This window comes from Helianthus annuus, chromosome 4 (assembly GCF_002127325.2).
Source record: "Helianthus annuus cultivar XRQ/B chromosome 4, HanXRQr2.0-SUNRISE, whole genome shotgun sequence".
NCBI classification, from domain to species: Eukaryota; Viridiplantae; Streptophyta; class Magnoliopsida; order Asterales; family Asteraceae; genus Helianthus; species Helianthus annuus.
This window is the reverse complement of record NC_035436.2, coordinates 36154672-36226760: the sequence shown is the minus strand read 5'-3', so window position 1 is coordinate 36226760 and position 72089 is coordinate 36154672. Positions and strand designations below refer to the sequence as shown.

At 37.8% G+C, this 72089-nt stretch overlaps 1 protein-coding gene across 1 annotated transcript; it reads left to right on the top strand.

Moving 5' to 3' along the window:
- Window positions 1-29448: 29448 nt before the first annotated feature.
- LOC118491469 lies at window positions 29449-49433 on the top strand. The gene is made up of 4 exons (XM_035989279.1): window positions 29449-29643; window positions 30383-31111; window positions 42102-42224; window positions 49386-49433. Exons 1-4 carry the CDS (start codon window positions 29449-29451, stop codon window positions 49431-49433), a joined length of 1095 nt encoding a protein of 364 aa, XP_035845172.1.
- The last annotated feature ends 22656 nt before the right edge of the window (window positions 49434-72089 follow it).

Sequence of the window (72089 nt, the reverse complement as noted above, 5' to 3'; positions counted from 1 at the left end):
ACAATGCATTCGCAACACCGGTTACCCTGATCACTATTGCATAGAACACAATGCTAGAAAACGAAACGGGAACAATGCAAAAACCACCCAAGCTCATGAACATTGAAGAATATAAGGGTTGGGAAGGTCGTTTCGAAAATTGGGTACAAGCTAATTACCTAGACGCATGGGAGTGTGTTGAGACAAAGTATGTGAGACCGTTAAATGACGATGAAGAGGAAGTTGCGATCAAGGATATGAGTGCAGATGACAAAAAGAAGTACAAAAATGAGAAGATGATGTTAAGTCTGCTACAACAAGCTGTGAAAGAAGACATCATGGTATTATTGCAACACAACGGAAGCTCGTACTCAATTTGGAAAGCTCTAAGATCAAAGTTTGTAGGTAGTCAAGAGATGATCAAGAACAAGAAATCTCTGTTAAAGAAAGAATTTGACTTGTTTCGTGGATTGAAGAATGAAAGCACAAAGCAGATCATTGAAAGATACTGTAATTTGTTGGTGAATATGAAGAGGGTAAGCATCAACAAAGATAATGAAGAACTGATAGAGAAGCAAGCAGATGCATTACCACATGAAACATGGGGGACATATTTGATGATGCTCAGGAACAAGAAAGGATTTAGCAAGTTAACTTTGAGCAAATTCATTGAGAAGTTGGAAGCTCAAGAGATGGAGCAAAGAGAGATTGTTCGAATGAAAGATTTCGACGGTGAACAGGATATCGGGTTGTACTACAAAGCAGGGGTAAATGAGAAATCTACAAATTTATCTCCAAAAGTGGAAACTGCTTACAACGCCAAGAATTCAACTGGAAGTTCATCAAAAGGATCAAGCAGCAACACAAGTTTCTCATCATTTCCATCATTTGATGCGAACATTTCAGCAACAAAGAATGGAAGAAAACTTCAGTGCAATATTGTTTTAAATCTTGAGAATGATCAAGATTATTCAGATGAAGTTGCTAAAAATCAAATGTCTTTATTGGGAATGGTTTTAGAATCTTACAGCAGTTTTGTTGCAGGTCGTATCGGGAATCCAATGCTAACAAAGGAGGATTACGACCAGATAGATGCTGAAGAGATGGAGCTGATGATATAAAATGGTGTTTGGCCAGCGTGTTAAGGAGAGCTGAGAAATTCAAGCAGATCACGGGGAGAGATGATCTTCGTGAGGCTAATGTTTCTACTTTGGGTTTTGACAAATCTAAAGTCACTTGTTTTCGTTGCAGGGAGAAAGGTCACTTCAAGAGGGAGTGCACCAACCGTGAAGCAAGTGGAGCTCAGAATCCTTTCAACAACAACAATGATTACTACCGAAAAGCCATCTACCATCAAGTTGCTCAACAACCATCTCAACAACATCAACATCAAGCTCAAACTGCACATGGAAGAAATGTGATTGAAGATTCTGGAAAGAGAGCTTGTGTGGTTAATCAAGATGAAAAGAAGCCATTCAACTGGGATAAATATGTCTCAGCTGATGGAAAAGCTTGTGTGATTGATCAAGATGATGAAAAGCTACCCGAGGGATTTAGCTGGGAGAATTTTACTTGGGATGATTATATTCCTGATCAAGCCACAGCCCATACAGCTCACAAAGCTTTTGCTGCCAGAATAGAAGAAGAGAGTGATGATGATGGAACTGAGTACTATGCTAGACAAATGGCACAACATCTGAAGATGATGGCAGAAAGCGATAGTGAAGATGAGAAGGAAAAGAAGAAAAAGAAAAAGGTAAAGACACCGGTGAGTAGTGATGATGAGACAGTACCGGTGATTAGAAGGAAAGTGATAGAAGTTCCAAAATTCGAAATTGATGAGGAAGCCATTCCAAAGAAGAGTCCAGTGATTTGTGAAAATTGTGAAGCTGTAAAGAAACAAAACAGTTCGCTGATTCACAATATGAACAGATTGAAGGAGTCATATGATGTGCTCAACAAAGCGATGAACATGTACAATGACACAAGTGAAGAGCAAGCTACTGCAATGAAGACACTTCAGGGAGCGTTCATGATCAAGCAGAAAGTTGTGAACAACTATATCGAGAAGTGTGCTGCTCTTGAACAGAAACTGGAACTTCAGAGGATTGAAACTGAGAGAGTTAATCGTTTGTTGAAAAGTTACTCATGTTCGTCTTATGTCATTGACAGGATTTACCCGACAGCTGAAAGCTTAAAGGCATTTGAGGACAATGATGTAACCGAAGAAAAGAAAGTTTCAGAAGAAAAGATTGAAGAAAAGACTCTAGTGAAAAAGACTAAAAATAAGAAAGACACTGAAAAGACGACATCTGGTAAGAAACAAGGTGTCAGTTACAACAAGTGTCCACCCCCACTAGAAAATAGATATTTGACTAGAAATCCAAATGATGAAAGAGTCAAAAAGGCTATAAACTTACAGTGGGAGTCGGAGTCGTCAGTCAATCTACCAGAAAGTATTGATGTCACGTTTACATCATCTGACACTGATCAACAGTCTCAATTGATGAAGATAGTGGTGGATCATGTGTTAGATAATGATGAGACAGAGGAGTCAAATTCGGAGTCTAGTTCCGAGTCAAAGTCTAAGTCAAGCACTCCGGGTCAAACAGAAAAACAGGGCAAAATAGTTTATGACAAAGAATTCCTGTTATCAAATTCTAATTTGAGTGATGAAACATTTAAAGTGGCTTATACTTTGAATGATTCTGACAAATTATATTCTGATGAGGAATTTCCAATAAGGGGGTTCAAAACTGAAATGATTAAAAAGGTTTTCAAACTTACAGAAATTTATATTTCTGAAATAAAAGATTTACATCTTAATGAAAAATCTAAAAAATACACTTCAAGAGTTCAACAGAGATTAAACAAGAAAAAAGGTTACAGTTCTGGTTCTGGTTTCCAAAAGAAATCGAACCATAACGGTAATTTCAAAAAGAAAGGTCTTGGTTTTACTCCAACAGAAAAACAGGAAAATGAAAAATATATTCGTGATTTTAAATCCAAGATGACATTTGTTTCAGGAACATCATCTGAAGAAGAAGAAAAGAAAGCATTCTGGAGGCAGTCAAACAATGAGTTCCTTGCAAAGAAGCACGATGAAATGAAGAATGGCTGAACAAAAGAAAGATACGAGAACCTGTTTCCAATGCAACATAGTTGGACATATTGCCAGGGAGTGTACTAAGGCAATACAATCAAAACATGGAGTATCTCGTAAAATCAAAGAGAAAGTAGTTGAGTTTGAACCACCAATTGATAGAACCAAACTGTTCAAAAATTCAATTTTTGAAACTGGTGAATGTTCAAACAAATTTTACAAAAAGAGAGCTAAATCTGATAATAAAAAATGGGTTGTTAAGAAAGTTGTTGAAAGCTCTAGCAATGATTCTGATAGGTCAAAATTAGAGGAGCTATCTTCTGGCGATGAAACTGACTCCATAAAGTCAGTTGAGCCAAATGTTGTTTCAAAATGTGAAGCTATGTTGAAAGCTGAAAATTCAGTTCCGACTGTGAATGATGAGGATTTTCCATCACTTCGAGCTGAAAACTATAAGAAGAAAATTGGTAAAGTTGAAATTTCTAACTAATTTTATAATGATAAGCAGGTTTTTGATGCTGAGAAGGTCTTTAACCCCAAGGTAAAGCATATCTTTGGTAAGATGATTAACCGAAAAGTCAAAGGGGTTAAAGAGTTCTATGAGAAAAAGAGAGGAGGTAAGAAACCGAGTGTCGATGACTCGGTAACACCCAAGGCTGGTCAGGCTTGGGTGGATATTTTCTTTGAATGAAAAACCTGACTTGCCGGAACTCCCAAGTTGATAAGTGTGGAGTAGGAATCGGCACCTTGAGAATTCAACCGACAAGAGGGTAGTTGGTTGAAAAACAGGTTTGAAATGTTTGGTTTTTGATTCTACAAGTGGTTAATCAAGGTCATTAAGTTGAACTTGATTTAACTATCATTTAAAAGATTGGTAAACAATGTGATGAAATGACCCCAAACCTACAAGTCGTTGATAAACGAACTTATTTTCCGGAAAAACCATTCTGATTAAAACAAACTTAAGTATTTTGAAATCTTAATGGGAAAATAGTTTGTTGTGAGGGGGAGTTCTGATTGTTTATGGCAAGCAGATGGCAAAATGAGGCGATTTGATATCGGTTGTCATGTTCTGTACAGTTTGTTTTCAATTTTCTGTAATTGGGTCAAGAGCTTAGAGCATTCACATCCAATCCATCAAATTATACATACATTCCACTAAAAAACAACTCCTACATCAATATATTTCCACTAAAAACAAATAATTTTTCTCTCTCCTTTTCAATTAAATAATATTATCATTACATTTTTCTCTCTCCTTCACTCACAATCACTTTCAATATATATTAAAAAAATTATAGTGAGTGAACAGTGTCCCCTCAAATATACAGATGAACAGTAACATTTTCTCTCTCCTCCACTCACAACCACTTTTTATACCCTTTATAATATAAAAACTCCCCCTCACATATTTTGATGGATAGAATGTGAATGCTCTTAGATAGTTTTCAAATTTCATTTTAAATGTGTTTGCATTTTATGGGGAGTAGAAAATTTCAGAAAATCCAAAAACATTAGAAAATTTGAAAAAGCCAAAAACATGATAAAATGCAAAATGAGTTTTTGTTGCATGGAAGAGGAAATGATAGTACATCAGTGGACTATCACAACACGCTAAAGAAATGTAAAGTCATAATGTGATAAACAATTTCACTGCGGATGTGTCGGTAGATTTTTACACATTTAGTAGATTGTGATGAGATATAAATCTAAAAATTCAAACTTGCTTATTCTGTGGATAACAACTTCTTGGATATATAGGTAACCCCTGAAATCTTGTTTGAAAGGTCCCTTATTCTGAGATACTAGGTCTTTATGCTCAGTGATATCTGGGGTATTATCCCGAGACTTCTGCTGTATGGAAATACTGACCTAGTCCCCGGATAATACTTTCTGCAAATGCTTGAAACATAGCACTGCCCTCAGCAAGTTGATGAAACAATAAAAAATTGATAGTCACTGCTGTTGTAACAAAAGATCCTCTAAAGGGGACACACCAAAAGTCGAAGCCGTCATATCTTTGCGTATACGGAAGTATCGACCTGAGCTCTCACGGCCCTCGCAATTTAACCCCTTTACATATATCATCTGTGGTATACTCACCTGTAAGACTGAATATTGGGATCTGAATACGGGAGTATATTCAAGTGGTGGGACACGCGAATAAGTTTAAGTGATTAAGACACTAATAGCATATCTCGAAACAGTTGAAGTTTGTGTGAAAATTTAAGAGGACAAACATATTGACAATCTAGGTAAATTGTTCAGAGCTTAAAATGAAATCAAGCTTAACGGTGTTGGTGATGTGTCTCAAAAACTGATATGATCCTCTTGCACAAACTCACAAAAATATTGTCTATAAATATTTCATTTCTGCATTTATTTTTTTAGAAAATCCAAAAAGATTTTTAGTATGTTTTAGCATAAATTTTGTAAAATCCAAAAAGATTTTCGATAACTGGTGTTGAAGAGCTGATTTTCAAAATCCCAAGTGCTAAACATGATGACATTTGGTTTGGGAAAGTGTGTTTTAAGAGTTTATATCATACAAGTGGTCATCAAAATTTGTTGGAAACGATATATTTCTCCTGCAAGTGGTTAATCAGAATCTAATTGATAGATCAGGTTGTGATAGGATCTACAAGTGGTGTCTGAATGCTTAAATGCTTATCATAAAACTTATGTGTTGGGTAGAGTTTTGTAGGATAAGAGCTAGGAAAAAATTCTGAATTTGTGATTTCCAGACCACGATCCCAGCTGATTGAGAGGGGGAGTCTGAGTTGCAAAGAGTCAGGATCTGATCTTGAGATTGATTCTACTGATAAAGATTGAAGAGATCAACATCTGAGGGAAAGAGTTTGTTGAAGATGAAAGTGAAAGAGAAGATAGAGATTGAGGATGCTTACAGTATCAGATATTTCAAAGGGAAGCCCAGAAGACCGATAAAGACTGAAGATGCGAAGACTCGACACTGAAGACTCCGTCAACTTCCGAGGGGGAGTTTGTTGGTGCATCCGTCTGTCGTCTACGTCTTGTATCGAGTCTAGAACAGAATAGGCTAGATCAGGGAACGGAATTCAAGAAAATGGATTTGAAGCTGATTACGCTCCAAATGGCATCTTGTCATTTGGAGCGAAACCCCCTGATAACCTGATTCCGCTCGTAATGGTTAGAGGCTGATTCCGCCCGAAGGTGTAACTTTTGATTTCGCTCGATATGTGATTTCGCTCATATATGTTGGAGCGAAATCAGCTCACCTATATAAAGGGTGTCATTTGGAGCGAAATCTAAGAATAGTTTTAGGGTGATTGTCTTCCGGTGAGCCACGAAGTGCTGCCGAAGTGTTGACTCGATTGTAAACGTCGTTCAATCAATAGAATCAATAGTTTAAAGTGAATACTCGGTGAATTGAACTTGATTTGTCTGTTTCCGCCGTTCAAATCAGGAATAGTTCTTCTGATAGACACAATTGGGTCCGAAACTGATCCTACATAGAATGACATCGACATACAATACTAAGAAAGTGATGATGCTCCCACTAGCCTTTTTATACACAAAAGCTTCATCGCCGTTCTTGATGAATCCATATTCCCTAATCTCTTCATCAAAACGGTGATTCCAACTCTTAGATGCTTGTTTCAATCCATAGATTGATTTCTCTAACTTGCATACTTTGTCAGGATGTTTTGGATCGACAAAATCTTCAGGCTGAACCATATAGACATCTTCCTCAAGATATCCATTAAGGAAAGCCGTTTTGACATCCATTTGCCAAATCTCATAAGCATATTATGCAGGTATGGCAAATAATATCCTAATTGACTTTAGCATCACCACAGGCGAGAAGGTCTCATCATAATCATCCCCTTGAGTTTGATTTAAACCTTTTGCTACAAGTCTCGCTTTATAAGTATCCAATTTACCATGCATATTGGTTTTCTTCTTGACAACCCACTTACTTCCAACCACTTTGGAGTTAAGAGGTTGCACAACCAATTCTCACACTTGGTTGTCATACATGGATTGCATCTCTACGTTCATGGCTTCAAGCTATTTGTCACAATCGGATTGCTTCATGGTATGTGGTTGGTTCACCCGAATCTACCACGTAGCATCCATCCATGAAACATCCATATCTTTCAGGTGGAATACTAATTCTACCAGATCTGCAAACATTTTGTATTTACTGATCAACATCTTGATCGTTTTCAACAACCTCTTGTAGAGTGCTAGTATCAACCAAACATGTATTGGCTTGTGGTTCTTGATCCTCATCAAGTTCCACTGTTCAACTAGTTCTTCCATAAGGAACTTAGCTTCCAAGAACTCAACCTTTCGAGCAACATATACCTTTTGCTCTGTTGGATCGTAGAAATAATATCCTCTATCATCTTTAGGATATCCTACAAAAATACACTTAGTGGATCGGACTTCCAATTTATTTGGGGTGTATTGCTTCACATAAGCTTCACAACTCCATACCCTCAAATATGATAATGATGGAGTCCTTCCATGCCATATTTCAAAAGGTGTCTTATTCACTTTCTTGGTTGGGGCCATATTTAATATACGGGCCACGGAGAGCAAAGCGTAACCCCAAAATGATAGAGATAGTGTGCTCCTAGCCATCATAGATCGAACCATATCCAATAGAGTTCGATTCCTCCTCTATCGGAACAAAGAACTTTGATTGAGTTGATTTTCTACTTCACTTTTGAAGATTTTGAACGTTTCAAAAGCTTCATCTTTGTGTCTCAGCAAGTACACATAACCATAACTACTATAGTTGTCGGTAAAAGTAATGAAGTATCTCTCACCATTCCTAGAAAGGAGTTCGAGTTTCATTTCAAATCGTTCAATTCTTTTCTTTCTCTTGTTCTCTTGTTCTATCATTCTTCTAAATCCCGAAACTCTGCCCGTATTAGGGTAATAACTCTAATCACTGGTACGATACTTTATCCGATCGATTAAAACCGATCCAATGGATGTTTAAGTGCTGCCAATATCTGGCTATACTTTGTCATTCGTTGTGAGGGTTTTGATCTCGTGATTATCGATAAAGTTGAATTAAGTTAATACACTAATACGAGTTCCATTGTATCTAGAAATTAGAATTCGTAAAGGAAGCTGTTAGACTAGAATACTTAGCGATTAAGTAAACATAGTAGTTAAAATATATAACTTAACAGTTAAGTAAACTTAGTAGTTAAGAAACCTTAATAATTACGAAAACTTAATGGTTAAGTAAACTTAGTAATTAAGTAAACTTAATAGCTAAGGAAACTTAACAGGAAAGGAAACTTAGCAGTTAAGCAAGCTAAGTAAGTTAATTAATCAGCTAATTACGTTATTTAATTAATCGGCTAAGTAAATTACTTAATTAAACCGTTAAGGAAAATTAACCAGTTAAGTAAGATTAATTAATCCGTTAAGTAAGATTAGTTAATCCGTTAAGTAAGATTAATCAAGTTAAGTATGATTAATTAATCAGTTAAACAAGATTAATTAAGCTAAGCAAGATTAATTAAGTAAATTAAACACCTAAATAGATATACATGAAAATAAATATATATGAGATAGATATATATGAGGAAGGTGCAAGGAAGGTGTAAGAAGATATATATGTAGGTAGGAAGCTTCCTAGAAAATGTATAGGTAACTTCCTAGAAAAGCTATATGAAATTTCCTAGAAAATACAAAGGAAACTTCCTAGAAATTTCATATTTCCTACCTATAAATAGGAAGCTTAGGATTCATTTTTCTTTGCTTATTTCTTCTATTCTTCTCTCTATACGTTGGTGTTCTAACCAATAATCACCGATGCGATATTCTGTCCGATCGATTCGGGAACCAACTAACGAATGCCAAAGTGCTGTCTAAACAAGACTATACTTTGTGAATTTCGTTAAGGTTCTGAAACGAATGCCAAAGTGCTGTCTAAACAAGACTATACTTTGTGAATTTCGTTAAGGTTCTGATCTCGTGACCATTGTTAGGTTTGATTTGGTATAACACTAACACGTATTCCACTCTGATAAACTAAATGTTTAACTACCCGAAACTCTGCCCTGTACACTTACAATCAAAATAGATGCTCAATCATCAGAAGATTCAGAACTATAAAGTAGATGCTTGTTTAATCAAGACTATATGCTAACAAGGTGAGTCATTCTCTTTTATCAACAATGTTTTACAATACTCAAATTGTTTTCAAAATGTTATAATTACAGGGATTAAGTCTTGGTTATCTTGAATCACTGGCAAGTGGGGTATTGTGTACATTACTAAGTTCTCACGGTTAGGTTCACCAACCTAACAGTGACAATCATCACTACTTGGATCAAAGGACCCAATAGTGGTATGACCATCGTCACCAGGGTGTGACACGACGCCAAATAAAAATAAGATAATAGCCATTGTAATCGCTCTTATGCTGTATTTTATAACAATGTGTCGTTTTGTACAAAAATGAATGAACTCACCAGTATTTCCTGCTGACCAAACCCTTTTAAAACACGTTTCAAGTTATGACAGTAGATTGGAATAAGAGTGATGATACGGCACCGAAAGGCTTAAAGAAGTGGCTTATTTTATCAATTGAATTAAATTAAGAAAACATGGTTTTATATATTCAGGTTTATCCCTTGTTAAAGCTACCATTGTAAAACATGGGTTTTATCCCACCTATTTAATAAATAAAATCCGGTGTTTTCTAAAACTCTGATATTTTTCCTAACTCGCGGTCCTGATGAAATTTTCTGCTGCAATATTTTCAAAATAACCACCGGTACCACTTGACTGCTTCCGGCTTCCGTCCATGGTGTGGTCGGGGGTCGTGACAGAGGTAGTATCAGAGCTAAGCCACTGGTTTAAGCAATTAGGTGTTGTAATAATACCTAAGCTTAAACGAAAGAGTTAGGAAATTGTTATTAACTGGTAGCAACAAGGATAGTATTTAGACTTGAACTTAAGAAAGATGCCTTAGTATAAGCTTCGAGATAAGCTAATTACTAGCGTAGATAAAATGTGATGGGTGTTAGTATGCCGTGAGGATGATGACTAGAACGTTGCAAGTATGGTAAGTAAGCGATAAAACTTGGCCACTGTTATTTATTGTTTATTAGTACTACTGGGTTCTAGAATATGATCCATCATGTGAATACTAATTACCTTGTTCTTTGATAAAAGCTATAATAAAAGATTCATTTTTAATCATGAATTGAGAAGATTCTATTTATGGGAAATACAAATTACCTCTCCGGCGAGAACCGGGTAAGATGGGATTACCTCTCCGGCGAGAACTGGGTAAGATGGGGTATATAATATGTCAAACAAGTGACAGAATTCCCTAAATAGTATCATGACCTCATATCTGGCTTATTTTTCGAAATATGAATCTTTTAAATACATTAACCTTATGCAAGGTTTGTATATTATATATCTATAAGGAAATCCACCCTAAGGATTGATAATTTAAAATACATCACGAGCATGTGTGTCAATATTAATTCCAGAATTTTTATCAGGTATCTCTCGTATACGTCTATAATTCCGACATCGAAAACTATTCCATTTGATCACCCGTCTCGTAACTCGTGCGACAAGATGAACGATGTGAACCGTTAAAGTTGGGACACCATCGAAAGTATAAGAATTCCCTCTGCGTTACCTTAGATTATTAACGCATTAGGAAAAGTTGTGCAAGGTATAAAACATCTCAAAACCTACGCTAATGAGAGTAATTCTGCTTTCTTTAAGAACTCTTGCGAAGATAACAGTAACCACGACTAGATGCACTTACAAAGACTTTCTTCACCTATAATCCCACTAAGATTGTCAGTAACAAAGGAATTGCTGCAACAATACGTGAGCTTAAAGGACTAAAGTTGTCCTAACCATTAGTATATATGTTAAGAAAAATGAAGTAATGTATGCTTCAAAATTTAGACATTTAGATAGTGAAACCCATCTTCGAAACACAGGATTAAGACATATGCCATGAAATGGAAAGAATGAAAAGAACTGACAGAAAGGAAATCCTGTCTGCTTCATAAGGAATAACATGGAGACGATGATTCTAGAGGTGATCGCTGACTTAGGTTTAGATTTGCAAGCCAACCGGAGAAGTGACCACAAGGAGACAAGACAGACCAGCCGACAAAGTTCATCTCTGTGATGAAGCTGCGAGTTATGCATGAAAGTAAGACATAGCGTATATGGTCTCATAATTCATTAACACTAGAGGCATGGAACTGAAAGAAATTACGACCGACGTTTTCCTAGAGGATCTATTTGGGCTATCACCCGATCGTGAGGAAAAACTCAGAATTCGTCTGAGACTAGAAACAACACCGCTTGTTATATCACAAAGTTAAGACTAAGGGAGTAGTTGATGCTTTAAGTCATAAGTTTCATAAGAAGCCGAAACAAGTACGTGCTCTTAGATTAAAGTACGAATAGATTTAATGAAACAATTAAATAGTACCCAAGAACACAGCAACCAAAAATGATGCTGAAGGATTACAAAGGAATAATGAAGGAATCAGAAAAAGGAATTAATGGAATTTGAAGATTCCATAAGAAAAGAATTTGGGTACTAATCAAGGAAACCTATGAGAAGGAATTCTCGAAGGAGCTCATAAAACTAAGTATTTGTTGCATCGTGTAAGTGATATGAGGTATCAGGAGTTTTATAAGAATTACTGATATATAGCAAGTTATGCCTCTAAGTATTTAATCTGTTAGCAAGTTAAAGCTGAACGTTAGAAACCTTTAGGTTGACTTCAATGATTAGAAGTGTTAGTATGGAAAGGGGATTGATAACAAATGGATATTGTTACCAAATTACCCAACATAAGAAAATGTAACGACACAATCAGGGAGATTGTAGATCGATTAACCAAGTCTGATCAATCCCTACCAATAAAGGAAACCCTTTAGTATAAGACACTTAGTTAAGTTATATGAGGACGAAATAGTCTCATTACATAAAATCCCGTTATCCATTGCATCAAATCAAGATAGTCACATTACTTCTCTTTTCTGGGGAAATTTTAACCCGACTTATTTTGAGCAGGTATGAAGGAACACTGCAAACATAGAAAGACATGCCAAGTGCATGTGCGATAAATAGGACTATCATTTATCACTCATAAGGTTCTCCAATAATCGGTCTACAAGTACTAGTGTTAACCGTTTAAAACACTTTATGGATGATATTATCATCCAGTATGTTAAACATACATATGAGAAAAGCAACTATTAGACCATGAGATCGGCAAACCATTGAAATTTAAATCAGAGAAAGGATATCACTAAAAGTCTCTCTGTATTTGGTAAGGAAAGTTAAGTCCGAGGAATGTCAAACCATTAAAGTAACTAACAAAAGTGGACCAGTAGCTTATCAGCTAAAATGGCAAGTATACATGATACATTTCATGAAATGCTTAGAAATCATTAGTTATACCTCCTCAAAATATAGAAGTAAATGCAAGACCGTATCAGTCAATCATGAGAATTCCAAAAACATGCAAGATTAGTTCTGGTCAGGGTGAAGTAGGACTTAAAGCGTGGACAAGAATATACTTGGGTATCGAAAATAAGACGGAAGTATCCTTACTTGTTTAAGTAAATCTCGAGGACGAGATTTTAATTAAGGTGGGGAGGATGTAAGGACCTGCAAAAATGTCCCACAACACTCCGAAAGTGGAAACCCGAACCCCTAAAACCCTAATCCTTGTGAAAAATCAAGAAATTCAAGTTTATGGATCGCTCGCGGGCCGCGTAAGAGTTAACCGAAGCTTACGCGGGGCGCGACATCTCAAGGGTAACCGGATAAGGATGAGGGACACGCGTCGTTACACGTGTCAACCTAGACTCCCTAGCGGGCCGCGTAGAAGAAGCTTATGTGCTTCGCGGGCCGCGACGCGCCCCATTTCCAGCCCTATAAATAAGGAGTTCGAGTTTCATTTCAAATCGTTCAATTCTTTTCTTTCTCTTGTTCTCTTGTTCTGTCATTCTTCTAAATCCCAAAACTCTGCCCGTATTAGGGTAATAACTCTAATCACTGGTACGATACTTTATCTGATCGATTAAAACTGATCCAATGGATGTTTAAGTGCTGCCAATATCTGGCTATACTTTGTCATTCGTTGTGAGGGTTTCGATCTCGTGATTATCGTTAAAGTTGAATTAAGTTAATACACTAATATGGGTTCCATTGTATCTAGAAATTAGAATTCGTAACTAGGAAGCTGTTAGACTAGAATACTTAGTGATTAAGTAAACATAGTAGTTAAAATAACTTAACAGTTAAGTAAACTTAGTAGTTAAGAAACCTTAATAATTACGAAAACTTAATGGTTAAGTAAACTTAGTAATTAAGTAAACTTAATAGCTAAGGAAACTTAACAGGAAAGGAAACTTAGCAGTTAAGCAAGCTAAGTAAGTTAATTAATCAGTTAATTACGTTATTTAATTAATCGGCTAAGTAAATTACTTAATTAAACCGTTAAGGAAAATTAATCAGTTAAGTAAGATTAATTAATCAGTTAAGTAAGATTAGTTAATCCGTTAAGTAAGATTAATCAAGTTATGTATGATTAATTAATCAGTTAAGCAAGATTAATTAAGATAATCAAGATTAATTAAGCTAAGTAAGATTAATTAAGTAAATTAGACACCTAAATAGATATACATGAAAATAAATATATATGAGATAGATATATATGAGGAAGGTGCATGGAAGGTGTAAGAAGATATATATGTAGGTAGGAAGCTTCCTAGAAAATGTATAGGTAACTTTCTAGAAAAGCTATATGAAATTTCCTTGAAAATACAAAGGAAACTTCCAAGAAATTTCATATTTCCTACCTATAAATAGGAAGCTTAGGATTCATTTTTCTTTGCTCATTTCTTCTATTCTTCTCTCTATACGTTGGTGTTCTAACCAATAATCACCGATGCAATATTCTGTCCGATCGATTCGGGAACCAACTAACGAATGCCAAAGTGCTGTCTAAACAAGACTATACTTTGTGAATTTCGTTAAGGTTCTGAAACGAATGCCAAAGTGCTGTCTAAACAAGACTATACTTTGTGAATTTCGTTAAGGTTCTGATCTCATGACCATTGTTAGGTTTGATTTGGTATAACACTAACACGTATTCCACTCTGATAAACTAAATGTTTAACTACCCGAAACTCTGCACTGTATACTTACAATCAAAATAGATGCTCAATCATCAGAAGATTCAAAACTAAAAAGGAGATGCTTGTTTAATCAAGACTATATGCTAACAAGGTGAGTCATTCTCTTTTATCAACAATGTTTTACATTACTCAAACTTTTTTCAAAAAGTTATAATTACAGGGATTAAGTCTTGGTTATCTTGAATCACTGACAAGTGGGGTATTGTACACATTACTAATTTCTCACGGTTAGGTTCACCAACATAACAGTGACAATCATCACTACTTGGGTGAAAGGACCCAATAGTGGGATGACCATCGTCACCAGGGTGTGACACGACGCCAAATAAAAATAAGATAGTAGCCATTGTAATCGCTCTTATGCTGTAATTTATAACAATGTGTCGTTTTGTACAAAAATGAATGAACTCACCAGTATTTTCTGCTAACCAAACCTTTTTAAAACACGTTTCAGGTAATGACAGTAGATTGGAATAAGAGTGACGATACGGCACCAAAAGGCTTAAAGAAGTGGCTTATTTTATCAATTGAATTAAATTAAGAAAACATGGTTTTATATATTCGGGTTTATCCCTTGTTAAAGCTACCATTGTAAAACATGGGTTTTATCCCACCTATTTAATAAATAAAATCCGGTGTTTTCTAAAACTCTGTTATTTTTCCTAACTCGCGGTCCTGATTAAATTTTCCGCTGCAATATTTTCAAAATAACCACCGGTACCACTTGACTGCTCGCGGCTTCCGTCCAGGGTGTGGTCGGGGGGCGTGACAGTTTGCATGTGATTTCTGTTTATATGACCAAGTCGACAATGCCAAAGATAGGTCTTATTCAGATCCATTTTGAGTTTCTTGGTGATTGCTTAGTACATTGAACTATCAAATGATGTATTATCATGAACCAATTCATAAATACCATTTGAAAGCATAGCTTTAAAGTAAAACATGTCATTCCTTGAAATATAAATGCCATTGTTTACAAACCTTAAATCAAAACCATATTGTCTCATAAGGGAAACTGAAGTAATGTTCCTAGTCAAACTAGGAGCATACAAAACATTTTTCATAATGATTTCTAAACCACTTGGAAGTTTCAAAACATAGGCTCTTCGGGCTTCAACTTGAACTTTCGCTCCATTGCCCATGAAGAGACTAATGTCTTCCTTCTTGTAATGCTTATTTCATTTGAACCCTTGCAACAAATTGCAAATATGAGTTCCACATCTGGTATCTAATATCCATGTGTTTTAGGAAATAACATTAAGGTCAATATGTATCAAAAGGATTGTACCTGAGGTTTGCCCCTGCATTCCTCTTGTTTTTCAACTCCTTGAGATAGGTTGGACAATTCCTTTTCCAATGTCCTGTCTCACCACACTTAAACCAAGGATCGTTCGTGGCAACCTTTGCCTTCTTTTCTTTTGGTTTCGGTGGTTCCGCTTTAGTCTTTCTTTTCCTTTCCCTTATAAATGCCCCTTTCCTTTTTTGCAACATTTGCCTTGGAGTCGGGGTGATGCCCTTTCCTTTTACCACCCTCATTGATCGTTAGGATGGGTAAAGCCCTTTTACCCATATTGAGCCTTTCGAGGCGATCAATGTTGTTTTTCATCTTAAGGACATAAGATGAGACCGATTGGGTTTCCTCCATTCAACATGCATGAAGTGCCTGAACCGTTTCGAAGCGTTCTACCCTTGCTTGTTGTAGGAACATTTCCTTCAATTGGGTAATCATGTCGTATGCCCATGATGTTCAAAATCCTTTTGAATCTCGGGAATCTAATTCCCAACATGAGGCTAGAGGCTTACATAGAATCCTCGGTATACTTAATCCAATCGTTATAGGCATCCTCATCTTCCATAAGAGGTTAGGATCGTTCAACACATAGGATATCTTTTCTTACTTGAGAACGATTCTCAAGTTTCGATACCAATCGATGAAGTGTTATGGTTGAGACGATCCTTTTCAAGGATTGTTCTTAGTGATAGGTTACGGACGGTTTGGGTAATTGTGTTAGCGGCCATCTACAAATTTTTAACAAGGTTCAATTTTAGTATTTTCGATATTATTATATTTTAATAATTAATACCCTTTCATGTCTCATAGACAATTAATAATTAAAATCTAGAATCCAACGTTACATTTAAATATTGGTTAGGTGACCTTTATCCCATTATTTAAATTCACAAGGTAGTCAATGTTTGACGATTGCAACCCTTTGCACTTCTAGCCATATGGGATCAGTTAAAAATCTTTATGTTTAGTTGGCATGTTTAATCCCATCAACACCTTTGTATGCCATACTTCGGTGACCCTACGCACATGGTTTCCAAATCAAGTCGTCCAACTTACACACACATGTGAGTTTACACATATAAGTGGTTAGGTGACCTTTATCCCACAAACATGGTAACCCCACTTCGAACATACAAGTTCCCTCAAATGTGGTTAGGTGACCTTTATCCCACAAACAACTTCCCAAGTGATTCGAGTGTTGTATAAAAGGATGGTGTTTGACTTGTTTTTTTTTAAGGGTTTTTAATATTTCAAAATTCTAGTTTAGAAAATATTATGTACCATACATTTGCATGCATTCAAATCAATGGTACTTTAGTGAAAACAAATTTTCAAGGTTCTTTTTAATAAAACCCATTTTATTATAAAAAGAATTAACTTGTTGTTGATTATTAGTTTGTTAAGCATGCACATCGACATATCATCCAAACAACATAAATAAGCAACCACACAAGCATAACACACATATCAATAGGTGCATAACAATAGCCAACTATTTTTGACAACACTTGTTAGCCGAAACAAGTGTGCCAAAAGTTCCTTCCTAATGGATGAATATTGACACAAGTAATGTGTCGTTGAACTCCCACTTGATCCTGCATCCAAATGCTTTTAGTCTTCTTCTTGTGTTGTGATTTCTCCAATTTCTTTGGGCTTCCAAAATGTCTTTAAATTCACCTCCAAACTCCTTTGGACTTCAAAAATGTGTTTCGGTTATTGGGCTAAAATTTCGTTAAGAACTATGAAGTCCTTTAGGCTCGAAATTGGCCCATACCAAAAATGCACTTTATATGCATCTTCTTTTACATAAAATTATCCTAATACGTTTTTTCTAGTAAAATAAAATGCAACTAATCTATTTATTTTACATACCAAATGAAAATAAATAAATTACATATTTTTACAAATGGAAGAACAAAGACATTAATTATTACAACCCATTGAAATAATTAAATATCACAAACACAATCATTCAACATATTCATACACAAGGTCATGGCTAGGTTATGAACACCAAAATATACATCCACATATGCATATTATTCAAGAACAAAAATGGTTCCCTTTTTACAACCTACATTTTCGACCAAGAATGAAAAAACCGAAAAATGTGGGGTTTTGTCCAAACAAAACAATCATCCAAATGACATATTTTTTCAAGATACTTTTATGCATGTAAGAAAATAATCTTGAAAAACAAAAGGAGAACTATGTTCAAAGCTTTCGGCCATAGGGTTTCTCCAAACCCGAAACCCGAAAATTTCAAATCCTATGAAGCATGCACTCATATAAGCGGCTCTTGATGCCATTGTTGGGTTTTTCACATGTTTATCAAAGTGATTTTATCCATATAAAATAGAAACGCAGCGGAAATATTATTTAAAACATGTTACTTTCAAGATATAAAACTCATTTTATATGTAAAACCCAATAACCCGGATCCATATACGAACATGCATACTATCAAAAACACAACCATAGGGTGTTGTAAGAATACTACCTTCCATGATTAAAGATATGAAGAGGATGATATTCTTGAATGGAAATCTTCAAAGTAGAATACCTCAAGCTTGTATACCCCAAGCCTTCCAACAAACACCTTAATTTGGCTAGGATTTCTACACTTAAAATTAAACTTGAAACCCCTTTGGAAACCTTCTCTTGGCCGATTTTTAGAAGAGGTTATGGAGCTTTTTGCACTTGTAATTCTAGTAACTAAGTGTGTGTGAGATAAGGTTATTATAATAACCAAATCAAGTTATGATTTTGTAACGCCCCAAATGTCACACCCTGGCTTTGCGGAAGCGTGGGTTAATTTGGTGTGACTTCTTAATACCATAGCTTAATCACAACAAAGCTATATGAAAGTAAAACCATGCAGATCATCCATTGATTTAAGTTTTAAAATAAAAGTAACACAACATTGTCTTAAAGCATTGACACATGCAACGAAAATTACAACCTAATAACATAAAAACATTGTTAGAAAGACACAACCACAAACTTAAATTAAACACCGTTTAAGACTTGTGACTCGTCCAGGTAAAAGTTGCAATTCCCTAAACGAGGATGATCCCATAACTCTAACGCAGCGTGGAAACGTAGCATACCGTGCCAGATCCTTAGTTCCCTGAAATACATGTAAGTTGGAAAAAATCAACAAGAATTGTTGAGCGAGTTCATGTGTAGTGAGTATGAAAAACCTTTGTAAGTATAAAAATCCTGGTATGTAGCAAATAAGGAAAAAAAGAGATCACCAATGGTTTGCAAGGCCATTGATATGTGTGATGTGCAGTAGGAAGACTCAAACCTAGCAGATTTTTGCGTCGGGCACAAAGTCACCCCGAGGTCCGTACTGTTGGGCCTGGGGCTGGGCTCGCTACACCCAGATAGATCTACCACTACTGTCCCCCGGTCCTACACTGAGGATTAATGGCCTTCAGTTCCCGCCTATCCACTCACATGATCTAAGTAGTAACCTTCCTTACGCTAATCATACCATGCGTAATAGTACTCGTAATCATAGTAACATGTATTTCACCCCTGGAGTATAAAAACTGAAAACAGTTAAGAGAAAAGGGGGACATGAACTCACATAAGTGCGTCTCTAACAAGCAATCTCCCAGCCAACCTTCTGTGCGACGACCTACACGTACTAACTTCTATTAGACGAACGGCCGTGCCTTAGCTTAAGGTTTAATGTCTTTGGGAAATAGTTAGGCAAGTATTTCGTAATTACACTTCGTAATTATTTGGTAAATATATTCCTTCCCAAGGATGGGGGTTTTAATACATGTATGTTCGTGTATAACTTCGAAATATATTATTGAGTCACTTAATAAAATATATTTTACTTCATTTGTCTAAAATACTCTATTTCCAAAATATAAATATTTTCCCCAAAAATATTATATTTTATTTCATACCATTTTCCAAAATAATACTTTTATCTAAATACGCAAGTAAAAGTAATTTCTGAAAATACATAAGTTACGTTGTACAGTTCGTGTGGTGATAATAATACCGGTGTAACTTAATTATTATGAAGGCGTTCGTATTATTTTGGAGTCGTTACTTTTCAGTGTATGTGAGTTATATTATTTTTTACTCTAAAAATAATATTTGTGTAGTTCACAAAATAATCATAAAAATTCACACAAGTGCTATTATAAAAATATATATTTTAAATATATATTTTAGCAAGTTTTATTTGTGAAAATCCCACCCCCGGCACTTAGAAGTTTTGTAATAAACTCATGGCGAAATTTATTTGGGAAAACAAGTTAAAAATATAGTTATAGATACTTGTCACCAACAATATTTCCAAGTGTTTATATTTCTGTAAAAATTTCGCCAGAGTTTCCCCTGTAACTGGAGGTGGCCACGCTTTCAAGCGTATCATTTTCTTTTATAAATTCAATCAACAATGTTCCCAACATCAACAAACAATGTTTCAACATCAACTAGTTCAAAAATATACGTAAATCGCAGACACATGAACTTGTGGGTTATGTAAAAGTGTGTAGTAATCTTCCAATATTCTTAGTAGATCTTTCTATCTTTGTAAATAAAATTGGTTTCTTGAAAATCTTATTTTTAAAGAAAGTGTAAGTTTACAACTTCTCGGTCAAAAGTTACGAACATATTTCTTTGGTAAAACCTTTTGTTACATAAGTGTCTACGCACTAGTTTGCTCACAAAAACACCTTTGTTTCAAGAAAGATCTGGCTTCTAAACATGATTTCATTTGACACTTGGTTCTTCGAAAATACCACTTGTGGATCTTTAGATCTACTAGTTTTGGACTCTATTTTATGAGAAAAACTCTTTTTACACAAGTTCATGTTAATAAGTAGTAGTGTTCATCATCTAATCATTTTCACACTTAAACAGACACTAGTTCATGTTCCATGAACATGACTTAGCCGGGTTAGATGACGATCCGAACTACTGCTAGCATAAAACAACATAAAAGAACCATAACAAAACAAGATCCAAGAGTTTACACTAATATTCATTCTTTAACCAACATGTTCATCATTTTTAGTAGACTTTTAGTTTTGATCTCTAGTGTTCATGATTTTTATCTGACAAATTTCTTATTAACCACTTTAGACAAGATCAAGAAGGTGTTTAGAGTCACTTACTTCTAGCTCAAGGCTAGGGAAGAAACTAGACGAAAAATAGGTGGTTAATAGCGATGTAGAGAGGTCCTTGTGTTCCCGAGTGCACCGAGCTTCCTTATGTGATCCCTTGCTTCAATGTTTGTATGTAAAATGGCTAAGCAAGAACTTGATGTTGGATGGATGTTGGTGTGGGCTCTTGGCCGAGAGTAGCCAAGAGGGAAAGAGAGAGTGTGATTTTGTGTTAAGTGTTTTAGAAAATGATAATGTGATCCTTCATACATATTTATAGACCATCTCTTGCAATTATCCAAGGTATAATATGCTACCTAGATATAAAGCATCCACACATAAAATAATCAAACTTGGTGTGGTGTGTCCCCACATGGGACCGTTCGGTTGAAAAAGGGGGGTGGGGTAGTTTATTGGATTTCAACTAGTTAAGTGATCTAGTTAAGTTAGTTAGGAGAATAAATTAGAGTAATAGTGGGTAGTAATTTATAACGGGTGTTAGGGTACTCGGGGACCCTAACTGGCTCAGAAAAAGAAAGACAATGTTAGTGACAATATTTTTATGTCTCGGGTTAAGTCCGGTTGTTCGGTTGAATACTGATCTGTTAAAGTGCTTAACAAAGCTTTAAGGTGTCTTCATTATTATTTTTAGTGACACAAAGAATTTCCGACACTTTGGAAAGTGTCTAGTATTATTTTCCCATATTTTTGTACTTTACTAGTTAGCTAAAATGCTGAATTTTTGTTTTAAAGTGCAGGATTTTGTGTTTAAAACATGTTTTAGGCACATCCGGTCACTATAACTATCACCTAGTGACGCAGTTCTACAATCCTCACCTCCCTACACTTCCTACTAGTGTAGTAAACTATTCCCGGCTCATACAGGCCTTAGAGGCAGTGTCTGCCTGGTGCTGGCTATGTCAGCACGTTTACTGGGTTATCCGTTCATTGTGCTACTGTGCTTTTGTGCATCAAGTTTGTCACTAAAGTTCTGTATGTAAATAATGGAGTGACAGTTAATAAAGTATGATGCAAGTATGTGTGTGTATCAGTATTCAAGTAGCAGTTTATCCACAATTGTAAGCAAGCACAGTAATTAAGCAGTAATTAAATATTAATTAAGTCGTACGGATACCTGGTTTGGTGAGGGTTGTCACACCAAAAACCGAGATTGAATATAATGGAATATTTTTACTTTTAACACCCAAAAAATAAGCAATTTATTTATTTTATCTAAAAAGTTCTAAGTATGTAGTATGATAAACTTAGTTAAATAACTAAGTTAAAGAAATGTGATGATAACAAAGAAAAAATGAAAGTTGTGCATTAATAAATAAAAACTAGAACTAGAAGGACTAAAGTTGAACAAATGAATAAAACTTATTTTAATCAAAACAAAACATACAACACACATTCAGTGTGTGTGCTGGAGAACGACCAGGAGGAGCAAGAACAAGAAAACCCTTGTTTTCTGAAATCCACAAAAATTAGAAGGAAATTTGAAGCGAAATCAAATGCATGAACTCAAGTTCTAACCATCTAAGCTTGTTTATCAAAGTGGTAAGTCGAATTTCTTATATTGATGAATTGTAGAATGTGGGTTTCGACCCAATCATGAATCCATATGGATATTTGTGTAATTGTGAGTTAGGATTACACAATAGAATAAGAATTTTGTTTGAGTTTGGTTATTTGAACGATTTGAAGTATAAACCCACTTGATTTAGGAATATTGTGAAGAACATGGATAAATTATGTGCATATTAGTGTAATGGCTAAGTATGAGGATTGTTATTAGTGAATAATTGTTAGATGAAACTGATTTGGAATGAATGTTGTATGAAATTTTGATTGATTTTGATAATCTATGAAATTGGGAAGAACATGCTTAAATCACTTGTACATTATGCTTAAATAGTAGTATGCACACCAAGTGTTTTATGAAATGCATAAGTGAGATTGGATGTAAATAACGAATGAATATGCATAGAATGTAGACATGATGTGTTTAGTAATAAAATATCATGAGAAGTATGTTCTTGATGAAATTCCGTATTTGAAAGTAGTTCAATTGTAATTAAGTAGAAGTATGTTCTAGGAATGTGCTATATGCTTGATTGATGGTAACGCTTTAATCGTTTGTGGGATTCGGGTGATAAAACAAAATATGTCCAGAAAGTTACAGCTGAATTTAATCCGCTATAACCGGGTCAAATCTTATCAAAAACTGATGTTTGTCGAGTTTGTGATGAACTTCCAGGAAAAACCTTTCAAACCCAACTGGAATTGCATTTTTTCGTCGAAAATTGAACGTTTTATGAATTTTTTCGTATCGAAGGTTCAGGCTGCGTTTTTTGGCAGAGTTTACAGCCCATTACGAATGTCATAACTCAATTTAGGAAGGAAAATTGGTTTTCAATAAACCAATCTTTGTCCCGTTGGTAAATAATAATCTTACCTACGTAACTGGTATACAATATTCCTACCTATCAACATGTTGGTACTCAATGAACTTTCGTTAATTTTTTTAACTGAAGTTAGTTTTTAAGTTTTATTTATTACACAAACAGTCCCTGTAGTTGTTTTGCAGTACACATATGTATATATAAAATTTAATTACATGGCCCTTGACGTTTTTTTGTTTTCCAAAATAGTTAAAACTAGTAAATTACAACTACAGGGACTGTTTGTGTAATAAATAAAACTTAAAAACTAACTTCAGTTAAAAATAATTAACGGAAGTTCCTTAAGAACCAACATGTTGATAGGTAAGATTATTGTATACCAATTACGTAGGTAAGATTATTATTTACCAACGAGACAAAGGTTGGTTTATTAAAAACCAATTTTCCATTTAGGAATTGAGTTATGATCTCAAATTTTACTGTAGGTAGCTTCAGGAGGTCACGAAAATCTCCAACTGGAATTATGTCAATCGGATAATCGAGGATTTTTAAATGAATTTTTCCGTGGGCTACAGTCAGAAAGTGATGAATCTGATTGCTGTTTAGTAAATGATTTTTTATAAATTTTCGGTAGAGAGTTAGTCTCTAAAAATTTAATACAAGGATGATCCCTCCGAGTGGCACGTCACATAAAAAGATTGTAATTTTTGCAAGCTCATAAGTACAGTAAAAGGACGTCCCAAAACAGCCTATTTTCAGTGAATTAAGCTATGCATGTTAGTGAATAATTGACTATTGAAAGTAATGCAACTAAGAATTTGGAATGATGCATTGTTGAATTTATACCTTGTGCTTGTTACAAATGATAACTGAAAGTCAAATGTGAAATATGCAATCTATATGATCATTAACATGTACAATTATGTATGCTAATAAGAATGTGATTGCGATGACATGAAAGTACAGGGATCATGTCGAGATGGACTTAAGCGCAAAAGGCTAACGGGTCAAGAAGAGGCAAGGAAGCGGATACAAACACGGACGCATAAGGTAAGTGAATTTCCGAAATCTCACTTCTTAGTACATAAATGAAGTTTGTTGCATGAAAGTTAGGAGTTAGGTAGGAATGGTTATGAGATGTAAGTAAATGAGACAAGAAATGTTGTAGTAAGTTGTTATAGATCAAACATAATGAAAGATGCTTGGTAAAATCAAACGGGTCAAAACGTAGAAAGTAATACATCGAGATGTGGTAGTTGGTTTGATCTTGGGGTTAAGTATTAAAAGGATATGGGAGCTTGAACGTTGTTATTACACGTCTTGGAACTTCCGGGATATGCGACGAGTGGGCGAAACGAACAAAAAACGGAAATTTAGCATTTGTGCTGCAGAGGAGGCGTCGGTGACGCCAAGGGTGGCGTCAACGACACCCTGCTATGCTGCAGCCGACGCACTATGTTGCTGCCTACGCGGGTTCAATGCTGGAAACTCGTTTTTCACACCTTTCTCACTTTTTACTGTTTCCAACGCCCCGATAAGCTCCCCAAAGGTACCCTAAGCCTACTATAAGGTTTTTATGGGGTTTGGATAAGAACGGAAACCCATAGGAACATGTACAGAGACGTGGCCGGTACACTAACATAAATAATTGTGGTTTTGATATTATATGGCTAAGTCTTATAAGTAAGATCTTTATTGTATGAATATGATATAGGGTAAAGTGGAAACCATAGCTAAATATGTTTACATATGGATGTACGTGTGGACTAGTATGTATGAGAAATTATGCGTAGATGTAGTGTTTATGATTTGTTTAATGGTTATGTAAGCATGTATGACGTATGAAAGAGTTTGGGTAGGGTGGTATACATGTTTGTAGTAGGTTTTTCGTACACGAAATAGTTGATTCAGATGTTTTGTACATGTGTTATTACATCATAGGTTTCCAATGAATGAGACTCGTATGAAGATAAATATGGTGTTAATATATAAGGATTTACAGAGTTAACCGAATTGTTTTGAGAATTGAAATGAAGTGCACGTATAGTATTGTATGCTCATCAAAGGATAGACCCTGGAATGAAATGTTTGAATTCAGAAGGATAACTAGATGGAAACTTACATGAGGATGAAACCTGACGTGATCCTTTAATTATACACTTAGATCATATAATGCTTCAAGTACTAATAATGTGAATGTATGTGGTGAATGCAGGTTGTACAGACTTACGGATTATGGTCATCAAAAGACGTAAGCGGTTGAAGATCGAGTCATAACACGGACTGTACAGGAATGTGTGGTCTTGTGGATAGTAAATATATGATATCTGTTATGTATTAAATGAAACGAAAAATGTAATTATCGTTAAAGACTCACCATAGAAAGGAATTTCAATTATGTTGGAATGTTTTTAATTAAAGAAATTTATGGTACGTATTTCCGCTACGTCTTTTCAATTTAAGCGTGCTTAGGGTGTAACAGATTTGTACAAGATCTTGCATGCAATTTTATTGGTGGAGATCCCTTAGGGCAGAACAAAAGGGGGCGGCCCAATCATGGCTTCTCGACCTAAAATTTTCAAATTTCTTTTAAAATTAAGTCTTGTATATATATATTTTATAACTTTTATAAAATATAACATACCATGTTACAAGACTTTATGCAATATCTCACAACCTTTTTAAAATGTTATTTAACCCATTAAATAAAAAAATAAAATATTCTCTCAAAATAAATTATCCATATAATTTATTAATTTCTCAAGTGCAATTATTTAGAAAACCAATTTCTAAATATTCTAAGTGTTAATCTTTATTTATTTGATATATCATAAATAAATATTATAGGTGTTTATCTAGCTTGTTATTGGGTATGACCCGACTTGGATCATAAGGTACTAGCCACATCAATTTAATATATGTCTTGGGCATACAGAGTCCAACAAGTGTGACAGGCGACGATAGGCATTGTAGGTATTCTGGTCACTCATACTGTAAACTCAAAATCATCAAAATACATAAAATCATAATATACATATTTACACATAATAACACATAAGTGATGAATATTTCCAAACATAATTGTTTAAAATTTAGGTATTTAAAAGAACACCTAAATGGCTTAAATCAGTGGCTCTGATACCAACTTCTGTCGCAACCCCCGACCCCATCCTGGTAGCGGGAGACGCGAGCACGGGCCGGTGGTATCGGTGTTTATTAATTTGGCAGCGGAATTAAAACATCAGGATCGTAGTTCGGAAATAAATTCAGAGTTAGCAAAACACCAAACTTTTGTATTAAACAAATGGGATAAAAACCCATATTTCATTTATAATATCTGTGGCACCTGCAGAAAACCCACAGTCATCCAGATTTAACATCTTGCCGCTTTGGATTACTTGTCAAATTTCGGGACGAAATTTCTTTCAAGTTGTGGATGATGTGACAACCCGAGATTTTAAGGTATTTCCCCTGCGAATCATTGGTTTCGCAATCTTGCTTTGTTCTTATAAGTCTTTTACATTATATCTTGTACACGAGAGTTGGTTGATTAAAGTATTGTTTGCATACGAGTGTCACTATCACGTGAAAACTTAATATTGTGTAATGTTTAACCCTATTGAAAAGCACACTTGACGAATAACTAGGTCCTTCGTCACAACCACCTCTCGGAGAAGAACTGCTCTTCGTCACACTCTCACACGACGAAGAATGTTCTTCGCTAGGAGAGTTCGCCGACCCAAATCATTCGAAGCCCAGTAAGGGCCAAGCTCACCTATTTAAACGTATGCACGCACGTAATTCTCGAAATCAATCATATTGCAAACCCTAACTCTCCCCTCTCTCAAACGATTGACGGCAGACTTCATCCATCATTCCTAAGCTTTCTAATCATAAATTATCACTGGTTATTTTGTCTGAAGGTTAGTGCTCTGTTTTCATTCATTGGATCATTGTAGTAATCTTGTGTAGTGATGATTCTTGTGTGAGTGATTATGTTTAACCTAGAAGTATGCTTGATGATCATTGACTATCCAGAACTGTTGCACATTAAGTGTTGATGTTTAGAGAGTGTACACCTTGTTGTGGTTTTGAATGTAACGTGAAAACTAGGGTTTCGTGTAAAGGATCGTAAGACTAGAATATGCGTTTGATCATGATATGAAACTATGGTTGAATGGTTGATGTTCGTTCATGATTAGGGTTGTATGAACATGAATAACTGTTGTTTGATCCGCTGTTCATGTCGAAAATGTGTTAACTGTTATTATGTGTTTAATAAGTTGTAACTGTGTATGTTGGTCCGACGAATGATATGGTCCGAAGAAGGATATGGTTCGACGAAGGATGGATCCTTCATCGACTGGCTCATGACAAACCTTCTGGTTCTTCGCCGTGTCCATCCATAACGAATAATTGATTCTTCGTCGTCTGCTATTTGACGAACTATATGGGTCCTTCGTCGCATTTGACTCAAGCGAAGAATGAACCTTCGCCGTGAGATTCTTCACCGGGTACTTGAACAATAACAGTGAGTAACAAGTTGTGATGTATGTGATGATGGATAGTTATGTTCATGGGATACTGTTGTTACATGATAATCCTGCTGATTGAGAATGAGAACTCTGACTTGATTTGTATAAATAGAACACTCCTCTGTTAATAATTGTTAAGGGAAAAGGACATGCGATCCTTGTGTTAGATGCAAACTGTGTACAAATACGTGACTTGAATGATTGTGAAACTGATATCGATTGGTAACCATGGTAGGGTGTGGGTTGACCGACTTGGTTGGGTAAATTAACATACCGAGAAAATCAAAGGTGAGTTCATTCCGCTTGAGCATGCGTCCCGGTGGGTGGGACAATCATTGGGTATTCCTGAGAGGAATTAGTTATTTGGGTAAAACAGGGATGTTGGATAATATACTCAATTCCTATCACCATTAAGTCCCATCTTGTTTGTTACCTGAGAGGTAACGGGGTATTAGTTGATAGCTCTATTTAGGTTTGGCACCCTCACCCCATAACTGAGATGACGGGTGTGAACTAATGACCCAGTCATGACTGATGCTTGGATAGGGGCATTGGGGAAGGGCAAAAATATAATCTGGAGCTGTCTTGTGTTGTACTCGAGTTATTATCAACATGCAATGAACTGAACTAAACACTTGGTAACCAACATTTTCGTAAAACTATGAACTCACCAGCATTGTCTAATACACTTGTTGCATGCTCGCAGGACGTTAGGTACCATGGAGCAGGAACTTGCATATCTGGATGGCTGGAGTGATCATGGGTCATACTGCTTGGATATACAAGACTTGTTTACTGATTTTCACATACATTGGTTTTTGAAACATTGAACAGAGTTTTACTAATTGCTTCTGCTGAACATGTTACCTTGGATTATGTTTATGAATGTTTTATCATTATAAATGGAAACTTTATTTTATAACCTGATGTTAGTTCAATGTGATTGGTGGCTAGATCCTGGTACGTCACACGCCTAGCGGGGCCACCATAAGTGGTATTTTGGGGGGTGTGACAGTTTGGTATCAGAGCCACTTGTTATAGTGAACTAGGTTTTAAAACGTTTTTATAAAACCAGACTATAACCGAACAGTTCAGAAAGCAACCATGACACTCAGCTCTAGATTGCAAGGTTTGTCTCTCGTTTACTTATTGCACATCATATTTAGTGAACACTTGAATTTGACGTTGCATGTGAATACGCACCTAGCACGATAGCATGAGTTCTTGTGTTACTAGCTTATGTTACGTGATTGATAAACCTTCTCGATCTATGTTGTGATGTTTTTGTCTTGCTACTCGAACTTGAGGAATCCTTTAGCATAAGTTGGGAGGAGCTGAGATAAACATGCAAATTGCATAATTATTATGGGTGCACACATAATAATAATCTGGGGTGCATGTGAGTCCCAGTGAGGCCTAATGAGTGTGAAAGGGGGTACCGCTCTGTTGTTTGGTGTAAACTAGTAGTCTGTAGAAGTCATCGTGATGTTTGACTCCTACTTTATCTCGACTTTTGACCTTTTTCCCGTTTTCCTATATAGAATCATGAGCGGACGAGGTCACGGACATGGTTACATTGCTATGACTCAGGCCGAATTGACTGACCTGATCAACATTTGCGTGGCTGAGGCTTTGGCAGCCTATCAAGTTGGTACGATATGTGCCAAATACTCTTTATCCTTGTGTCGCGTACCCAACTCTTACCCGTGTGTTGTATTTTCTTTCGTCCTTAGGTCAGCAAGCGAATCAGAATCAAAACAATCCACCTGCCTTCACGTTCAAGACGTTCATGAATTGTAAGCCACAAACATTCAGTGGGACTGAAGGGGTTGTGGGGCTAATGTGTTGGTTGGAGAAGGCAGAATCGGTGTTTGCGATGTGTAACTGTCTTGCTGGGGATAGAGTGAAGTATGCTTCAGGCACACTCGAGGATGGTGCCTTGACTTGGTGGAATGCCCAAGTCCAGATGCTGGGCATTGAGATGGTGAATGCCACTACTTGGGAGGATTTCAAGGAGTTGATGAGAGAGGAGTATTGTCCTCGTGACGAAGTGCAGAAATTGGAGAACGAGTATTATGATCTGAAGATGATGGGGTCTGAGATCGAGGCATACACGAAACGGTCGCATCAATTAGCTAATATGTGCCCGAATTTATCATGACCTCCACACCGAAGAATCGAACTGTACTTCAAAGGATTAGCCCCACAGGTGAAGCGCTTGGTTACTGCAGTGAACCTCAACAAATTAGCTCAGATCATCCGCTTAGCTCACAAGATCACAGACCAGGAGGTGGAGCGTGGCTCGCTACCACCGCGTGTTTCTACTACTGCTACCACTGCTACAGCTACTACTCCTGCTGCTGACAGCAAACATAAGTGGAATGAAGTGGACAAGGTGTTCAACTCGAATCAGTCACAGAAGAGGCCAGACAACAGTATCAACCGTAGTTTAGCTAGTCGTCTTCTATGACTCAGAATCAGAGCAACAATTCGAATCAGGGCTCCTATGCAGGAAAGCAACTGAAATGTAACAAGTGTAACTTCCACCATCGCGGGCCGTGCACTCGGGAATGTCACAGGTGCAACAAGGTGGGTCTTATGGCTAGAGACTATAGGGTCTCACTCCCAAGGCAGTAGCAGCAACCCCCACAACAACAGCAGCCACAGCAACAGGAGACCAGCAGCCTCAGTAGAATCAGGGTAATCGCAAAGGGTGCTTTCAGTGTGGAGATGCGGGTCATTTCAGGCGGGATTGCCCTCAACTGAATCAAAATGCTGGTAATAGCAACAATAACAACATTGGGAACAACAACAACGGGAACAATGGTGGGAACGGTGCGCGTGGGAGAGTGTTTACTATTGGTGCTGGGGAAGCTCGCAATGATGGCAACGTTGTGACCGGTACGTTTTTTGTGAATGATCTTTTTGCTTCTATTTTATTCGACTCTGGTGCCGATTGGAGTTATGTATCTTTGGAGTTCAGTCGTCAGTTAAGGTTGACTCCTACACCTCTTGTAAATAAGCACGTAGTAGAATTAGCTGATGGTAAATCGATTGAAGCTTCACATGTTCTTTTTGGCTGTAAACTTGATCTTATGGGCCAAGTGTTCGACATTGACCTACTCCCCGTTACTCTTGGAAGCTTTGATGTGGTCGTTGGTATGGATTGGTTATCTAAGCACCAAGCGGAAATTCTCTATAAAGAGAAAATCATGCGTATCCCTCTCCCCAGTGGAGAATCCTTGTCGGTTCAAGGTCATCGGAGTGGTGCAATGGTTGGCATCATCTCAGCCATGAAAGCCCAGAAGTGTCTACAAAAGGGCTACCCCGCTATTTTAGCTCTTGTTACTGATACTCAACCTGAAGAAAGGAAGATTGAAGACCTTCCAGTTGTTCTCGAGTTTTCTGATGTGTTTCCTGAAGAGCTTCCTAGTTTACCTCCACATCGACAGGTGGAATTTCAGATCGACCTCACACCAAGAGCAGCCCCCATTGCCCGTGCTCCTTATCGTCTTGCACCAGGAAAGTTGCAAGAGCTGTCAAATCAACTCCAAGAACTGTTGGATAGAGGTTTTATCCGACCCAGTTCTTCGCCTTGGGGAGCCCCAGTTTTGTTTGTGAAGAAGAAAGACGGGTCCTTTCGTATGTGTATAGATTATCGAGAACTCAAAAAGGTGACAGTCAAGAACCGCTATCTGTTACCGCGTATCGACGACCTGTTTGACCAGTTGCAGGGGTCAAGTTTCTACTCGAAGATCGATTTAAGATTGGGCTATCATCAGATGAGAGTCCGAGAGGAGGATGTTCCAAAAATGGCTTTTCGAATGCGGTATGGCCATTATGAGTTTCTGGTTATGCCATTCAGGTTGACAAACGCACCAGCAGTTTTCATGGAACTCATGAATCGGGTGTGCAAACCGTATCTCGACGATTTCGTCATTGTGTTTATTGATGACATCCTGATCTACTCTACGAGCAAGGAGGACCACGAGCGACACCTGCGTCTTATTTTGGAGCTTCGGAGGAAGGAGCAACTCTACGCAAAATTCTCTAAGTGTGACTTCTGGATTCGAGAAGTGCACTTCCTTGGCCACATTGTTAATGAATCGGGGATACACGTGGACCCTGCAAAGATTGATGCTATCAGAAATTGGGCGGCACCAAAGAATCCTTCGGAGGTGCGACAATTTCTTGGTCTCGTTGGGTATTATCGAAGATTTATTAAAGACTTCTAGAAGATCGCTCAACCTCTCACCTCGTTGACACAGAAAGGTGTGGTATACTCTTGGGGAGCGAAGCAGGATGATGCTTTCCAACTCTTGAAACAATAACTCCGCAGTGCACCGATCTTGTCTTTACCTGAAGGTACCGAAGATTTTGTGGTATACTGTGATGCTTCTATTCAGGGTCTCGGTTGCGTGCTGATGCAACGCGAGAAGGTGATAGCTTACGCTTCTCGTCAGTTGAAGGTTCATGAGAAAGATTACACGACTCATGACTTAGAGTTGGGGGTCGTGGTCTTTGCGTTAAAAATCTGGAGGCATTACTTGTACGGTACTAAATGCACTATTTATACCGATCACAAGAGCCTTCAGCATATCTTTGACCAGAAGGAATTGAATATGCGACAGCGTCACTGGGTAGAACTCTTAAATGACTACGATTGTGTGATCAAGTATCAACCAGGTAAAGCTAACGTGGTAGCCGATGCCCTTAGTCGGAAGAAAACAAAACCCAAGCGTGTTCGAGCCTTACAGCTCACTATTTACTCAAATCTTCCTGATCAGATCCATTCAGCTCAGACCGAAGCATTGAGGGAAGAACACCTGGAAGCTGAATACTTACGGGGCTTGGAGAAACGACTTGAGAAGAAATTAGATGGCATTTATTATTTTATGGAACGAGTATGGATCCCTTTGTTTGGTAACCTTAGAGATCTTGTGATGGACGAAGCACATAAGTCTCGGTACTCTGTTCATCCAGGTTTAGATAAGATGTATCAGGACCTCAAAATCTTGTATTGGTGACCAAAGATGAAAGCTAATGTCGCGACGTATATGAGTAAGTGTTTGACTTGTGCGAAAGTCAAGGTAGAGTATCAGAAACCCTCAGGCCTACTTCAACAACCAGAAATACCTATGTGGAAATGGGAGAAAATTGCTATGGATTTCGTCACTGGTCTGCCAAGAACTCAAAACGGGAACGATACCATCTGGGTGATCGTTGACCGCCTCACGAAATCTGCGCACTTCCTTGCGATCAAGGAAACGGATAAGTTCTCCCAGCTTGCTGTTGTTTATCTGAAGGAAGTGGTTTCTAGGCACGGGGTGCCAACCTCTATTATCTCTGATCGTGATCCGCGTTTCATATCTGATTTATGGCAGTCGATGCATAAATCGTTCGGCTCACGTCTCGACATGAGTACTGCGTATCACCACAGACGGATGGTCAAAGCGAACGAACCATCCAGACACTTGAAGACATGCTGCGAGCATGTGTGATCGATTTTGGTAAAGGGTGGGAGAAACACTTGCCGGTGATCGAATTCTCCTACAACAACAGTTACCACACTAGCATCCAGGCAGCTCCGTTTGAAGCGTTGTACGGCCGGAAATGTCATTCTCCTCTTTGTTGGGCTGAGGTGGGTGACAGCCATATCACAGGTCCGAAACTTGTTCTTGAAACTTCAGAAAAGAATGTCCAGATTAGAAATCGTATGGCGGTGGCGTGCGACCGTCAGAAAAGCTACGCTGACAAGCGTAAGAAACCCTTGGAGTTCACTGTAGGTGATCGTGTTATGTTGAAAGTCTCACCCTGGAAGGGTGTGGTGCGCTTTGGGAAGCGCGGCAAGCTTAATCCACGCTATGTTGGGCCATTCAAAGTCTTGGAACATATTGGTAAGGTGGCGTACAAGCTCGAGTTACCTGCCGAGATGGGTAACGTTCATGATGTTTTCCATGTTTCGCAATTAAAGAAGTGTTTGTCCAATGAAACACTTGTGGTACCACTCCAGGAACTAAAAATTGACGACAAATTGCAGTTTGTCGAGGAACCAATAGAAATTATGGACCGGGAAGTCAAGGTTCGTAAGCATAGTCGAATCCCAATCGTAAGAGTTCGTTGGAACTCAAGACGTGGACCGGAGTTCACGTGGGAATGTGAGGATCACATGAAGCTCAAGCACTTATTCCCAACTGACCAATCTAAATTTGATGCAACTGGCGAATTTCGGGGCGAAATTCCCTTTCAAGTTGGGGATGATGTGGCACCTTCGGAAAACCCACAGTCATCCTAATTTAACATCTTGCCGCTTTGGATTACTTGTCAAATTTCGGGACGAAATTTCTTTCAAGTTGGGGATGATGTGACAACCCGAGATTTCAAGGTTTTTCCCTTGCGAATCATTGGTTTCGCAATCTTACTTTAATCTTATAATTCTTTTACATTATATCTTGTACACCAGAGTTGGTTGATTAAAGTATTGTTTGCATACTAGTGTCACTGTCACGTGAAAACTTAATATTGTGTAATGTTTAACCCTATTGAAAAGCACACTTGACGAAGAACTAGGTCCTTCATCACAACCACCTCTCGGGGAAGAACTGCTCTTCGTTACAAACAACCTTCGTCACACTCTCACACGGCGAAGAATGTTCTTCGCCAGGAGAGTTCGCCGGCCCAAATCATTCGAAGCCCAGTAAGGGCCCAGCTCACCTATTTAAATGTATGCACGCACATAATTCTCGAAATCAATCATATTGCAAACCCTAACTCTCCCCTCTCTCAAACGATTGACAGAAGACTTCATCCATCATTCCTAAGCTTTCTAATCGTAAATTATCGCTGGTTATTTTGTGTCAAGGTTAGTGCACTGTTTTCATTCATTGGATCATTGTAGTAATCTTTTGTAGTGATGATTCTTGTGTGAGTGATTATGTTTAACCTAGAAGTATGTTTGATGATTATTGACTATCCAGAACTGTTGCAAATTAAGTGTTGATGTTTAAAGAGTGTACACTGATTGTTGTGGTTTTGAATGTAATGTGAAAACTAGGGTTTCGTGTAAAGGATCGTAATCCAAGAATATGCGTTTGATCATGATATGAAACTATGGTTGAATGGTTGATTTTCGTTCATGATTAGGGTTGTATGAACATGAATAACTGTTGTTTGATCCGCTGTTCATGTCGAAATGTGTTAACTGTTATTATGTGTTTAATAAGTTGTAACTATGTATGTTGGTCCGACGAAGGATATGGTTCGACGAAGGATGGATCCTTCGTCGACTGGCTCATGACGAACCTTCTGGTTCTTTGCCGTGTCCATCCACAACGAAGAATTGATTCTTCGTCGTCTGGTATTTGACGAACTATGTGGGTCCTTTGTCGCATTTGTCTCAGGCGAAGAATGAACCTTCGCCGTGAGATTCTTCGCCGGGTACTTGAACAATAACAGTGAGTAACAGATTGTGATGTATGTGATGATGGATAGTTATGTTCATCGGATACTGTTGTTACATAATAATCCTATTGATTGAGAATGAGAACTCTGACTTGATTTGTATAAATAGAACACTCCTCTGTTAATAATTGTTAAGGGAAAAGCACATGAAATGTGGACTTGTATGAGTATTGCGTATGAGCTACATGTTAACAAGTGATCCTTGTGTTAGATGCAAACTGTGTACAAATACGTGACTTGAATGATTGTGAAACTGAGATTGTTTGTTAACCACGGTAGGGGGTGGGTTGACCGACTTGGACGGGTAATTTAACATACCGAGCAAATCAAAGGTAAGTTCATTCCTCTTGAGCATGCGTCCCAGTGGGTGGGACAATTATTGGGTATTCCTGAGAGGAATAAGTCATTTAGGTAAAGCGGGGATGTTGGATAATATACTCAATTCCTATCACCATTAAGTCCCATCTTGTTTGTTACCTGAGAGGTAACGGGGTATTAGTTGATAGCGCTATTTAGGTTTGGCACCCTCACCCCGTACCTGAGAGGACGGGTGTGAACTAATGACCCAGTCATGACCGATGCTTGGATAGGGGCATTGGGGAAGGGCAAAAATATAATCTGGAGCCGTCTTGTGTTGTACTCGAGTTATTATCAACATTATAATCAATGAACTGAACTAAACACTTGGTAACCAACGTTTTCGTAAAACTATGAACTTACCAGTGTTGTCTGATACACTTGTTGCATGCTCGCAGGATGTTAGGTACCATGGAGCAGGAACTTGCATATCTGGATGGCTGGAGTGGTCATGGGTCGTACTGCTTGGATATACAAGACTTGTTTACTGATTTTCACATACATTGGTTTTTGAAACATTGAACAGAGTTTACTAATTGCTTCCGCTGAACATGTTACCTTGGATTATGTTTATGAATGTTTTATCATTATAAATGGAAACTTTATTTTATAACTTGATGTTAGTTCAATGTGATTAGTGGCTAGATCCTGGTACGCAACACGCCTAGCGGGGTCACCGCAAGTGGTATTTTGGGGTGTGACAATATCTTTATAGGGATAAACCCTAGTTTGCTGAAAATATAACTTCTTCTTTTATTCAGGTAATTTATAGCCACTTTATTTAAGCCTTCAGTGTTCCATGGCTGGCTTCTAGTGGCTTCACATCAAGTCACCTGAAACGCGTTTTGAAAATATTTTATCAGCAAGAAATACTATCGAGTGCATTCCATTTTGTAAAAAGATACATTGTTATCACATTACAGTATTAAGGGTAATTACAATGTTTTTTCTAACAAAAACTCCAAGTACTTGTCACTCGATGGATCCGTGACTATGGTCATATCACATATTGGCTAACCCATTGTCCAATTGTGAAGATTATCAAGTACTGTATACAAACCCCGTAATACCGGCAGAAATTTGTAGAATACAAAGACTTAATCCCTGTAAGTATAACTTTGAAAAACATTTAAAGTTTTGTAAAGCACTTTAATTATGGTTCACAAAAATGTGAGAAAAGGAGAATGACTCACATTGTAAACTTATGTTTTTCTATAGGCTTCTTGGTGATATTTTCTTCTAATTTTCTTGAGTTCCTATAAAAATATACAATGCACGCGTGTTAGTATGATAACCCAATTCAACTTTATCAATACGTCACGAGATAGAACCCCAACTTAGTTTACAAAGCATAGCCCTAAATAGGCAGCGCTTTGGCATCAGTTGCTGGGTTCCAGATCAATCGGACAGGATATCAAACTGGTGATCAGGGGTTAAAATACTTACAACGAGGCAGAGCTTCGTGATTTAGGGGGTATTTAGGCTAAAATTTTCGCTCAGAAGCATTTAGAGAGAAAGAGAATGTGAGCGGATTGGAAAGTGTCGTGACTGCTCAATTTATAGGGTTTTTAAAAGCCTGTCGCGCCCTGCGACCACCGCCACTCTTCCTTTTGAGCCCCGCGAGGGCACCCTAGCTACGGTTATGGTTGCCTGGTTGGCACCTAGGCTAGACACGTGTGTGACACGTGTCACAAAGGAGTGTCCTGCAAGTATGGGGCTGTCGCACCCCGCGACACCCACGGGTAGAGCCCGTCGCAGCCCGCGACCGAGCAAAAATCAAAATTTTATTTGTTTTTTTAATAAAAATAAGGTTATACGGGTTCGGTTTTGTGATTACGGTGTGTTTTAGGGCGTTTTTGAGGGTTGTTATAGATCCTTTCTGTTTGGTACCAAAAAATAACGGATATTGGAATCGGGATCATGGTTTTTGCCGGAATTTGTGTTTGGTACCATAAGCTAACGGATACCGGAACAGGATCACGATTGAAGACCAACATGCCATTGTGGATAGTAAGGAATATGAGTGAACTATGGAGAACTGATGCCAATTGTTTGTGTTTTCCTCACTTTTTATCGATTAATTCCAGATTATATCTTCCGACTCAATCCAATTTTTTTTGTTAATACTTCAAATTAATCAATATGTTAATCAAGATATATTGTACTAACATCCAATATACAATGCATCATTATATTTTTAATTATTAATGCACTTGGGTTGTATTACCCCATTTTTATTTGGGTTATTGGATTTTATCACTCTTAACTATTGGGTATTCGCCGCTATCACTCTCAACTATCACTTTGACTCCCACTACTCACAACTTAACACTTTGTGTGTTGTGTCACTTTGCACGTGAACATTTCTTAGTGTGCAACTTATTTTATTGGTGATATTAGGCTAACACTTTGTGAATTACTAATGACAGCAAGTGAATCTATTCCTAAAAGACAAAAAGGGAGCCAAAAACCACTCAACCGGAGTGACACAACACACAAAGTGTTAAGTTGGGAGTGGTGGGAGTCAAAGTGATAGTTGAGAGTGACAGCAGTCAATACCCAGTAGTTGAAAGTGATAAAATCAAATAACCCTTTTTATTTAAGGCTTACTTTTCTCGCGAAACATAAAGCATTAAGAAAACGTATTTGAAGAAACGAAAAATAAAAAAAGAGTAAATTGCCATTTAGTCCCGGAGATTTGTCCAAATTTGCCATTTTAGTCCAAATAGTTTTTTTCGCCTCTAGGTCCCTGACTTTTTGTAAGGACTCTCAAATTTTTCTAAAAATACCCGTATAAACCAGGACCCCTGAAACCCTAAACCACATTGAAAATAAGAAAAAGATAAAGTTTTTGAGTTTCAGGCGGGCCGCGTAAAGAGTAAGCATAGCCTTACGCGGGCCGTGTTAACTAGGAGGTTATCAAAAAGCGTTTAAGGGTCTCAGACGGGCCACGTAAAAGACAATCCATGTCTTACGCGGGCCGCGCCAACTTGAGGTTGACCGGATAAGTATGCCGGGGCCACGTGTTGACCAGCTGGGGGACCTACGAATGACCAATCAAACCTACGCCTAGACTGGGCGGCTAGGCGGGCCGCGTAAGTGTCACATGAGGGTTTACGCGGGCCGCGTAAAACCCTAAATTCAGGTATAAATAGCCTGTTATATGCACAGTTCACTGGTGTCGATCAAAATTATCAGTAAACGAATTCTCACCACTTTAAAGTCGAATTTTCAAATAGTATAGCGAGGCGCTGCCACGATACCGGGTATTAACTCGATCGCTATTACGATTCGACGTCCGATCGATTGAAACTATCCAACGAATATTTAAGTGCTGCTCAAATTAGGGTTTATACTTTGTCATTAGTCGTGATTCCGACATGATGTTTGAGTGCTGCCCAAACTCGGTCTATACTCTGTCATTCGTTGTGAATCCGCTGGATGTTTAAGTATCGCACTTTGTCAATCATTGTGAGGGTTTAATCTCGTGAATTGTCGTAAATGTTGTATTAGTTACTAACCCAGTTTGTGTGCATTGTTAATTAAATTAGGTTGAACAAGGCTAATCAGTAGGCTTTGTTGGTGCAGTACATCTATTGATTTCGTCTTAGATCGAGTCAGTCATTGCATTGTATAGATTAGGGCACGAAATATGAGAAAACACGAGATTGTATGTGATTAGAGTGTTAGGTTCGCTCATAAGGACATAAGATAGGAGGTTCGCTCATAGGAACATAGTAGGTCCGCTCATATGTACACATGTCATATAAGCGAACCCACTGGCCCTATATATCCCTGTCATTTGAGCGAACCTGTAAGGGTTGTTGTTGATTTCCACGCCGAAGCTCTGCCGGTGTGATGTTTAGATTGTAAACACTGTTAAATCAATAAAACAAGAGATTAAAGTGAAGGACAAGCTATTTCTACCTACGTTTCTTGTTATTCCGCACCTGAAACATAGGAGATTACCTCTGAACGACTCAATCGGGTCAGTCAACGATCCTACAAGTGGTATCAGAGCTTGGGAGGAGGTTTTCTGCAGAATATAGCTGGAATTTGTCATTATTTCTTACTTCTACATTTTTTTCTTGATTCGGGGAGATTTCACAGTCAGATTTGGTTCAAATTTTCTCAGATTGTGTGCAATAGGTCAAAGACAAACCCTGGAAAGTTTTATGCAAAAATACGGACTAAATATGGGCCAAAACATGTTCGAATTGAGATCCGCTTTTATGGACATTTGAGAGGTCCGCTCTTGTGTCACATTTATTGGTAGATTCGCTCCAAGTTACCGCTGGTCCGCTCCAAAATCTCTGTTAGATCCGCTCCAAAGTGCAATCAGGTTCGCTCGTCAGTCACTTGTCAGAAGATCCGCTCAAGAGGTTCGTTTTTCAAACAGGTCCGCTCCAAAGTTATATGAGAGATTCACTCCAGTGAACATCACACAGATTCGCTTTTAAGAACATATCAATGGTTCGCTTATTTGAACAGTGAGATTCGCTTCAGTGACTAACATATGGTTCGCTTTTGTGAATGATACTGGTCCGCTTATCAAGACACTAGTAGTTTTGCTTCTGTGATCATTCTGGTTCGCTTATTTGTCACCTGTATTGGAAAACGTGTTAAGTGATTATGGATTCCGAGTTTTACAACGCTTTCACAACACTGTCTACTCCAGCCGCGATTGCTCAGGCAATGAACTTAGAAAATGAGACAGGAACCACCCAAAAACCCCCGAGATTGATGAGCATCGAAGAATATTATAGGTGGAAAGATCGATTTGAGAACTGGGTTCAGGCAAATCATCTTAGATCGTGGGAGTGCATATTGAAGAAATATGTGTTGCCTCGAACAGAATTGCAAGTTATCAAACAGATATCAGAATTCACAGATCAGGAACGGGTGATGTATAAAGCCGAGAATATGATGATCAGTTTGTTGTAGCAAGCAATCAAGGAAGATATATTCATTTTGCTACAACACGATAAAACTGCAAAGTCGATATGGGATGCTCTTAAAGTTAAATTTGAGGGAAGCGAGAACATGATAAAGAGCAATAGGGTGTTGCTAAAGAAAGAATTTGATCTGTTCAGCAGTCTACCAGGAGAGGATACTAAGAAGTTGATTGAGAGATACTGTCACTTAGTGCGATCATTGTCAATGTTGGGTGTTGATAAGGGTCGTGAAGAGTGGGTGGATAAGTTGGTCGATGCGTTACCTCAGAAGGAGTGGGGAACGTATTTGATGATATTAAAGAACACAGGTGTGTATGACGGGCTGACAATCTCACAGTTTATCGAAAAAATCGAGAGTCGGGATCTGGAACAGCAAAAGATCGCGAGGATGAATAGTCCGAGTGGTCAACAAGATGTGAAAATGTATTACAGGGGTAGTATTCCAGTCACTGAGTCTGAGAGAAGTCCTAAAATACAAACTGCATTCAGTGCTGGGGATTCATCAGAAAAGGCTGATCAGGGTTCAAACAAGAGTAGCAGTGGGTTTTCATCATTTCCGAATGTCAATCCTAAAGAGACAAACACAAGCTTTCAGTCTCAGGGTACAAAGACTGGAAATGGATACGTGATTGAATGCAACATAGCTCTCAACCTTCCAGAAGGTCAAAGCTTTTCAGAAGACACTGCGAAAGACCACATGGCACTTCTTGGTTCTGTATTGTTATCCTATAAAGGTCTTGTTGCTGGTCGGATCGGAAATCCTATGCTTACAAAGGAGGATTACGATCAGATAGACGCCGAAGAGATGGAACTCATGGATATCAAATGGTGTCTTGCAAGTGTTCTTCGACGTGCTGAGAAGTTCAAAGCAATTACCGGGAGAAATGATTTTCTTGATGCTCATGTATCTACTTTAGGTTTTGATAAATCTAAAGTTACTTGTTTTCGATGCAGGGAGAAAGGTCATTTCAAACGAGAGTGCAAGGGAAGAGAAGCTAGCGGTGCTCAAAATCCATTCGGAACAGACGAATACCACCGAAAAGCTATCTATCAGCAAGTTGGTCAATCTCAAGAACCACAGACGGCTCATGGTAGGAAGATTGAAGACCCCAAGAGAGCATGTGTAGTTGACTTTAGCTGGGATAAATACATATCTCCTGATAGCAAAGCCTATTTTGTTGATCAAGATGATGAGAGACTACCTGAAGGCTTCAGCTGGGATATGTTTGTTGATGAAAAAGGAGAGTTCAAAGCATTCATTGCCAAGATTGTCCGAGAGCCAGACTTGTTTGCTACTTGGATGAAATTTATTGGAGTGAATGTAGCTAGTGAGGATGAAAAGTCGGTTACATTTGATGAAAATTCAGAAGGTACTGATGAACTTTCAGAAAGATCTGGAGAAATTTCAGAGGGTTCAGATGAAAGTTTACAGAGTTCATGTGAGAGTGTACAGAATGAGGTTATTTCAGAAAAAGCAGTTGTATTTGATCAAACACCGTCTGATTCTGGTGTATCAGATGCTGATTCTGAAAAATCTGTACAGTTTGATCAGTCACCAGTTGATAGTAGCAGTGATGTTGAGGAAGAAAAACATATAAATGTTGCTAAATCTCATCTTTCTCCTGAAAGTTTTCATTTCTATTTTGCAGATCGCATGGAGAAACTGAAGGAGAAAAGAGCTGCTAAAGAACGACAAAAGGAATCTGAAAGTGATGTTCAAAATGTTGAAAGTGGTGCTGAAAAGATTACCGAAGTTGTGAAAGATGAAGAAAAGGTGAATGAAGCTGAAAAGGTGATTGAAGTTGTGAAAACAATCGAGGATGAGAAGATTGTTGAAGTCGTCAAGCCTTGCGAGAAGTGTTTGGAAGCTTGCAAGGAATGTGTAGCAAAAGACGACATTATAGCTGAGTACAAGAAGAAGGAGCAGTTACTGTTCAACCTCAATTATGTGAAAGAATCGTACGATGTCTTGAACAAAACAGTAACTGGTCTCCAAAAGACAAACTCAGAAAGAGAACAAGCACTGACGATGTTGAATGCAGTCATGATGTCAAAGCAGAAAGCGATAAATTCCTACATCGAAGAGAGTGCTAAATGGAAGCAAGAGTTGGAAACAGAGAAAATAGAGAATGAGAGAATTAGACGATCACTGCTATGCTATTCTAGTTCTGATTATCTCATTGATCGTATTTATCCAACTGTTGCAAGTATGGAAGCTTTTCAAGATGAGAAGCCAAAGGAAAAGAAAGATTGTGGTAAGAAACCGACTGTTAGCTATAACAAGTGTCCGCCTCCGATTTGGGATGGGTATTCTCCTAGGAAACCAAAGGAGGAGCAACTTGAGAAAGCAGTTAATATAAAGCTAAAAACCGACACAACTGACGTTTTACCAGATAACATTGATGTCACGTTTACCTCGTCCGATACTGATCATGAGTCTGAGTTAATCAAAAAGGTGGTCGATCAGGTGTTGGATACTGATGAAGAGTCTGAGTCAAAATCTAAGTCTGGAAAGTCAAATTCGTCAGTCAACAGGGAAAATTTGTCGGTCAAACGGTCTTACAGTAAAGAATTTTTGTTATCAAAAGCATATTTGAATGATAAAGCATTCAAATTTGTTTATACTTTGAATGGTTCTGACAAATTATATTACAACAAAGAGTTTCCAATAATGAGTATTAAAACGGAATTGGTTAACAAAACTTTCAAATTAATAGAAGTTAATATTCCAGAATTAAAAGTTTTGAAAAGTTTTGAAAAACCTAAAAAATACACTTCAAGAGTTCAACAACGTCTAAACAAGAAAAGGGTTACAATTCTGGTTCTGGTTTTCAAAAGAAACCTAACCAAAATCGTAGCTACAAAAAGAAAGGTTTAGGCTTTGTTCCACCAGAAAACCATAAAAATGATAAAAATTTTAAAACAAAAACAAAATTTGTGTCAGGTGGAAGTGCAGAAGAGGAACAGAAGAAACCGTTCTGGAGACAGTCAAACCAGGAGTTTCTTGCTGAGAAGAAGAAAAATGGAGCTAAAGTGTGTTATCAAAGAGAAACTCGTACCTGTTACCGATGCAATGAAGTTGGTCACATTGCATGGAATTGTTCGAAAAATGCAAAAACAAAACAGGGAGTTTCTCAGAAATTGAAAGAAAAAGTTGTCGATGTTGAACCACCAACCAATAAACTTAAAATTTTTGAAAATTCAAAATTTGAGGTTGGTGAGTGTTCGAAAAAGAATTTTTATAAAAAGAAAGAGAATGACAACCAAATGTGGGTTGCTAAAAGGAATGATGTGAATGTCGGCAATGAATCTGGTTCCACAAAGCCAGAAGAGCCACAGGTTGAGGCGAAAATTTCAGTGAATGATGAGGAGTTTCCATCACTGAAATTTGAAGAAGTTAAAAAGAAAGTGGGAAAAACTGAGATTTCAAATCAGTTTTACAATGAGAAAAAAGATTTTGATGTCGAGAAAACATTCAACGGGAATGTTAAAAAGATATTAGGGAAAATGTTAAGTGGAAGGGCACAGGGGGTTAAAGATTTTTATGCAACTAAAAAGGCGACATATAACCCTACTGCTCAAGAGTTGAAATCCATCAAGTCTGAAAAGACTTGGATGGAAGTTTGTTTTCCATGATAGTCGAAGGACTACGCCGGAGATCCCAAGTTTATATCGTGGATCAGGAATCGGCATCATTCTAGTGTTTGAAAAGTTTGTTTGAAAGATTTTGAATAGTGTTTGAATGTTTACAGGTGAGAGGACTACGCCGGAGCTTTCAGGTTGGTAATTGAGAAGCAGGAATCGGCATCTTTCTGAATAATTTGACAAGTGGTAAAGAGGTTTCTGTAGATGTCTCATTCCTACAGTAAAACCTACAAGTGGTATTTTTGATCTACAAGTGGTATTTGTGGTTATACCTTGAAGAATTTACATTTACAAGTGGTACAGTGATTCTGAACTGCAAATGATAAATCAGGGACATTAAGTTGTACTTGATTTATTGTTCATATGAGATTGATAAACAAGATGATGAACCATATCCCCATGTTTCACAAGTGGTAAACTTAAAAGTGGAAAACACAAACTCATTTTCCAGAAAAAATCATTTTGATTAAAACAAACTTAAGTGTTTTGAAATCTAAATGAGAAAATGGTTTGTGATAGGGGAGTTCTGATTGTTTATGCCCAGTGAATGGCGATTTGATGTGATTCGATGTCAGTTGTCAAGTATCTGTACAGTTTGTTTTACTTTTCATGTTTCTAGTGGGTCAAGAGTCTAGAAGTTTTCAAATTTTCTTTGAAATGTGTTTGCATTTTAGGGGGAGTAGGGAAATTTCTGAAAATCCAAAAACATTAGAAAATTTGAAAATGTCAAAAACATTGAAAAATTAAAAATGAGTTTTGGTGCAAATAGAGGAAATGATAGTACATCAGCTAGACTGGCACAGTACGCTAAAGATTTGTAATGTATAAATGCAATTAAGCAGTCTCGCTAAAGATGTGCCGGTAGGTTTTCACAGAATTAGTAGATCAGTTTGGGATATAAACATAAATTTTACTTACGTCTACGTGGGGAACACCTCCAGGATATATAGGTAACCCCTGAAATCCTGGTTGAAGGGTCCCGTATTCTGAGATACTAGGTCTTTATGCTCAGTGATATCTGGGGTATTATCCCGGGATTTCTGCTGTATGGAAGTACTGACCTAGTCCCCGGATAATACTTTCTGCAAAAAGCTTTGAAATACAAGCTCGCCCTCAGCAATTTGATTAAACAATAAAATTGATAATCTTTGCTGTTGTAACAAAAGATCCTCTAAAGGGTACCCACCAAAAGTCGAAGCCGTCATCTCTCTGCGTATACGGAAGTATCGACCTGAGCTCTCACGGCCCTCGCACCTACCCCTTTAACAGATATCAACTGTGGTATACTCACCTGTAAGACTGAATACTGGGGTCTGGATACGGGAGTATATACTGAGGTGGAACACATGTAGATGTTTAAGTTCTAAAACACTAATTCAGTATCCCGAACAGGTTGAAAGTTTTTGTGAGAATTTAAGTGGATCAAAATATCGACAATCAACGCGAACTGTTTAAAAGCTTAAAATGAAATAACAGCTTAACGGTGCTAGTGTCTTGTCAACAACTGATATGATCCTCTTACACGAACTCACAAAAATATTGTTTGTAAATATTTCTTTACTGCATTAGATTTTCTTTATTTCAAAATCCAAAAAGATTTTCAGTGTGTTTTAGCATAAACTTTTGAAAAAGTCAAAAAGATTTTCGACAACTGATATTGGAAAGCTGATTTTCAAAATTCCAAGTGCTAAACATGATGAGAAATATCTGAGGGGGAGTGTTTGTGTGAAATTAAATGTTTTCATAATCTAATCTTTCAAGTGGTTCATCATAGAGAAAGAAATTGAGGGAGAGTGTTGGTTGGTGAACATGTTAGTATTGATGCATGAAAATTGTTAAAATTGAAAATTTATTTCTGGGTTAAGAATGTGCAGATATAGCCAGGTTTCGATCTTGAATCTGAAGATAGAGTGCCAGATTCCGATACCTGATGACTTTGATTGGAGATAGTCAGACAAGGATCCTGAAGATGTTACTGAAGAACAAAGGAATGCCAGTAAATCGAGAGGGGGAGTCTGAAGATAGAGAGAAAGACAAGCCCAGAGACTGATCAAGACTGAAGATGTGAAGACACAGCATTGGTGTGACTCGATAGTCGACTCCATCAACATCTGAGGGGGAGTCTGTTGGTGCACTACATCTGTTGATTTCGTCTTAGATCGAGTCAGTCATTGCATTGTATAGATTAGGGCACGAAATACGAGAAAACATGAGATTGTATGTGATTAGAGTGTTAGGTTCGCTCATAAGGACATAAGATAGGAGGTTCGCTCATAGGAACATAGTAGGTCCGCTCATATGTACACATGTCATATAAGCGAACCCACTGGCCCTATATATACCTGTCATTTGAGCGAACCTGTAAGGGTTGTTGTTGATTTCCACGCCGAAGCTCTGCCAGTGTGATGTTTAGACTGTAAACACTGTTAAATCAATAAAACAAGAGATTAAAGTGAAGGACAAGCTATTTCTACCTACGTTTCTTGTCATTCCGCACCTGAAACATAGGAGATTACCTCTGAACGACTCAATCGGGTCAGTCAACGATCCTACAGGCTTATATAATGCTCGTTAAATCTTCCATGTGAGTCATTCTCTTTTTATCAACTGTTTTACAAAACTCCAAGTTATTTTCAAAGTTATAATTACAGGGATTAAGTCTTTGTAATCACCAAATTACAACCGTATGTGGGGTTTTGTATACATTACTTGATAATCTTCACAATTGGGGCAGCCAAGGGGTGATATGACCATAGTCACAGACACCATTGGACAATAGGAGGGCCAATGGGTCGAGTGAAAAATACTGTGGGTAGTTGGTTGATATCAGAAGCAAATGTAAAAACTCTTAATACTGTAAATTATAACAAAATGCGTCGTTTTAAGTAAACTGAATGATTCACTCAGTATTTCCCCGCTGACAAAACCTTTTTCAAACATGTTTCAGGTGATCTGTTGTAAACCAGGAAAAAGTGCCGTGAAGCACTACAAGCTTAAAGGAGTGGCTCAATATAAATAAATAAAGAAACATGTTTTGTAAAATAAAGATTTCCCCGTGAAATCACTTTATTGTAAATTACGGGGTTTTATCCCTAAATTATGTAAATAAAATAAACGAGCATTTTTAGTATTAAAAGATCCTGTATTTAAAGACTTCCGCTGTCGCCTAAAGTAAATACCACGGGATTTCCTACCTCGCGGCTCTGGACCGGGTCAAACCGGGGCTGAGGGCCGTGACAGGAAAAGGTGGTATCAGAGCCACTGATTTAAGCTTGCCACTGATTTAAAGTCTATTAAATTATTTGAGGAATACTTAAATTACCATTCTGTGATTATGTGTTTTATTAACTGATTAATTGTTAGTTACAGTATGGGTAAACAAAGACTTTCTGCTATCTATCACAAATTAGATACTGCACCTAAAGAAAAAGGAACCTCGTCCTCAAAATACCCAGCAGATCTGGAAGAGGGAATCTTTCTCCGTAAAGCACAATATGAGAATCCTCTTACTCCAGAGAAAAGAAATTCGATTATTAGGAAAAGTCAGAAACCCCAATTCAAGAAAGTGAGGTTTAATCCAAAAATCCAGGAAATAGGCAATAATCCACCTTGGGAAGACAAACTAGATGAAAAATGGGCAGATCTTTATATGTTAGCTACTGTAGCAGAAAATGCAAACCTCTAAACTACCAATAAGCCTGATCTAGTATAAGCATCTCTATCCAGAAAACCACTACTTCGTAAATAAATAAATCCTAGTGTGTTTTAAATTTCCCGTTATCCTTTGTAAAATTAGTCTTTCGATATGCAATAAACGGAATGTTTATTTAAATTTCCTTATAACATTTTGACTTAGCATTTTTGTGCATTTTGCATATATGCTAAACAGCATGAGTGAGCTATCTGAAGCCTTTCAGAATCTCAATCTCTATCCAGTACCAATCAAAGTCTCCAACGACTTTACTGGTTACTTTGCTGATGTGGAAGAACCTATGGAATTCCAAGCTCCACCTCCGGAGAAAGCAAAGCCTAAAAGAACAAGATATGTAGGATGGAGGAAAGTACGTAGGAGGAAGCCAGTAACTAGGAAACTTCCAAAGATAGAAAACCCTGTGGATAAAGGAAAAAAGGATCGAGACTGGAGAGAGTTCTAGGCCAGCAGGGATAAACATCAGGGAAAATTTTAAGCCAAATGGAATAGAAATTGGAGAAAGCTCTAAACAAATTGAAGAAATAACATTTCAAGAGGAAATAGATCGCCTACTGGCAAGTTGTGATGTCATTAGACTGATCAACAACAATTTCTACCCTTATCCTCCCGAAACCCAACTCCCTGTAAATTTAGAACCAGCTATTCCAAACCCTCTAATCCACACCCGATCTTTAGGAGAAATGGAAGATTGGTGGACGAACGACTGGCAGTTCTAAAACATAATCAATAGTCCTTATACCTTTCTCCCTCAGTTTGATCCAGAACCTATCCCCAATCCACCAATAAGCAACGAAAACTTAGCCGAACTCCGCCAGTTTGGTGAAGAACTGATAGGTACAGGGAATAGGATCCGGGAAATAGGAGAACAAATTTCCTGGAAATACGACGAAAGGGAGCGTCGCTACTGACATGCCAGTTGACAAATAAATAGTGGGTTACGAAGCTGTGGTTGTATAATAATAGGTAGTAACAAACATATAACATTGTAAAATAGAAATAAAACGTTGTAAAATAAACAGTGTGTAAGGATGCCTATATAATCTATAAAACTGAAAGTCGAGAAATCAACAATTTTGGCTAGATATATATATATATCTATACTACTTTAATAAACATATATCAAGGACAAGATGGTAATTGAACAAGGTGTTGAAAAAACACTTAATGCACTATGTACAACTGTTAAGGCACAAGAAAACACAAAACCATTTACCCTTTACACGGATCTACATCTGCCGTCCATTTTTTTAACTTTATCACACGGATCTAGATCTGGACCGTCCATTTGACTTCACACGGATCACCAATTGCTTTCTCTCTCAATGCTCACACATCTCACAAAACAACATCAGATCTTCTCTCTCTCTTCTCTCTCTCTTCTCGGCGATCTAGGGTTTCATGAGATCTATCACCAGATCCGTTTGAATCTATCACCAGATCCGTTTGATGAGCAGATCTAGGGTTTCATGAGATCTATCACAAGCTTTATCTGGCAAGGGATCCACAGATTTGAACAAGGGATCCGTTTGATGTTCTGATAAGTTGCAATGAGTGTTATATATCTTACCATGTTCTTTTGTGATTCTTACTTTTCAGGTGAAGCGGTTAATGGACATATTTAGAGCTAAAATTGTTGATATCTAAGAGAAAGCTACAACCATTGAAGTGATAGGAAGAGCTTGACGGATGTTCGAAGGACGAAATCTGAGGTTTACGAAGGATTTTCGCATGTGTTTTGTGATGAATTGACTCAGGTTAGGTTCTAAATGTTGATTTATCTTTAATCTTGATGTGGATTTGTTAGTAGATGCGGTTATTTCAAATTAGGTTGAAAGTTTTGTGATATTTGAATTTGTATTTTTGGTGATGATAGTTAGGTTAATTTCAGATATGACATAGTGAAAGGATAAATTGTTTTTGTAGTTTTGATTTTACTTTGTTCTGTTATATTTTGATCTTTTCCTTCATTTTTGGGACTGATAAGTGTCATGGTTTTGTGATAATTATGATATTTAGGTCATTTTTGGGGATGATAAGTGTTGTAGTTCAATGAAAATTATGATAGTTAGGTCAATTTTAGATATGGAATAGTGAAAAGATAGATTGTTATGTACTTTTGATTTTAGTTTGTTCTGTGGGATGTTTTGATATACTTTTTCATTTTTCGGGATGATAAGTCTTGTGGTTATATGATAGTTATGATAGGTAGGTCAATTTTAGACATGGAATAGTGAAAAGGATAAATTGATTTTGCAGTTTTGATTTTAGTTTGTTTTGTGATATTTTGGATATTTCATCATTATTGGGACTGATAAGTGTCATGGTTATATGATAATCATGATATTTAGGTTAGTTTTGGATATGTAATAGTGAGAAGATAAGATGTAAGATTAGTAAGACAAAGGTGTTTCTAAGGGCCGGATAGATGGCAGAGTTTGATGGTTGTCGGACTAAGGTCCTAAGTGATACGACCTAGATGGCTTGGATGTTTCCCAAGTGTTCTATGATGCATAAGCTGAGCCTGTGAGGCTATGATGCATAAGCTGAGCCTGTGAGGCTATGATGCATAAGCTGAGCCTGTCGACTCTATGATGCATAAGCTGAGCTTGTGTTCTTAATGTGTCTGAACTGAAACTGTTAAGGCTATGATGCATAAGCTGAGCCTGTGAGGTTACATATGTGTTTCTTGTGCTTAAAACACTTGTACATCATGCTTTAAAGGTTGTTTAAGTTTAGTGGAAAATTACTCTTGTACATCATGCTTTAAAGCGGGGTTACATAACACAATAGACTGTGATGATGATCCAGGACAAGATGGTAATTGAACATCCGTCAAGCTCTTCCTCACTGTGATGATGATCAATAGAGAAGATCTGATGTTGTTTTGTGAGATGTGTGAGCATTGAGAGAGAAAGCAATTGGTGATCCGTGTGAAGTGAAATGGACGGTCCAGATCTAGATCCGTGTGATAAAGTTAAAAAAATGGACGGCAGATGTAGATCCGTGTAAAGGGTAAATGGTTTTGTGTTTTCTTGTGCCTTAACAGTTGTACATTGTGTATTAAGTGTTTTTTCAACACCTTGTTCAATTACCATCTTGTCTTTGATATATGTTTATAAAGTGATAGGAAGAGCTTGACGGATGTTCGAAGGACGAAATCTGAGGTTTACGAAGGATTTTCGCATGTGTTTTGTGATGAATCGACTCAGGTTAGGTTCTAAATGTTGATTTATCTTTAATCTTGATGTGGATTTGTTAGTAGATGCGGTTATTTCAAATTAGGTTGAAAGTTTTGTGATATTTGAATTTGTATTTTTGGTGATGATAGTTAGGTTAATTTCAGATATGACATAGTGAAAGGATAAATTGTTTTTGTAGTTTTGATTTTACTTTGTTCTGTTATATTTTGATCTTTTCCTTCATTTTTGGGACTGATAAGTGTCATGGTTTTGTGATAATTATGATATTTAGGTCATTTTTGGGGATGATAAGTGTTGTAGTTCAATGAAAATTATGATAGTTAGGTCAATTTTAGATATGGAATAGTGAAAAGATAGATTGTTATGTACTTTTGATTTTAGTTTGTTCTGTGGGATGTTTTGATATACTTTTTCATTTTTCGGGATGATAAGTCTTGTGGTTATATGATAGTTATGATAGGTAGGTCAATTTTAGACATGGAATAGTGAAAAGGATAAATTGATTTTGCAGTTTTGATTTTAGTTTGTTTTGTGATATTTTGGATATTTCATCATTATTGGGACTGATAAGTGTCATGGTTATATGATAATCATGATATTTAGGTTAGTTTTGGATATGTAATAGTGAGAAGATAAGATGTAAGATTAGTAAGACAAAGGTGTTTCTAAGGGCCGGATAGATGGCAGAGTTTGATGGTTGTCGGACTAAGGTCCTAAGTGATACGACCTAGATGGCTTGGATGTTTCCCAAGTGTTCTATGATGCATAAGCTGAGCCTGTGAGGCTATGATGCATAAGCTGAGCCTGTGAGGCTATGATGCATAAGCTGAGCCTGTCGACTCTATGATGCATAAGCTGAGCTTGTGTTCTTAATATGTCTGAACTGAAACTGTTAAGGCTATGATGCATAAGCTGAGCCTGTGAGGTTACATATGTGTTTCTTGTGCTTAAAACACTTGTACATCATGCTTTAAAGGTTGTTTAAGTTTAGTGGAAAATTACTCTTGTGCATCATGCTTTAAAGCGGGGTTACATAACACAATAGACTGTGATGATGATTGTATTTTGAGGGTACATAGAAGATCCGAGTAGCATCTTGGCGGGGCAATATCCAGGTTGGATAGTTCTCACTTTGCAACCGTGTGTTGCAGCCATGGCTTTACCCGTAGTTGTGTTCATCTCTCAATTACATGTCTGAGTCTTCCAGTTGTAAAAGTATTATCACAGATTCACAGATCTAAAAGTACATGTCTGAAAGACAGCTTGCTTGCTGCAGTCTCTATAAACATAAGCTGAGCTTGTGTTCTTAATATGTCTGAACTGAAAGTGTTTGAGGCTATGATGCATAAGCTAAGCCTGTTAGGTTACATATATGTTTCTTGTGCTTAAAACACGTGTACATCATGCTTTAAAGGTTGTTTAAGTTTAGTGGCAAATTACTCTTGTTGTGTACTCCGGATTTTGTGTTCTTAATCTGTCTGAACTGAAAGTGTTTAAGGCTGTGATGCAAAAGCTGAGCTTGTGTTCTTAATCTGTCTGAACTAAAAGTGTTGAGTCTATGATGCATAAGCTGAGCTTGTGTTCTTACTCGGTCCAACAACTCAAGCAAATGTTTTCTTTGCATTTCAGGGGGAACATGTGTGCTTCTCTCCCAGGGCATACAAAACATAGGTTATTGGCGGCAGCTCGCCATATTTAACATATAAAAAAACTTTATATGTTAAATTTGGCGGACTGCCGCCAATAACCTGTGTCTTATATGCCCTGTGGAGAGATCCACCCATTTTCCCCCTAAAAAACATAGAAAACATTTGCTTGAGTTGTTGGACCGAGCGAATAGCTGTGCATAAACTATTGGTCGAGCGAGACATTTGTTCAGGTATCCTTATTTCATGATAAAATGATTATGAATAGCTGTGCATAAACTAATCGCAAGTTTGTTTGGTATATGCAGGGTAATAGGGAACAGAGGTTGAACCTGTGGTTTGACGTAACAAAGAACTTCCGTACTTACTCTATTCTATGACTACTGCAGTGACACCGGTCGGCTTGAATCGAGCCCAAATCAGTTTTCTGGATTTGAAATGATAGCCATTCAAGTTTATAATAAAAAGCAATCATGCTGTAGTGAACTACTTTTAAAAAAAAACAGATGTATGTATGTATGCATGTTCTGATTATATATTAGAAACCACCTACATATTTCTGATGCTTGAATGGGAACGACTATTGGACCAACAAAAACAAGATAATTTCATATTTATGATGCTAGCTACCAATATGTATTCATAATTGATTATCTTGTATACACTTGTACGAAGTATCATGCACAGCAAAAGGTAAAGTTATTCTTTGTGTGCATTGCCACTCAAGTTCATTGTTTGGGTCAACTAACGGGTCAAAATAGGCTTTCGAACTCTAAAAATGGATCTTCGGAATCAGTTAGTTGTAGCAAGAAAATGGTTGGTTGGGTTATGTGGTTAACTTTACTAGATATGCCATCACTTCATCTGTTATAAAACACAATATTGACCCATCGGTTGGCAGGTTTCAAATCTTGACTTGACCTTTAGAGCATATGTATTGGTAAATATCTGCCAACGTGCAGTAAGTAATCAGACAGCGTTACCTTTTCAACACTTAACATTTTAATGTTGTTTTTGTAGTTATGTTTAATACAAGTATAAATAGTTGGACAAAGGAGTGTTGTTGTGTTGGTCCAAACCGACATGTTATAGGTTGTATTTTTTTTTTTAAATAAAGATGGTCACTTTATTATATTCGGCAATGTATATGATTTGAATTACACTTTTTTTTAGATTATATTCGGCAATGTATATGATTTATAATCATTAACTTATGATTTTTTAAGAGATTACAATTTAAATTACATAAGGTACTAATAGATCCTACTTGACCCGGATTACATCTCTAAACAATGAAACCCTAAAATCTTGAGCCATTTTTCTCTCTAAATTCACTTGCTACAATTTATCGCGCCATATTGAAATCGAAGAACAACAAACCTATAGGTGATAAACTAACGGTAAACGAGTATCCTATTGTAAATCGTCACTCCCGCCAAACCTATAGGTGATAAACTAACGGTAAACGAGTATTCTATTGTAAATCGTCACTCCCGCCGCATCGCGCGGGTAAATGGCTAGTATATATATATATATATATATATATATATATATATATGTGTGTGTGTGTGTGTGTGTGTGTGTGTGTGTTGTAAAAGTTTATGTGTATATGTGTAATTATTTGTTACACCAATTATTGATATTAATAACTTACACTTATAATAATTACCAGATGGAAAACGCTAATGAACCAGTTAATGAAGTAAACCAATCTGAGCAAAATCTGGAAAATCAATATATGACTAGGCAAGATATCGAGAACATTGTTGCTCAAGGAATAGCCAATGCTATTCCAGCAATCATGGCTGCTGCTCAGAAACCTGCTGAACCTCAACAAATCATTCCTAGTAAACGTACTCCGGAAGATAACGGCAGTAATAGCATAAATGGAGGTGGCAATCATGACAATGATCCACGGCAAGCCCCACTTCTTAAGAAAATGAAAGCTGCAACGCCTGGTTGCACTTACAAAGAATTCCTTGCTTGTAAACCAGCAGAATTTGCAGGTAGTGAAGGAGCCACTGCAACACTGCGATGGTTAGAGAAAACCGAAGCAGTAATTGCAATAAGTAAATGTGACATGGACGATCAGGTCATGTATGCGTCAAATTTGTTCAAAGAAGGGGCGCTAGAATGGTGGAACACAGTATTACAAGCAAAAGGAAGAAGGATGGCCTATGCCATGAACTGGGAAGAATTTAAGAATCTTGTAGAAAGAAAATTTTGTCCCGGGTATGAAAAGGAACAAATGGCAAATAAGTTCCTGAGCCATCATATGGTAGGCGTAGATTGTCGAGGGTATACTTCGACGTTCTTTGAATATGCGAGAGTGGTACCAACCCTGGCTTCGCCAGAACCGGTGCTTATTTCCCGTTATATTTGGGGGTTAATTGGCGAAATCCGTAATATCGTTAAAGCTGCGAGACCACGCCCTATTGACGATGCTGTAGAATTAGCTAACACCCTAACTGATGAACTGGTACGCACCAGAGATGAAAACAGTAAGAAGGAATTGGCTCAGAAAATTACCCAAGGATTTCGTACGGGTAATAATAACAGCTTCAAAATAAGAGGAACAAGGCAATCTTCAACCCCGCCATTCTGCAGAAATTGCAAAAGGAAACATTTTGGAAGATGCAATGCACCCTGCAATTTTTGCAAATCTGTAGGGCATAGTGAAGAAAACTGCAGAAAGAAAACCATAGTCTGCTTTAACTGTGGAGAAGCAGGGCATTTCAAAACAGAATGTCCTAAATTGGTTAAACCAGCAGACAACAAAGGTAAGCCAACTGATGGAGCTACCAAAAAGAATGCAAGAGCCTTTCAATTGACTACTCAGGAAGCCGAACTAATTCCTGACGTCATATCTGGTACGTTTTTAGTTCACGACGTTTATGCAAAAGTACTATTCGACTCTGGTGCAAACCAAAGTTTTATCAATACTTCATTTTGCCAAGCTCTTAATTTACCCTTAACCACCCTTAGGCAGATTTTTACAGTCGAAACGGCAGATGGGAATTCTGTTAACATAAATAAGGTTTTGAAAGAAGGAAAAATAGAACTTTTAGGTTATAAGTTCTCTGCAAACCTGTTACCTATGAAATTAGCCGGATTGGATGTGGTGTTAGGAATGGATTGGTTGGTAGCCAACCATGCTCGAATCCTTTGTGATAAGAATTCCATAGAAATTCGTACCCCCACAGGAGAAGTAATTTTAATCACAGGAGATAAACTTCGAAAGCCACTAAAATTCATTTCAGTAATGAAGTTGGCTAGTCATTCAAGAAAACAAGAAGTAGTGTATATGATTTCCGTAATCATTAACACTAAAAGTAAGGAACTTCAAGATATCCCTGTAGTCTCAGAATACCCAGATGTCTTTCCAGAAGAATTACCTGGATTACCACCCGATAGAGAAGTAGAGTTTAGAATTCATCTAATTCCTGGTACTACACCAATAGCCAAGGCACCTTATCGATTAGCACCCACTGAAATGTTAGAACTGAAAAAGCAATTAGATGAATTATTAAGCAAAGGATTTATACAACCAAGTTCCTCTCCATAGGGAGCTCCAGTGTTGTTTGTTAAGAAGAAGGACGGATCCATGAGAATGTGTATCGATTATAGGAAATTAAACAAGGTTACAATTAAGAATAGATACCCATTACCTAGGATTGATGACCTTTTTGATCAGTTGCAAGGAGCTAAGTATTTTTCTAAGATAGACTTACGATCCGGATACCATCAATTGAAGGTACAAGAAGAAGACATACCTAAAACTGCTTTCAGAACTAGGTATGGTCATTATGAGTTTACAGTCATGCCCTTCGGACTAACAAATGCTCCTGCAGTATTCATGGACATGATGAATCGGATTTGTAAACCATACTTGGATAAATTCGTAATTGTCTTCATTGACGATATACTTATTTATTCCAAAAGTCAGGAAGAACATTGTGAGCACCTACATGCACTCTTAACTTTGTTAAGAAAGTAAAAGCTTTACTCCAAATTCTCGAAGTGTGAATTCTGGCTGCAAGAAGTACAATTTTTAGGTCACATGGTGAATCACGAAGGAATTCACGTAGATCCTGCTAAAATAGAAGCAATCACCAAATGGAAGGTCCCGCAAACGGCTATGGAAATTAGAATTCTAGGCTTAGCTGGATACTATAGACATTTTATTAAGGATTTTTCCAAGATAGCTGTACCCTTGACTAAGCTAACCTGTAAAGCAATTAAGTTTGAATGGGGACCTAGACAAGAAGAAGCTTTTAAAATTTTAAAGCAAAGGTTGACAAATGCTCCAATTTTAGCCTTGCCCGAAGGAACAGAAGATTTTGAAGTATATTGTGATGCTTCAAAATTAGGATTTGGATGTGTGTTGATGCAACGCAAGAAGGTAATTGCGTATGCCTCCAGGCAGTTGAAAAAGCTCGAAGAAAATTATACGACTCATGATTTAGAATTAGGATCAATAATTTTTGCCCTAAAGATCTGGAGACATTATCTATATGGAAGTAAGTTTACTGTTTATACAGATCATAAAAGCTTAAGGTGTATATTTGGGCAAAAAGAACTAAACATGAGGCAAAGAAGATGGATGGAAATCCTAAGCGATTACGACTTCGATATTCAATATCACGAAGGAAAAGCAAATGTAGTTGCAGATGCCTTAAGTTGTAAGTATCATGAAAAGCAAAAGCGAGTCCGTGCTCTCAGATTAAATCTGCAAATTGATTTAATGGAGCAATTGAAGAAAGTTCAAGAAACAGCAATCAAAAACGATGCTGAAGGAATGAAAGGATATATAAAGGAACTAGAACAAGGAAACGATGGAATTTGGAGATTCCACAAGAAAAGAATTTGGGTACCTAAGCAGGGGGAATTAAGAAACAAGATTTTAGAAGAAGCCCATAAATCTAGGTATACCATGCACCCAGGAAACAATAAGATGTACCAAGATTTAAGAAACAATTTTTGGTGGATAGGAATGAAAAAGGACATAGCTGAATACGTATCTAAGTGTCTTACTTGTTCACAAGTTAAGGCAGAACATCAAAAACCTTCAGGACTACTACAACAATTAGAAATGCCTGTATGGAAATGGGAACTCATAACAATGGATTTTGTTACTAAGTTACCCAAAACCAGAAAAGGTAATGATGCAATTTGGGTAATTGTGGATCAATTAACCAAATCAGCTCATTTTCTGCCAATGAAGGAAACCTTTAGCATGGAAAGATTATCCAAGTTGTACGTAGACGAAGTAGTATCCTTATATGGAGTTCCAATCTCCATTGTATCGGATAGGGATAGTCGGTTCACTTCCCATTTCTGGACTAGTTTCCAGGAAGCAATGGGAACCCGACTAAATTTAAGTACTGCATATCATCCTCAAACAGACGGACAAAGTGAAAGGACGACACAAACCTTGGAAGACATGCTCCGAGCATGTGTAATTGATTTCGGTGGTAATGGGGATAACCACTTACCCTTAATTGAATTCTCCTATAACAATAGTTATCACTCAAGTATCGAAGCTGCTCCATTCGAAGCACTGTATGGACACAAGTGCAGAACTCCAGTTTGTTGGGCAGAAATAGGAGAAAGTCAATTATCAGGTCCTGAAATTGTGCAAGAAACTACTGACAAGATAACTCAAATCAAAGAAAGACTGAAGACTGCTAGAGATCGCCAGAAAAGCTATGCAGACAATCGCCGCAAGCCACTAGAATTTCAAGTCGGAGACAAAGTACTTTTGAAAGTCTCTCCTTGGAAAGGAGTAGTACGATTTGGTAAGAAAGGAAAACTGAGTCCAAGGTACATAGGACCTTTTCCGGTAATCCAACGAATAGGACCAGTTGCTTATCGTTTACAACTACCAGAAGAACTAGCTGGAATACATGATGTGTTTCATGTATCCAATCTCAAGAAATGTCTATCAGATGAATCCCTGGTAGTACCTCTTCAAGATGTAGAGATAAACGAAAGGTTAAAATTGGTAGAAAAACCACTGCAAATTGTGACAACTGTGCTCTGTAATCGCTGTACGATGTAAAACAATGTTGATTATTAATAAAACAATGTGCTTTGGTGATACTATATGTGTTTTGATGTTATTATGTGTGTATTTGTGTTTGGTGATTTTTACAATTCAATTCGATTCCAATTTCAAGCTTTAAATCGCTTTCTGGAAAGTTATACGCGAACTGGTGCGTAAATGCAGTCAGTAAAACGCGACAAACATTCCGGAATAGTGACATAGGCTTAACATACCTTAAATAACCTCCACATAACTTAGAAATAAGTTTTGAATGGTTTGGTGTGTTAAAATCAACTTTGTTCGATCGCAGGGACTATTTGTGTCAAACTGCGAAACTATACCGATTTGTATAGTAACGAACATTCCGGAACTTGATCATAAGTTAACATACCCTAAATATCCTTTAAATATCTTAGAAATAGGCTTTGAGGGGTTCGGTATACTAAAATAAACTTTATTGATCAATACGGACTAAAAGCGTCAAAAAGTGCACAAGTTTGCATTTTCGCGCATATTTTACGTTCTGAATATATCCGGACCTCCAAAAATTCATGTAATCATTAAAATATAATGTTTTAGTGTGTGGCATGATAAAATTCCATTCGTCGCTTAATTTGGATCGTTTTTGCGTTCGTTACGACTTCCGTCGTAATTAACCGAACAACGCAACTGTACGACCAAACGAACCGACATCTGAGATATTTTTGAGCATGTTTTGAGTTCCCTATACTTTAACATCATTTTAGAGCCTTGAAATGAGGTTAACGGGGCTTAAACGTGTCAAAAATGAGCCAAATTGCATGATTCTGAAGTGCAGGGACCTTTTTTGACATTCTGTGAAACTTTCTTACACGGGCCGCGTAAGATATGCATGTAGGTTACGCGGGCCGCGTGGCCTTGCCAAACAGAAAGTTCAGAAACAGCAATCTGGGCTGAATTCAGGGGTTTTAATGTAATATTTGCAATACCTGGAGCTGGTTTTTGACTCCCATTGTATTCTAATACCATTAACCCACATGTATGGCCAAGATTACACCCTCTAAACACTTGGAATCATCCTATTGATCCTAACTTCCTATAAATAGCAAGCTTCCTCATTTGGGTTTTTCACAACTTGACTCAAATCTCTGCTCTAAGTTGAGGTTTTAACACCTCATACCTGAGTAATTTTGAATCAAAACACCCTCTAGGACCCTTTGTAAGTCCTCTTCTTGCTTGTTCTTGTATTTCAAGCATGAAGGTCAAACAAGTTTGACTTTCAGCTTTGACCAAGTCAATGGTCAACACAAAGTTCTGTTGAACTTTGCAACGTGAGCGTAATCACGATGGTTATAGTCCCTTGTGACTATACCTACTGATTACCACGTTGACTAGGCATAGTGACGAGTCGTAGTTTCGGCCAAAATGCGTGTTTATGCGTATTTTGTAACCAAACTACTCTAGGGTATCAAAACCATTTGTTTTGATATAAAACCTGTTTTCTAACTTAACTAAACATGTTCTAGCATGTTTAGCTCGTCACTCTTAGTTTGGTGCTTGTGTAGAGTCGTAAGTCAAGCGGACTAAACCCCCGCTTAGACTTTCGAACATAACCCGTTTGGTCGATCATTAGGATCCGACCAAACATGTTTAGTGACCATAGTAGCATAAGGAATAACCTTTCAAGGTTATACCTTATGGTCACTTAGGTTTAATTAGTCGCATGATAGGTAGTTATATGCCTTTGGTAAATTACCAAAATACCCTTTTCATACATAATTGGTAATTAAGCATATGTAACCTAAACTTTTGACACGTAACTAATTATGTAACATAATTAAACATGTATGGGCATATAATACTTGTCATAGGACTAGTTAGACGTCTCAAACACGCTTTTGCGCGCACGACGCGTTAAAGTAGCGTGAGCTACCTTAATGGGTCGCAACGGGTCGAAAGCACTTAGGTTAGGTTCCGATTTAGAATGTAGGATTTGTCAAACCATATCATATGAGTTCCAACACTCATTTGGTTTACAAGACCTCATTCTGTCCGATCTTCCGATTTAGGCGTCTATTGTTTGACTAGTGGTTCGATTACTAGGTGCTGTTTGATTTCTCTGGTTTGCTCGAGTTTGTTGAAGTTCGATTGATTGACGATACTTTGCACTCCATGTGAGTACATAGTTCCCCTATTTTACTGTTTTCAATTGTTTTGGGGTGATTCATATGTACGAAATGTTTTCAAGGTTTAAACGATGATTTCAAAAAGGATTAAAACGATTTTTACTAAACTAATAACGATTTCAATAATGTGAACGAAATGTGATGGTTGTAGTTACATAACAAATGACATTCATTAATTTTGGCCCAACCGACCAGTATTAGGTTATGGTACCATAGGATCTGACAAATCCCGTTACTTTACTACACCCATGGTTATGTGTGGGGGTTGTGGGTAGCGACTGAATCTGATGTTTGTTAACTTACCCTTTGGTGGTTTGTTAACTCGAGAAGCGATAAACGAGGTGATCGAGACACGAAGGTTTGAATGTTATTAACGAGACGACCATATATAAGTTATCACAATTAAAACGAGGACGATTTAAACGAGTAAACGATTTGGAAACGATTTGGAAATGATGTTAAACAATCCGGGTAAACGATTGGTTTTTGGCTAGTGTTTAGATAACAGGACGGGTGTAATGTGGCGAAAACATGGTAGATACGCCACTGGAACTTCTTATATATAAGTGTTTTCAACATATTATATACCGTAGCGTTATTTAGTTCACTTGGGTAAACGATTTTGGAGTGATATCACACAAACGAGGTTTTCGAAATAATACGAGTTTTATTAACGATTAATACGAGATGTTTTACAAATTGCTTTACTAAAACAAATGTTTTTGGGTTAAGAATCATGGCTATGAGATTTTATAAACTATAACCTGTTTGATTTGAGTTGGTTAATTAAGTTGCAATATTACACTCTTTTCAAAACAAAGTTTTTAAATGAAGTATTGTAACATTTAAACTAGCCATGAATCCGACACTCCTATAAAACCTATGTACTCGCCAGCATTTCCTTGCTGACCTAGTTTTTACATATGTTTCAGGTGATGTTGCTTGATGTGGTTTCTAGGATGCATGCGTCACATAGGATCTGGACAAGGCCTTAGTGACATAATAACAATGATAGTCGATATTTAATGTGTTTGTTATGTGTCAAGACAATGTAATGTTAATGTTTTCAATAAAACGAAACTTTTTGTATCCATGGTTGTGAAACAATAATTCTGTTGCAACACTCCCCGACGTTTCCGCCACGGTTTTGTTGTTTTAACGCGGTCGGGGTGTGACAGAAGAAGTTGGTATCAGAGCCAATGGTTTTAAGGAATTAGGATATTAGTAATGCTTTGACCTAGACTATAACTTTAGGACCCTAACACAAGTTTACTTGTGTTTAGATTTTAAAACAATACCGTCACCTATCCTTAGGTGATAACCACAACGAGAACACAAATCCGAATCTGCTTTGAAAATTAATCATTCGTTCTAGGATGATTGATTACTAGGTTTTGAACCCTTTGTTATAAGGTTTTGAACCCTTCCAGTTTGACTCATATTTGGCTTAGTGCCTTCTGAGTTCTCAAAAATCTCGTCAAAGTTTGGGTCTAAATAGTGTGAACACGTGCAAACTGGAAGAGTGAATGCCTGTACCCTGAGTTTTCTGTCTAAGGCTAGAGTGTTCGTACAAATCCACATAATCAGACCAGTCACTCTTACCTGGGAACTCTTGGGGTGAGTGTTCACTTATAGGCGAGCATGTCTTCGCGATGCATTATTTTGATTCATTTACTTTGATTAGTCACTGCGTGTCGTTTGTTTGTTCGAGGTAACGAACAAATGATCGCCTTCCTTGTGTTTTGTCGATACGTCTTTTTGTTTTTTTTCCTAATTATCAACCTTACTCGTTTCTTATATTTCCTTGTTAGACAATGCCTCCTCGACGTGAAGCACAATCTTTTACTATTGAAGAAATCGCAGCCCTAGTCTCTCAGCAAGTGGCTGCTGTGCTTCCTGGTGTTGTGACTCAAGTCCACGAGATATACAACAATAATAACAACAACAATAATGCACAGTGTAATTTCAAGAACTTCAATTCTACTAAGCCGCTTAAGTTTTCTGGGTCGCAAGGAGCAACTACGCTCCTGTAGTGGTTTGAGAGTATCGAGAGCACATTCAGGCATGTGCAGTGTCCGAATGCGCGTAAGGTTGAATTTGCTTCGAGCGTGTTTGAGAAGCGAGTGCTTACCTGGTGGAATGGTATTATGCGCGATAGGGGTGCCGAAGTGGCATTGGCACAAACATGGGAAGAGCTTCGAGCTCTCATGATGAAAGAGTTTTGTCCCCGTCACGAGATTCGAGCTTTGGAACGAGAGTTTGACGATTTAAAGCAAGATGGGGCTGAGCACCGTGCGTACACGAATCGTTTTGAAGAACTCAGTCTATTGTGTCCCACCATGGTTACCCCACCAGACAAAGCAATCGAAAGATATATCGATGGTCTACCCGATTCTATGCTGGATATTGTGACCGATGTTAATCCTACTACCCTTCGTCAAGCAATCGAGTTGTCTGCTACCCTGACTGGGACTCAAGCCAGAAAGGGTAAACTCACCCGAAAGGGGGATAAAAAGAAGGCGACTGATTCTGGGAAAGACAAGAAAAAGGGTAAGGGTAAAGAAGGTGAGTCGTCGAGGAAATCGAGGAAGCGAAAGGGTGCCCAGAATTTTGCTATTACGGCACAGACTAATCAGAACTCACCGGCTCAACCTCCTGCAAAAAAGGCGTATGCTGGTACCGCACCTCATTGTGCTCGCTGCAACGGTCATCATGTTGCACAGCAAGCTTGTAAGTAGTGCACGACGTGTGGTAAACTTGGGCATTTGGCCAATGTTTGTCGTTTAGGACAAAATCAGGTTGCCCAGGTTCAAGCTCCGGTACAAGGGAATGCTGCTAGATTCCCACCAGGTTCATGTTTCAATTGTGCAGAGTTTGGTCACTTCCGCAACAACTGTCCGAAGCTGGCAAATGCAAACGCAAATGCTAATGCGAATTTAAATGCGAACGTCAACGCTAACGTGAATCCTGCTCGAGGGCGAGCATACAATTTGAATGCAAATGAAGCAAGGGCTGACAACGAGGTTGTCAATGGTATGTTTCTTGTTAACAATCGACCCGCATCTATTCTTTTTGATTCTGGTGCCGATAGAAGTTTCGTTTCGTTATCTTTTGAACCTTTGCTTGCGATACCTAGAACTAAATTGAGGAAACCCTTATCTGTCGAAGTTGCTACTGGTAAACCTCTTGTCCTCGACTCTGTTATTCGTGATTGTCAGTTGAACCTTGATAACCATCTTTTTCCTATTGATCTCACGCCAATGCAACTTGGAAGCTTCGACATTATCGTTGGAATGGATTGGTTAACCAAACACCACGCTGAGGTGGTTTGTTTCGATAAGATTGTTCGTATTCCTCTTCCGTCTGGCGATGTTCTGGAAGTTCGTGGCGAGAAACCATCAGATTGTTTGTAGCTTATGTCATGTACAAAGGCCCAAAGTTATTTGAGAAAAGGATATGTTGCTTTTCTAGCACATGTCACCGAGGAGAAAGACAAGAGTAAGAGTATTCAGGATATTCCAATTGTTCGGGATTATCTAGAGGTGTTTCCCGATGAACTGCCTGGTCTGCCTCCAGTTCGTCAAGTTGAATTTCATATCGACCTTGTACCCAATGCCAACCCGATTGCGAAAGCACCTTATCGTCTTGCACCATCAGAGATGCAAGAGTTATCGAAACAGCTTCAAGAGCTATCTGATAAAGGATTCATCCATCCGAGTTATTCACCTTGGGGAGCTCCTGTCCTCTTCGTGAAAAAGAAAGTTGGGTCTTTTCGAATGTGTATCGATTATCGTGAGCTTAATAAGCTTACCATCAAGAATCGATATCCCCTACCCCGAATTGATGATCACTTTGACTAGCTGCAAGGTGCTTCATGTTTTTCTAAAATCGATCTGCGTTCTGGGTATCATCAACTTCGTGTTCTCGAAGAAGATATTCCCAAAACTGCTTTCCGCACGAGATAGGGGCATTACGAGTTCACAGTCATGCCCTTTGGTTTGACAAATGCTCCAGCTATCTTTATGGACTTAATGAATAGGGTTTGTAAACCTTATTTAGACAAGTTCATTATTGTGTTCATCGACGATATCCCCATTTATTCGAAGACTCGAGCCAATCACGAGCAACACCTTCGCTTAACGTTGGAACTCCTTAAGAAGGAACAACTTTTCGCTAAATTCTCCAAGTGTGAATTCTGGCTTAAAGAAGTTCAGTTTCTGGGTCATATAGTCAACGAGCAGGGTATTCATGTGGATCCATCCAAGATTGTTGCTATTAAGGATTGGAGTACACCGACGACACCTACAGAGATTCGATCTTTTTTTGGTCCGGCTGGTTATTATCGTCGATTCATTTCAAACTTCTCAAAGATTGCGGTTCCACTCACTGCTTTGACTCAGAAGAATAAGCCTTTTGAGTGGGGACCCAAGCAAGAAGAAGCGTTCCAAACGCTGAAGCAGAAGTTATGTAATGCTCCTGTTCTATCTCTGCCCGAGGGAAGCGATGATTTCGTTGTCTATTGCGATGCGTCCAACTTAGGCCTTGGTTGCGTCCTCATGCAACGAGGTAAGGTTATAGCATATGCATCTAGACAGTTGAAAGTTCACGAGAAGAACTATACGACTCATGATCTTGAGTTAGGAGCTGTGGTTTTCGCGCTTAAAATCTGGAGACACTACCTCTATGGAACGAAGTGTGTGGTTTTCACAGACCACAAAAGTCTCCAGCATATTCTTAATCAGAAAGAGCTGAACATGAGGCAATAACGTTGGGTTGAACTCTTGAACGATTACGATTGCAATATTCGCTACCATCCTGGTAAGGCGAATGTCGTAGCCGATGCGCTTAGTCAAAAAGAGCGAGTCAAGCTTCACTCTATCCAAGCTCTATCCGATATCCAATCTCGTGTCCTTCAAGCTCAGCGGTCCTGTGTGATCAAGGGTTTATTGAAAAATGAGCTACCGCTTCAATTTGAGCTTAAGCTCGAAAGGAAAGGCGATGGTTTACTCTACTTCAAGGATCGTTTGTGGATTCCGAAACAAGACGATCTTCGCACCCTAGTGATGGACGAATCTCACAAGTCTCGATATTCTATCCATCCTGGTGCTGATAAAATGTATAAGGATCTTCGTACTAAGTTCTGGTGGCCTGGTATGAAGAAAGATGTTGCCTTGTATGTATCGAAATGCCTAACTTGTCTCAAAGTCAAGGCTGAACATCAACGACCTTCTGGTTTGCTTGTACAACCAGAAATACCGGTTTGGAAGTGGGAGAGCCTTGCGATGGATCTAATCACTAAGTTACCGCGTACATCTAAAGGTCACGATGCTATTTGGGTTGTTATCGATCGATTAACGAAGTCAGCTCATTTTCTTCCGATTCACGAGGATCTATCTGCTGATAAACTTGCAAAGATTTATGTTGATGAGATTGTTTCATGACATGGTATTCCTTTGGATATCATTTCCGATCGTGATGCTCGATTTTCATCTCATTTCTGGAAGACCATGCAATCTGCTATGGGAACCCAACTAAATCTAAGCACTGCTTATCATCCCCAAACAGATGGACAATCTGAGAGGACGATTCAAACTTTGGAGGATATGCTTAGAGCATGCGTGATAGACTTTGGTGGTAATTGGGATTCTCATCTGCCAATGATCGAGTTCTCTTACAACAATAGTTATCATGCTAGCATCAAAATGGCACCATTCGAAGCTCTCTACGGTCGAAAATGTCGTTCACCTGTCTGTTGGAACGAGACCGGTGAAGCTCAGCTTACTGGACCTGAGCTCGTTCTGGAAACAACGGACAAAATCAAGAAAATCCGCGATAATCTTGTGACAGCTCGAAGCCGTCAAAAGAGTTATGCAGATATGCGACGCAAGCCCTTAGAATTTCAAGTCGAAGAACGTGTCCTACTCAAGGTTTCACCTTGGAAAGGAGTCATGAGATTTGGGAAGAAAGGAAAACTTGCACCTCGATATGTGGGACCATTCAAGATTGTGGAAAGAATTGGGAAGGTTGCCTATCGACTAGAGCTACCTCCAGAGCTTGGAAATATTCATTCGACTTTTCACGTGTCCAATTTGAGAAAGTGTTTAGCTAACGCTGATCTTCACATTCCTCTCGACGAGATCCGAATCGATGAAACGATGCACTTTGTCGAAAAACCCGTGGAGATAGTGGACCGTACATTCAAGCAGTTGAAGAACAAACGGATTCATTTGGTTAAAGTTCGTTGGGAGTCCAAACATGGCCCAGAATTTACTTGGGAACGTAAGGACCAAATGATGACCAAATATCCGCATTTGTTTTCACAAGCTTCCTCTAGTTAAAATTTCGGGACGAAATTTCCTAAAGTAGGGGAGACTGTGACAACTGTGCTCTGTAATCGTTGTACGATGTAAAACAATGTTGATTATTAATAAAACAATGTTCTTTGGTGTTATTATATGTGTTTTGATGTTATTATGTGTGTATTTGTGTTTGGTGATTTTTATAATTCAATTCGATTCCAATTTCAAGCTTTAAATTGCTTTCTGGAAAGTTATATGCGAACTGGTGCGTAAACGCAGTCAGTAAAACACGACAAACATTCCGGAATAGTGACATAGGCTTAACATACCTTAAATAACCTCCACATAACTTAGAAATAAGTTTTGAATGGTTTGGTGTGTTAAAATCAACTTTGTTCGATCGCAGGGACTATTTGTGTCAAACTGCGAAACTATAACGATTTGTATAGTAACGAACATTCCGGAACTTGATCATAAGTTAAACATACCCTAAATATCCTTTAAATAGCTTAGAAATAGGCTTTGAGGGGTTCGGTATGCTAAAATAAACTTTATTGATCAATAGGGACTAAACGCGTCAAAAAGTGCACAAGTTTGCATTCTCGCGCATATTTTACGTTCTGAATATATCCGGACCTCCAAAAATTCATGTAATCATTAAAATATTATGTTTTAGTGTGTGGCATGATAAAATTCCATTCGTCGCTTAATTTGGATCGTTTTTGCGTTCGTTGCGACTTCCGTCGTAATTAACCGAACAACACAACTGTACGACCAAACGAACCGACATCCGAGATATTTTTGAGCATGTTTTGAGTTCCCTATACTTTAACAACATTTTAGAGCCTTGAAATGAGGTTAACGGGGCTTAAAGGTGTCAAAAATGACCCAAATTGCATGATTCTGAAGTGTAGGGACCTGTTTTGACATTCTGTGAAACTTTCTTACACGGGCCGCGTAAGATATACATGTATCTTACACGGGCCGCGTGGCCTTGCCAGACAGAAAGTTCAGAAACAGCAATCTGGGCTGAATTCAGGGGTTTTAATGTAATACTTGCAATACCTGGAGCTGGTTTTTGACTCCCATTGTATTCTAATACCATTAACCCACATGTATGGCCAAGATTACACCCTCTAAACACTTGGAATCATCCTATTGATCCTAACTTTCTATAAATAGCAAGCTTCCTCATTTGGGTTTTTCACAACTTGATTCAAATCTCTGCTCTAAGTTGAGGTTTTAACACCTCATAACTGAGTAATTTTGAATCAAAACACCCTCTTGGACCCTTTGTAAGTCCTCTTCTTGCTTGTTCTTGTATTTCAAGCATGAAGGTCAAACAAGTTTGACTTTCAGCTTTGACCAAGTCAATGTTCAACACAAAGTTCCGTTGAACTTTGCAACGTGAGCGTAATCACGATGGTTATAGTCCCTTGTGACTATACCTACTGATTACCACGTTGACTAGGCGTAGTGACGAGTCGTAGTTTCTGCCAAAATGCGTGTTTATGCGTATTTTGTAACCAAACTACTCTAGGGCATCAAAACCGTTTGTTTTGATATCAAAACCTGTTTTCTAACTTAACTAAACATGTTCTAGCATGTTTAGCTCGTCACTCTTAGTTTGGTGCTTGTGTAGAGTCGTAAGTCAAGCGGACTAAACCCCCGCTTAGACTTTCGAACACGACCCGTTTGGTCGATCATTAGGATCCGACCAAACATGTTTAGTGACCATAGTAGCATAAGGAATAACTTTTCAAGGTTATACCTTATGGTCACTTAGGTTTAATTAGTCGCATGATAGGTAGTTATATGCCTTTGGTAAATTACCAAAATACCCTTTTCATACATAATTAGTAATTAAGCGTATGTAACCTAAACTTTTGATACGTAACTAATTATGTAACATAATTAAACATGTATGGGCATATAATACTTGTCATAGGACTAGTTAGACGTCTCAAACGCGCTTTTGCGCGCACGACGCGTTAAAGTAGCGTGAGCTACCTTAATGGGTCGCAATGGGTCGAAAGCACTTAGGTTAGGTTCCGATTTAGAATGTAGGATTTGTCAAACCATATCATATGAGTTCCAACACTCATTTGGTTTACAAGACCTCATTCTGTCCAATCTTCCGATTTAGGCGTCTATTGTTTGACTAGTGGTTCGATTACTAGGTGCTGTTTGATTTCTCTGGTTTACTCGAGTTTGTTGAAGTTCGATTGATTGAGGATACTTCGCACTCCATGTGAGTACATAGCTCCCCTATTTTACTGTTTTCAATTGTTTTGGGGTGATTCATATGTACGAAATGTTTTCAAGGTTTAAACGATGATTTCAAAAACGATTAAAACGATTTTTACTAAACTAATAACGATTTGAATAATGTGAACGAAACGTGATGGTTGTAGTTACATAACAAATGACATTCATTAATTTTGGCCCAACCGACCAGTATTAGGTTATGGTACCATAGGATCTGACAAATCCCGTTACTTTACTACACCCATGGTTATGTGTGGGGGTTGTGGGTAGCGACTGAATCTGATGTTTGTTAACTTACCCTTTGGTGGTTTGTTAACTCGAGAAGCGATAAACGAGGTGATCGAGTCACGAAGGTTTGAATGTTATTAACGAGATGACCATATATAAGTTATCACAATTAAAACGAGGACGATTTAAACGATTTAAACGAGTAAACGATTTGGAAACGATGTTAAACAATCCGGGTAAACGATTGGTTTTTGGCTAGTGTTTAGATAACGGGACGGGTCTAATGTGGTGAAAACATGGTAGATACGCCGCTGGTACTTCTTATATATAAGTGTTTTCAACATATTATATACCGTGGCGTTATTTAGTTCGCTTGGGTAAACGATTTTGGAACGATATCACACAAACAAGGTTTTCGAAATAATACGAGTTTTATTAACGAGATTTTATTAACGATTTAATACGAGATGTTTTACAAATTGCTTTACTAAAATAAATGTTTTTGGGTTAAGAATCATGGCTACGAGATTTTATAAACTATAACCCGCTTGATTTGAGTTGGTTAATTAAGTTGCAATATTACACTCTTTTCAAAACAAAGTTTTTAAATGAAGTATTGTAACAATTAAACTAGCCATGAATCCGACACTCCGATAAAACCTATGTACTCGCCAGCATTTCCTTGCTGACCTAGTTTTTACATATGTTTCAGGTGATGTTGCTTGATGTGGTTTCTAGGATGCATGCGTCACATAGGATCTGGACAAGGCCTTAGTGACATAATAACAATGATAGTCGATATTTAACATGTTTGTTATGTGTCAAGACAATGTAATGTTAATGTTTTCAATAAAACGAAACTTTTTGTATCCATGGTTGTGAAACAATAATTCTGTTGCAACACTCCCCGACGTTTCCGCCGCGGTTTTGTTGTTTTAACGCGGTCGGGGTGTGACACAAATAGAAGACAGGAAAGTCAAGTTTCTCAAACACAAGCGACTAGTGCTGGTCAAGGTCAAGTGGGATTCAAAAAGAGGACCGGAATACACCTGGGAGCTAGAATCAGAGATGAAGCGCAAATATCCACACTTATTCCAATAAATCTCGAGGACGAGATTTTAAATAAGGTAGGGAGAATGTAAGGACTCTCAAATTTTTCTAAAAATACCCGTATTTATAAACCAGGACCCCTGAAACCCTAAACCACATTGAAAATAAGAAAAAGATAAAGTTTTTGAGTTTCAGGCGGGCCGCGTAAAGAGTAAGCATAGCCTTACGCGGGCCTTGTTAATTAGGAGGTTATCAGAAAGCGTTTAAGGGTCTCAGACGGGCCGCGTAAAAGACAATCCATGTCTTACGCGGGCCGCGTCAACTTGAGGTTGACCGGATAAGTATGCCGGGGCCACGTGTTGACCAGCTGGGGGGACCTACGAATGACCAATCAAACCTACGCCTAGACTGGGCGGCTAGGCGGGCCGCGTAAGTGTCACATGAGGGTTTACGCGGGCCGCGTAAAACCCTAAATTCAGCTATAAATAGCCTTTTGCATGCACAGTTCACTGGTGTCGATCAAAATTATCAGTAAACGAATTCTCACCACTTTAAAGTCGAATTTTCAATTAGTATAGCGAGGCGCTGCCACGATACCGGGTATTAACTCGATCGCTATTACGATTCAACGTTCGATTGATTGAAACTATCCAACATGCTTAAGTGCTGCTCAAATTAGGGTTTATACTTTGTCATTAGTCGTGATTCCGACAGGATGTTTGAGTGCTGCCCGAACTCGGGCTATACTCTGTCATTCGTTGTGAATCCGCTGGATGTTTAAGTATCGCACTTTGTCAATCGTTGTGAGGGTTTAATCTCGTGAATTGTCGTAAATGCTGTATTAGTTACAAACCCAGTTTGTGTGCATTGTTAATTAAATTAGGTTGAACAAGGCTAATCAGTAGGCTTATACACTGCTCGTTAAATCTGCCATGTGAGTCATTCTCTTCTTATCAACTGTTTTACAAAACTCCAAGTTATTTTCAAAGTTATAATTACAGGGATTAAGTCTTTGTAATCACCAAATTACAGCCGGTATGTGGGGTTTTGTATACATTACTTGATAATCTTCACCATTGGGGCAGCCAAGGGGTGATATGACCATAGTCACAGACACCATTGGACAACAGGAGGGTCAATGGGTCGAGTGACAAATACTGTGGGTAGTTGGTTGATATCAGAAGCAAATGTAAAAACTCTTAATACTGTAAATTATAACAAAATGCGTCGTTTTAAGTAAACTGAATGATTCACTCAGTATTTCCCTACTGACAAAACCTTTTTCAAACATGTTTCAGGTGATCTATTGTAAACCAGGAAAAAGTGCCGTGAAGCACTACAAGCTTAAAGGAGTGGCTCAATATAAATAAATAAAGAAACATGTTTTGTAAAATAAAG

Bases quoted from the DNA above. Each gene is read 5' to 3' on its own strand.
- LOC118491469 (XM_035989279.1), top strand. From the start codon at position 29,449: ATGAATTGTAAGCCACAAACATTCAGTGGGACTGAAGGGGTTGTGGGG. The intron at 29,644-30,382 runs GTGAATGCCACT...GGGTGCTTTCAG, and splicing joins AGATGCTGGGCATTGAGATG to TGTGGAGATGCGGGTCATTT. The intron at 42,225-49,385 runs GTGATTGAAGTT...CTTACTTTTCAG, and splicing joins AGGTGAATGAAGCTGAAAAG to GTGAAGCGGTTAATGGACAT.